Source organism: Saccopteryx bilineata, chromosome 4 (assembly GCF_036850765.1).
Source record: "Saccopteryx bilineata isolate mSacBil1 chromosome 4, mSacBil1_pri_phased_curated, whole genome shotgun sequence".
Classification (NCBI taxonomy): Eukaryota; Metazoa; Chordata; class Mammalia; order Chiroptera; family Emballonuridae; genus Saccopteryx; species Saccopteryx bilineata.
In genome coordinates, this window is record NC_089493.1 from 108,951,217 (window position 1) to 109,023,305 (window position 72,089).

The window sequence follows — 72,089 nt, forward strand, 5'->3', positions numbered from 1 at the left end:
CAGGGTACATATGTTGAGAGAAAACATCTCCAGATTATTTTGACATTTGATTGTGCTGTATACACCTCCCCCAAAGTCAAATTGACTTCTGTCACCTTCTATCTGTTTTTTTTGTGCCCCTACCCTCCCCCAACCCCTCTCTCCTTCCTCGCACCATCCCCCCTACCCCTTCCCCCCACCCTCGTTGCCATCACATTCTTGTTCATGTCTCCGAGTTTCATTTTTTATGTCCCATCTATGTATGGATTCATATAGTTCTTAGTTTTTTTCTGATTTACTTATTTCACTCCGTATAATGTTATCAAGGTCCATCCATGTTATTGTAAATGATCCGATGTCATCATTTCTTATGGCTGAGTAGTATTCCATAGTATATATGTACCAAGCTTTTTTATCCACTCGTCCTCTGACAGACACTTGGGCTGTTTCCAGATATTTGCTATTGTGAACAATGCTGCCATAAACATGAGGGTGCATTTCGTCTTTTCATACAGTGCTATGGTGTTCTTGGGGTATATTCCTAAAGGTGGGATAGCTGGGTCAAAAGGCAGTTCTATTTTTAATTTTTTGAGGAATCTCCATATTGTTTTCCACAGTGGCTGCACCAGTCTGCATTCCCACCAGCAGTGCAGGAGGGTTCCTTCCCTTTGCTCCACATCCTCGCCAGCACTTATTCTGTGTTGTTTTGTTGATGAGAGCCATTCTGACTGGTGTGAGGTGATATTTCATTGTGGTTTTAATTTGCATTTCTCTAATAATTAGTGATGTTGAGCATTTTTTCATATGCCTATTGGCCATCTGTATGTCCTCTTTGGAGAAGTGTCTATTCATTTCTTTTGCCCATTTTTGGATTAGATTGTCTGTCTTCCTGGTATTAAGTTTTATAAATGCTTTATAAATTTTGGTTATTAACCCCTTATCAGACGTATTGTCAAATATGTTCTCCCATTGTGTAGTTTGTCTTTTTATTCTGTTCTTGTTGTCTTTACCTGTGCAAAAGCTTTTTAGTTTGATATAGTACCATTTGTTTATCCTGTCTTTTATTTCACTTTCCCATGGAGATAAATCAGCAAATATATTGCTCCAAGAGATGTCAGAGAGCTTACTGCCTATGTTTTCTTCTAAGATGCCTATAGTTTTAAGGCTTACATATAAGTCTTTCATCCATTTTGAGTTTATTTTTGTGAGTGGTGTAAGCTGGTGATCTAGTTTCATTTTTTTGCAGGTAGCTGTCCAATTTTCCCAACACCATTTGTTAAAGAGGCTGTCTTTACTCCATTGTATTTCCTTACCTCCTTTGTCAAATATCAGTTGTCCATAGAACTGTGGGTTTATTTCTGGGTTCTCTGTTCTATTCCATTGATCTATATGCCTATTCTTATGCCAGTACCAGGCTGTTTTGAGTACAATGGCCTTGTAGTATAACTTGATATCTGGAAGTGTGATACCTCCCACTTTATTCTTCTTTTTTAAGATTGCTGAGGCTATTCGTGTTCTCTTTTGGTTCCATATAAATTTTTGGAATATGTGATCTATATCTTTGAAGTATGTCATTGGTATTTTAATTGTTATTGCATTGAATTTATAGAGTGCTTTGGGTAATATAGACATTTTAATGATGTTTTTTCTTCCTAACCATGAGCACGGTATATGCTTCCACTTGTTTATATCTTCCTTGATTTCTTTTATCAGTGCTTTATAATTTTCCAAGTACAAGTCTTTAATCTCCTTGGTTAAGTTTACTCCTAGGTACTTTATTTTTTTGGTTGTAATTGTAAAGGGGATTGTTTCATTAATTTCTCTTTCTGACTGTTCATTGTTGGTGTATAAAAATGCCTCTGATTTCTGAGTATTGATTTTATATCCTGCCACTTTGCTGAATTCATTTATCAGGTCCAGTAGTTTTTTGACTGAGACTTTAGGGTTTTCTATATACAATATCATATCATCTGCAAATAATGATAGTTTTACTTCTTCTTTTCCAACTTGAATGCCTTTTGTTTCTTCTTCTTGTCTGATTGCTGTGGCTAGGACTTCCAGGACTATGTTAAACAAGAGTGGTGAAAGGGGGCACCCCTGCCTTGTTCCTGGTCTTAAGAGTATTGTTTTTAATTTTTGCCCATTGAGTATGATGTTGGCTGTGGGTTTCTCATAGATGGCTTTTATCATGTTGAGGTATGTTCCCTGTATTCCTGCTTTGCTGAGAGTTTTGATCATGAAAAGGTGCTGGATTTTATCAAATGCTTTTTCTGCATCTATTGAAATTATCATGTGGTTTTTCTCCTTCTTTTTGTTTATGTGATGAATCACATTGATTGATTTATGAATATTGTACCAGCCTTGCCTCCCCAGAATAAATTCCTCTTGATCATGGTGTATGATTTTTTTCCATATATTGTTGGATCCGGTTTGCTAATATTTTGTTGAGGATTTTTGCATCTATGTTCATCAGGAATATTGGCCTATAATTTTCTTTCTTTGTGTTGTCTTTGTCTGGTTTTGAAATCAGAATTATGCTTACCTCATAAAAGGAGCTTGGAGGTCTTCCATCCTCTTCAATTTTTTGAAATAGTTTGAGAAGGATAGGAGTTAGTTCTTCTTTGAATATTTGGTAGAATTCACTTGTGAAGCCATCAAGCCCTGGACTTTTCTTTGTTGGGAGTTTTTTGATAACTGTTTCAATCTCATTTGATGTAATCGGTCTGTTTAGGTTTTCTGATTCTTCCAGATTGATTTTTGGAAGATTGTATGTTTCAAGGAATTTGTCCATTTCATCTTGGTTGTCTAGTTTTTTGGCATACAATTCTTCATAGTATTTTCTTACAATATTTTATATTTCTGTTGTGTCAGTTGTTATTTCTCCACTTTTATTTCTAATTTTATTTATTTGAGTCCTCTCTCTTTTTTTCTTGGTGAGTCTAGTAAAGGTTCATCAATCTTGTTTACCTTTTCAAAGAACCAGCTCCTAGTTTCATTGAACCTCTGTATTGTTTCTATAGCCTCTATGTCATTTATTTCTGCTCTGATCTTTATTATTTCCTTCCTTCTACTATATTTGGGCTTTACTTGCTGTTCTTTTTCTAGTTCTTTTAGATGCAGGGTTAAGTTGTTTCTTTGAGCTTTTTCTAGCTTCTTAAAGTTTGCCTGTAGTGCTATGAACTTCCCTCTCAGTACTGCTTTTGCTGTGTCATATAAATTTTGAGTTATTGTATGCTCATTGTCATTCATTTCTAGGAATATTTTTATTTCTTCTTTGATCTCATTTTTAATTCATTCGTTATTTAACAACCTGCTATTTAGTTTCTATATGTTTGAGAATTTTTGAGCTTTTCTGTTGTGGTTCATTTTTAGTTTCATGCCATTGTGATCGGGGAAAGAGCTTGATATGATTTCAATCTTCTTAATTTTGTGGAGAGCACTTTTGTGCCTTAACATGTGGTCTATCCTGGAGAATGTACCATGAGCACTTGAAAAGAATGTATATTCTGCTGCTTTAGGGTGAAAGGTTCTGAAGATATCTATTAAATTGAGTTGATCTAGTGTGTCCAATAAGTCTGCTGTTTCTTTGTTAATTTTCTTTCTTGAGGATTTATCTAGTGACGTTAGTGGAGTATTGGAATCCCTTATTATAGTATTGCTGTTGATCTTGCCGTTTAAATTGACCAATGTCTGCTTTATATATTTAGGTGCTCCTATATTAGGTGAATAGATATTTATAATAGTTATATCTTCCTTTTGGATTACTCCCTTTATTATTATGTAGTGGCCTTTTTTATCTCTTACTATATCCTTTGTTTTAAAGTCCAATTTGTCTGATATAAGTATTGCTACCCCAGCTTTTTTTTCATTTCCATTTGCATGAAATGTTTTTTTCCATCCTTTTACCTTCAATCTATGTGTATCTTTGTTCTAAGGTGTGTCTCTTGTAGACAGCATATGTACGGGTCCTGTTTTCTTATCCACGCAGCTACCCTATGTCTTTTGATTGGATCATTTAATCCATTTACGTTTATGATTATTATTGATATGTAGTTGTTTATTGCCATTTTATTCTTTAAAGCTGTATTCCTTTTTTGCTATATTCTTTTCCCACTTTGATCTGTTTACAACAGGCCCCTTAACATTTCCTGCAGCATTGGTTTGGTTGTAATGAATTCCTTGAGTTGTTTTTTGTCTGGGAAGCTTTTTATTTCTCCTTCAATTTTAAATGATAGCCTTGCTGGATAAAGTGGTCTTGGTTGTAGGTTCTTGTTCTGCATTACTTTGAATATTTCTTGCCATTCCCTTCTGGCCTCAAGTGTTTCTGTTGAGAAGTCGGATGTCATCCTTATGGGGGTTCCTTTGTAGGTGATAGCTTTTTTTTTCTCTAACAGCTTTTAATATTTTCTCTTTATTGCTTAGCTTTGGTATTTTAATTATGATGTGTCTCGGTGTAGGTTTCTTTGGGTTTCTCTTTAATGGAGTCCTCTGTGCTTCTTGAACTTGTGAGAGTTTCTCCTGCATTAATTTAGGGAAGTTTTCAGCTATAATATGATTGAACAAAGTCTGTATCCCTTGTTCTTTTTCTTCTTCTTCAGTAACCCCTATAATGTGGATGTTATTTCTCTTCATGTTGTCACAGAGCTCTCTAAGAGTTTCCTCAGACTTTAAAGCTGTATTCCTTTTTTGCTATATTCTTTTCCCACTTTGATCTGTTTACAACAGACCCCCCTTTTTTTTTCTTCTTCTTTTTTTGTCTCTTTTTTTTTTCTTCTCTGCCTTCATTCTAGTTGTCCTCAAATTGCTGATTCGATCCTCAGCTCTATCTATCCTGTTTTTAATTCCTTCCATTGCAGTCTTTATTTCTGATATTGTATTTGTCATCTCTGTTTGATTCTTTTTCATACTTGCTATTTCTTTATTTAGGTGTTCATAATGACCATCCATTGTTGTTCTAAGATCCCTAAGCATCCTTACAATCATTATTTTGAACTTCGCATCTGGAAGTTTGATTATTTCCATATCACTCAGTTCATATCCTGAAGGTATCTTTTGTGGTTTCATTTGGATTGCACTTTTTTGTCTTCTCATTGTGTTTGGGTGTTTTATTTGTAGAGTTGGTTGAGTCTAGGCTTGGTGTTGTCTGCCTCCAGTTTTCAGTTGTGTTATTTCTAGGTCTTCTTGGCTTGGTATCAGCTATTATTTGTAATCCACTTTGGGATTTGGGCAGCTTTGAAGTCTTGATTTGTTTGTTTCTTACAGGTGATAGTCTTGTTTTACTGATCTCAGCAGGGGTCTTCCTTGAAAGTGTATCCAGGAATGCGATGGGTGTAACCTGAGACTCCGAAGGCCTCTTCAGCCAACTAATCTCTCTGGGGGCAGGGTGTTTTCTCAGCTTCAGTAGGGGGAGGTGTATCTCAGATCTCCATGGAGACCTGAGTTACTGCTCTCCTCCCCACTTCTTGTTTTCAGCTGTGTCTTGTTGCGCTAATTGGAGCTGGAGAGATGTCCGGAGATCTCTGATCTGGAAGCAATTCAGTACTGTTTTGTGGAAGGTTCAGTCCGTCCCCCAGCTATGGCCACCTCTAGCACGGATGAGTCAGCTTTTTTAGTTTGTTTCCTGCATTCCTTATCCCCTCACAGCCTGTCCCTCTCCCTGTCCTCTCCACCTGGGAGATAAGCTGTTCTTTTCAACACACCTCGCTCCCTGGTCGCCAGGCCAGTGGCTGTGAGCAGTATTTTCTGCTCTTTTCCCTTGGGTGAGATACCCTCGGGGCTCTCAGCCTCCCCCTCCCTTCTGTTCCTGTAAGCAGAGGAGATTCAGGCGTTCCCTACCAGGTTTGTTGTGGTTTCTTCTTTGCTCCTTGGTTTTTGAGAGCTGTTCTTGTAGTCCAGAATTGGTTTTTCATGCTGATTTTTCTTAAATTGATTTGTATTCCAGTTTGGTGGTGAGAGCTGGGCATCTGTGCGTCTGCCTACTCCGCTGCCATCTTCTGTGATTCTTTACTTTCTTATACTATTATTTTAATGTTACCTTTAACATTACAAGATGTATCCTTGATTAAGTACACCTACTTAAATTAGTACTTTTATGTCTTCCCAATAAATACAAGTTCTATAGAATACTTTATCGCATTGAACCCTCTTGCCTTTTGTTTTATTTTTGTCCTTTATTTTACTTCTACATATATTTTAAGCTTACATTATTATTATTGTTTTAAAGTAAACAATCCTTTGAATTTGAGCACATATTAACCTTTTCTTGCTCTTTATTCAGTCCTGTGTTTCTATGCTTACTTCTGAAACCATTGTACTTTTGGCTGAAGAACTACTTGAATATTTATTTTAGTGTGGACCTTTAAGCAATACATTCCCAGTTTTAATTGGCCTGAACATATTTTTCTTTTTATTTCATATATGAAGGATATTTTTGCTGGTTGTATAATACAAAATTGATAGTTATTTTCTGTTTGTATTTTAATGATATTATTCCATTTTTTTTTTTGGTTCCTTTTCTTCTGTTACTAACTGTAGTAGTAAACTAATTGTCTTATTGTTTCTTCTTTAAAGGTAATGTGTCTTTCTTCTCTGGCTGCTTTTAAGATGTTCTCTTTGACTTTAGCTTTAAGTAGTTTCGCATGATGCACTTAAGTGAGGTTTTCATGATTTTTATCCTGCTTCTGTTTAGAGAGTTATTTAATCTATGGCCTAAGATCTTTTGTCAGTTTTTTAAAATTCTCATCTAGCTTCTACATTTTTTAAATTTTTTCTCTGAAACTACAGTTGTACAAATATTAGCCATTTCACCATGTTCTACATATCTCTTGAGCTTTTTTTTGAATTTTTAATTTTTTTCTCCATATTCTAGTCTTGATATTTTCTGTTGACTTATTATTCAGTTTCCTACTTTCTTCTTTTTTTGCATCTAATATGCCTTTAATTTATTGAATTTTTATTTTCAGATATTGTATTTTACAGATTTTATTTGCTGTATGAAGATCTCCATCTTGTCATATGGCTTATTGAAAATATTAATCAAAATTATTTTAAAGTGTACATCTGATGGCTCCAATATCTGGATCACTTCTGTTCTATTATTTATTTTCTGTTTTTTATTTTCTTTCTTTTTTTTTTTTTTAATAAATTTTTATTAATGGTAATGGGATGACATTAATAAATCAGGGTACATATATTCAAAAAAAACATGTCTAGGTTATTTTGTCATCAAATTATGTTGCAAACCCCTCGCCCAAAGTCAGATTGTCCTCTGTCACCCTCTATCTAGTTCTCTGTGCCCCTCCCCCTCCCCCTAACTCTCTCCCTCCCTCCCTCCCATGTCCATGTCCTCCCTCCCCCCCCACCCTTGGTAACCACCACACTCTTGTCCATGTCTCTTAGTCTCATTTTTATGTTCCACCAATGTATGGAATCATGTAGTTCTTGTTTTTTTCTGATTTGCTTATTTCACTCCTTATAATGTTATCAAGATCCCACCATTTTGCTGTAAATGATCTGATGTCATCATTTCTTATGGCTGAGTAGTATTCCATAGTGTATATGTGCCACATCTTCTTTATCCAGTCTTCTATTGAAGGGCTTTTTGGTTGTTTCCATGTCTTGGCCACTGTGAACAGTGCTGCAATGAACATGGGGCTACATGTGTCTTCACGTATCAATGTTTCTGAGGTTTTGGGGTATATACCCAGTAGAGGGATTGCTGGGTCATAAGGTAGTTCTATTTGCAGTTTTTTGAGGAACCACCATACTTTCCTCCATAATGGTTGTACTACTTTACAGTCCCACCAACAGTGAATGAGGGTTCCTTTTTCTCCACAGCCTCTCCAACATTTGCTATTACCCGTCTTGTTGATAATAGCTAATCTAACAGGAGTGAGGTGGTATCTCATTGTAGTTTTGATTTGCATTTCTCTAATAACTAATGAAGCTGAGCATCTTTTCATATATCTGTTGGCCATTTGTATCTCTTCCTGGGAGAAGTGTCTGTTCATGTCCTCTTCCCATTTTTTTATTGGATTGTTTGTTTGTTTGTTGTTGAGTTTTATGAGTTCTTTGTAAATTTTGGATATTAGGCCCTTATCTGAGCTGTCGTTTGAAAATATCAGTTCCCATATAGTTGGCTGTCTGTTTATTTTGATATCAGTTTCTCTTGCTGAGCAAAAACTTTTAATTCTGATGTAGTCCCATTCATTTATCTTTGCCTTCACTTCTCTTGCCATTGGAGTCAAGTTCATAAAATGTTCTTTAAAACCCAGGTCCATGATTTTAGTACCTATGTCTTCTTCTATGTATTTTATTGTTTCAGGTCTTATATTTAGGTCTTTGATCCATTTTGAATTAATTTTAGTACACGGGGACAGGCTGTAGTCGAGTTTCATTCTTTTGCATGTGGCTTTCCAGTTTTCCCAACACCATTTGTTGAAGAGGCTTTCTTTTCTCCATTGTGTGTTGTTGGCCCCTTTATCAAAGATTATTTGACCATATATATGTGGTTTTATTTCTGGGCTTTCTATTCTGTTCCATTGGTCTGAGTGTCTATTTTTTTGCCAATACCATGCTGTTTTGATTATCGTGGCCCTATAATATAGTTTAAAGTCAGGTATTGTAATGCCCCCAGCTTCATTCTTTTTCCTTAGGATTGTTTTGGCTATTCGGGGTTTTTTATACTTCCATATAAATCTGATGATTTTTTGTTCCATTTCTTTAAAAAATCTCATAGGGATTTTGATGGGAATTGCATTAAATTTGTATATTGCTTTGGGTAATATGGCCATTTTGATTATATTTATTCTTCCTATCCAAGAACAAGGAATATTTTTCCATCTCATTGTATCTTTTTCGATTTCCCTTAACAATGCTTTGTAATTTTCATTATATAGGTCCTTTACGTTCTTTGTTATGTTTATTCCTAGGTATTTTATTTTTTTTGTTGCAATCGTGAAGGGGATTATTTTTTTGAGTTCGTTTTCTAATATTTCATTGTTGGCATATAGAAAGGCTATGGACTTTTGTATGTTAATTTTGTATCCTGCAAACTTACTGTATTGGTTTATTGTTTCTAATAATCTTTTTGTGGAGTCCTTCGGGTTTTCGATGTATAGGATCATATCATCAGCAAAAAGTGATAGCTTTACTTCTTCTTTTCCAATATGGATGCCTTTTATTTCTTTGTCTTGTCTGATTGCTCTGGCCAGAACTTCTAGCACCACGTTGAATAAGAGTGGAGAGAGTGGACAACCCTGTCTTGTTCCTGATTTAAGGTAGAAAGTCCTCAGTTTTATGCCGTTTAATAGGATGTTGGCTGATGGTTTATCATATATGGCCTTTATCATGTTGAGATATTTTCCTTCTATACCCATTTTGTTGAGAGTCTTAAACATAAAATTGTGTTGTATTTTATCAAAAGCCTTTTCTGCATCTATTGATAAGATCATGTGGTTTTTGTTTTTTGTTTTGTTGATATGGTGTATTACGTTAACCGTTTTGCGTATGTTGAACCATCCTTGAGATTCTGGAATGAATCCCACTTGATCATGATGTATTATTTTTTTAATATGTTGTTGTATTCGGTTTGCCAGTATTTTGTTTAGTATTTTAGCATCTGTATTCATTAGAGATATTGGTCTGTAGTTTTCTTTCTTTGTGCCATCCTTGCCAGGTTTTGGTATGAGGGTTATGTTGGCCTCATAAAATGTGTTTGGAAGTATTGCTTCTTCTTCAATTTTTTAGAAGACTTTGAGTAGAATAGGAACCAAGTCTTCTTTGAATGTTTGATAGAATTCACTAGTATAACCGTCTGGGCCTGGACTTTTATTTTTGGGGAGATTTTTAATAGTTTTTTCTATTTCCTCCCTGCTGATTGGTCTGTTTAGGCTTTCTGCTTCTTCATGACTCAGTCTAGGAAGGTTGTATTGTTCTAGGAATTTATCCATTTCTTCTAGATTGTTGTATTTGGTGGCATATAATTTTTCATAGTATTCTACAATTATTCTTTGTATATCTATGATGTCTGTGGTGATCTCTCCTCTTTCATTTTGGATTTTATTTATTTGAGTCCTGTGTCTTTTTTCCTTGGTGAGTCTTGCCAAGGGTTTGTCAATTTTGTTGATCTTTTCAAAGAACCAGCTCCTTGTTTTATTGATTTTTTCTATAGTTTTTCTGTTCTCTATTTCATTTATTTCTGCTCTGATTTTTATTATCTCCTTTCTTCGGCTGGTTTTGGGTTGTCTTTGTTCTTCTTTTTCTAGTTCCTTAAGGTGTGAAGTTAAGTGGTTTACTTCGGCTCTCTCTTGTTTGTTCATATAGGCCTGAAGTGATATGAACTTTCCTCTTATTACTGCTTTTGCTGCATCCCAGAAATTCTGATATGTCGTATTTTCATTTTCATTTGTCTGTATATATCTTTTGATTTCTGTGCTTATTTCCTCTTTGACCCATTCATTTTTTAGAAGTATGTTGTTTAGTTCCCACATTTTTGTGGGTTTTTCCCCCTCTTTTTTGCAGTTGAATTCTAGTTTCAAGGCTTTATGATCAGAAAATATGCTTGGTACAATTTCAATTTTTCTAAATTTGCTGATATTGTCTTTGTGGCCCAACATATGGTCAATTCTTGAGAATGATCCATGTACACTAGAGAAAAATGTATACTCTGTCGCTTTGGGATGAAGTGTCCTGTAGATGTCTATCATATCCAGGTGTTCTAGTATTTTGTTTAAGGCCACTATGTCTTTGTTGATTCTCTGTTTGGATGACCGATCTAGAGCCGTCAGCGGTGTATTGAGGTCTCCAAGTATGATTGTATTTTTGTTAGTTTTTGTTTTAAGGTCAATAAGTAGCTGTCTTATATATTTTGGTGCTCCTTGGTTTGGTGCATATATATTAAGGATTGTTATGTCTTCTTGATTCAACTTCCCCTTAATCATTATGAAATGATCATTTTTGTCTCTGAGTACTTTTTCTGTCTTGTAGTCAGCATTATTAGATATGAGTATTGCTACACCTGCTTTTTTTTGGGTGTTGTTTGCTTGGAGTATTGTTTTCCAGCCTTTCACTTTGAATTTGTTTTTATCCTTGTTGCTTAGATGTGTTTCTTGTAGGCAGCATATAGTTGGATTTTCTTTTTTAATCCATTCTGCTACTCTGTGTCTTTTTATTGGTAAGTTTAATCCATTTACATTTAGTGTAATTATTGACACTTGTGGGTTCCCTACTGCCATTTTATAAATTGCTTTCTGTTAGTTTTGTATCTAGTTTGATTCTTCTCTTTTGTTTTTCTATCATTTGTTTTTGTTTGTTTGTGTTCCATACTTCTTTCCTCTGTTGCTACCTTTTTTAAGTCAAGTGTTTTTGTGGTGGTTTTTTTAAGGGTGGTTACCATTAAGTAACGAAAAGGGTACCTACCATATTCATTGTAGTACCCTATATTATAAGTATTTCTGCACTTCATCATCCTTTGCTACTGTTAATCTCCATCCTCTTCCCCCTTTTTTTCCTTTGTTGTCACAGTTTAAGTTTGGTTTTATTGTGTTCTTGGTGGAGCTGTTACTTGTGGTGTTGTTTTCTTTTGTTCTTTGAATCTGGTTGGAAAACCCCCTTTAGTATTTCCTGGAGTGGGGGCTTTCTGTTGATAAATTCTCTCATCTTTTCTGTATTTGTGAATGTTTTTATATCTCCTTCATACTTGAAGGATAGCTTTGATGGGTATAGTATTCTTGGCTGAAAGTTCCTCTCTTTCAGGGCTTTAAATATTGGGGTCCACTCTCTTCTAGCTTGTAGAGTTTCTGCTGAGAAATCTGATGATAATCTAATAGGCCTTCCTTTATATGTTGTACTCTTCTTTTCCCTGGCTGCCTTGAGAATTTTTCTTTGTCATTGGTTTGTGTCATCTTTATTATGATGTGCCTTGGAGTGGGTTTGTTGGGGTTAAGAAAACTTGGTGTTCTGTTTGCTTCTTGAATTTGAGGCTTTAGTTCCTTCCACAGGCTTGGGAAGTTCTCGTCTATTATTTGTTTGAGTATATTCTCCATTCCATTTTCTTTCTCTTCTCCCTCTGATATACCTATTATTCTTATGTTATTCTTTCTGATGGAGTCAGACAATTCCTGTAGGGCTTTCTCGTTTTTTATTATTTTTGAGTCTCTTTCTTCTTCTCTCTGTTGTGCCTCAAGTTGTTTGTCTTCTATTTCACTAATTCTATCTTTAATCTGGGCTGTTCTGTTAGCTAAGCTTGTTACCTCGTTTTTCAGCTCATGAATTGAGTTTTTCATTTCTGTTTGATTTGTTTTTATAGTTTCAATTTCCTTGGTAATATATTCTTTGTGTTCATTGAGTTGTTTTCTGATCTCCCTATATTGCCTTTCTGTGTTTTCTTGTATATCTCTGAGTATTTTTAAGATTTTTATTTTAAATTCTCTGTCATTTAGCTCCAAGGCTTCCAATATGTTAAGTCTTTTCTCCATAGATTTTTCCACATCTATTTGTGTTACCTCTCTTTCTTTTGTATCCATAATATTCGATTTCCTCTTTCTTATCGGCATCTGAGGGTGGTCTTATTGATAGTACTAATTAGAATTAATAAAGAGTAAAAAGTAAAAAAAAAAAAAAAAGGTAAAACACCCCACAAAAAAAAACAGTAATAATTTATTATTTCCCCCTTTTTTTCTCTCTTCTCTTTCCCTCCTCTCCCCTCCTCAGGGAAATATCATGCCTATAATGGAGGGCCTGATTTGGGGTGAAGAGTTCAAGGGGCAAAAAAAAAAGAGAGTAGGGATCTACTAAATGCAAAAAAAAAAAAAAAAAAAAAAAGGAAGAAAATCTTAGACAAGCATAAGATGATTTGCTTGTAAGTGATGGTCAACTAAGAGATATAATGAGAGGTATAAGAGGGAACCAGAAAAAAGGACCAAAAAAGAATAATAAAGAAGAAAAAATAAAAATAATAAGTAAAAATCTGTTGTATTAAGTGGAGCGAAGACTAAATACAATGGAGACCTTGGGTTGGGAGGACCCAAAATGCCACAAAAATAAACAAACAAAAAAAAGAAATAAAAACAAAAGGAAAAAAGAGAAATAAAGCCAAAAAAAAAGCCTTGAGTCCCAAATTAACTAATTTGTTCGTGATTGAGGGTTATATGGGAGGAAAGTAAAATGAGAAAAGAAAAAACGAATAGAAAGGAAAAAATAAGAAAAAGAGAAAAACGAAGGAAGAAATAAAATAGGAAGAGAAAAAAACAAAATAAAGCAAGACAAAAAAAAAAAAAAAGAGGAGAGAGTGAGAGTTAAGTGTTTTGGAGTATAACCTTAAAGGAGGGTGAGGATGAAGAAGAAAAATAAAATGCAACACTCATGGGTAGTGTAGTTCAAGAAAGGGGAAGCATAAGATGGGCAGAGAATAGAAGGACCGAGGTGGAGGAAATAAAGGCAAAAAGATAGAAGAAACAAACAACATCAACAACAACAAAAAATTAGTGGATCAAGTTGTAAAGTCTGTGGGTTTTTCTTGATTTTGAGAGGTTAACTTCTTCCTTTTTCTTTTCTCTCCCTCTTCCTGGTCGGTGACTCTGTACCCCAGGCTCTGCCCCTGTGTCACTCTTAGGTAGGGATTTGCAGTTGATGGGATTCTATGGGAATGTCATATAATTGGCTTTAGTCTTGCTAGAAGTAAAGGCTTGTTGGCGTTTGCAGGGTCCAACGATGAGAGAGTTTGCTTTCCTGGATTCTCTCTCCTAGTCCCCCCTTTCTGAATTAGCAGCCTGGTGATCCAGCTATAAGGCTTCAACTGCTTTTGCCTGGGAAGTAAGAGGCTCAAAGAGCTGGGAAATCCCCACTCTATCCCCACTCAGTGCAAGGCTTTGGGAAAGGCTCTGACAGTCAGGGCCTCCAGTGTAATCAGGCGGGGGTGGGAGTCAATTGTTGTCAAGGTGACTGTTCAGCGCCTATCATTTAGTTGGACCTCTCAACCCAGGCTTTCCACACTTTGTAGCCTGTTTTTGCAGGGAAGAAAAGGCACTAGTCTCTGCTTACGACTAGTGTAGTATAGACCTTATTATCTGCCAAGTCCTTCTTGTTAGCGTTTATCCCTGAATATGGAGGCTCTATCAATCAGAAGTTGCCCCCGCCCCTTTAGCGAGAGGCACTAAAAAATATCACGCCTCTTGTCTTGGATCGCTGAACTGAGAGAGATCTTATCAATTAGAACCGAGGGTGCGCAGATTTCATGGGTTAAGCTAATTTCAGTGATTGGGTCGCAGCCGTGCTTCCGGAGGTATTTTAGGCTGCCTGCGCGCGCCACTCCCCCAACGCTTGATTGTTAGCTTGAATGGCTGGGTGAGGTGCCCCGCCCACAGAGAGAATCTCCCAAGCCTCTCCCGCTCGCCCTGCCGCTGGTGGCTTGACCGCACCAGGCGCAGGATAATGGAGCCCCCTGGGTGTGCGGGCCAGCAGGGCGCCCTGGGCGCGTGGAATGCCCAAGGCACGCGTGCAAATGGGGCGCTCCGGGCACCGGTGGCCGGCGACCCCCACTCGCAGTGTGCGGGCCGCTGGGAACGTCAGCGGTGCTCAACCGGACCTGGCGCGCGCGCGGCTGCTTGCTCGCTCGCGGTGGCGGTTCGCAGCGGCCGCTCGTGGCGGCGGCGGCTCGCGGGGGCTCGCGGTTCCCAAGTATATGGGCTGACTCACCACAGGCGCACTTCCTTGCGGTTTGAAAGAACGTCCCTGTGGTAGATTCCTCCACACCCTCGTCTCTCAGATTCAAATGATAACAGTCCTTTCGCTATCAGTTTGTGTGGAACTCCGGAATGCTCCGAGGATAAATTTTTCTGTTTCTAGTTGATAAATTTGTTGTGATTTAGGGGAGAGCTGTCGAACGCGCTGCTCACGGCGCCATTTCCGTCACGTCACTAACCTGTTTTTTATTTTCTTCTTGAGTTTTGGTTATTTATTTCTATTTTTTAAAATTTAATTTATTGTGTTTACATTGATTCTAGTGTTGCCCTGATTACATCCCTCCTCCCCTGTACATTTCTATTTCTTGACATGCTTAGTAATTTAAAATATTAAATGTGCACTTGAAACTGAAAATATTAGAATTTGTGCTACCTGTCACCAATTCAGCCAAATAAGTAAAGACAGGGATTGAATCTTTTGGGTGCATTATTCAGATGACCAGCAACCTCGGGAGACAGTGGTTACATTCCCAAATCATCTCAACCCCTTATCCTTTTTATATATTCTCAGCCTACCCTTATATAAGGAAAAAAAGGTGTAGGTAAGAGTTTTGGAATTTCAGGAGAGAGTTAATCAGATCATAATCAAAGTTAATTGATGGTAGCCAGTGGATGTTCTATCCTTAGAGCACAAAAGCTTGCTTGTATTGCCCTGGGGCACAAAGGTGGATCACTTGCAGATCCCATTAAGTCATTATAGGTCTGTTCAAGTATCTCAGTTACTGGAACAAAGCTTTTACTTGTATTAACCATTATGCAAATTGACCATAATCACCATTACTCAAGCTAAAATTTTAACTCTTAAATTCTCCCTATCATAACTTGTTTAAGAAGAATTGTAAAGGTTTTGAATGTGTTATCTTATTTCAGAGAAAAGTTAGTTCTTTTTTATGGGAGACAGAAACAGAAAGACAGAGAGAGGGACAGCTAGGGACAGACAGACAGGAATGAAGAAAGATGAGAAGCATGAATTTTTTGTTCTGGCACCTTAGTTGTTCATTGATTGCTTTTTCATATGTGCCTTGATAGGGGGGCTCCAGCTTAGCCAGTGACTCCTTACTCAAGCCAGCGACCTTAGGCTCAAGCCAGTGACCATGGGGTGATGTCTACAATCTCATGCTCAAACCAGTGAGCCCATGCTTAAGCTGGTGAGCCCACTGTTGGGCAGATAAAATATATTATGCTCACTTTGTTAAAGATAGCGCTGCCCACTTGAAAGCCTGTCGCCCAGGTGATATTAATGTGTGTTGAGGGCCGGCTGTGGGCAAGGAGGATCATTGTAGCCTGCAGCTTGGATTTAAAACTAAACCTTTCCCACCCTTTTTGATGTGGGGTGGTGCAATCCCATCATGCCTCAGATAAGTGTCTTTGTATTAGAGACTTCCTTATTTTGTATATTGGATTAAAGGTTTTGATTTCTGCACTATAAAGTGGGGGCAGACTGGGTGCATACTCTCTCAGTTCCTGAGATTAGCATTAGAGCAGAGAGCAAATTGGAGAGCAGAGTAAGGCCACGTGGAGGAGAGGAGAGGCAGACAAGATGGCAGAGTGCTGAAAGAGAAGCCAGTTAGTGCAGAGTTTGTGTAGAGAGAAGGAGATGGGAAACAAAGGAAGATGAGGCTAGTGAGCTAGAAACCTTTGATTCTAGGAAACTCAGATAAGTCAGTAGCTTTGTGAGCACTGAATGAGTGGGTTTTGGAGCCCAGTGTGTGTTATTACTTGCCCACTAGGTGCAAGCTAGGATTAAAGATAATGGCCCACCAGTTTGTGGCTCCGTTGTTTCATTACCGTCTGTCTGAATCCACTGTGAACCTGCATGGGTGGGGCTGCTGTGATGGTGGCCCTGGATACTGGCTTTACACCCACACTCAAGCCTGATGAACCCATGCTCACGCTGGTGACCTCGGGGTTTTGAACCTGGGTCCTCCGTGTTCCAGGCTGATGCTCTATTCACTGTGCCATGGCATGGTCAGGCAGTTAGTTTGTTTTTTGCTTTTTTAAAAAAATAAAGTCATCTTAATCCAGTCTGGAAGGAAGATAAGTTAAGGCTATATTTAAGTCTTTGTGAGAGCTAATCTATTTCTTTTTTGCTTTATTGCACTTTGGGTATGGGGGAAGGTCAGAACTAAAATCCTGGGGTATATGTTAGAACATTTCTTCCTTGGTGGCCTTGAACTTCAATTTTTATTTATCCAACACCAGAAGACAGCCAATGCCTTGACTTAGATTTATCCTTTTAGCTATAGTTTTCTGCTTGATTTTCTGGCTTCTCACCTTTAAAGCCAGTGTTCACTGCCACCATCACAGCAGCCTGGCCCATGCGGGTTTGCATTGGATTTGGACAGTCGGTAAAGAAAAAATGGAGCCAAAAACCGATGGGCCATTACCTTTAATCCTAGCTTGCACCTGGCGGGTAAGTAAAAACACACACTGGGCTCCAAAACCCACTCACATTCAGTGCTCACAAAGCTACTGACTTATCCGAGTTTCCTAGAATCAAAGGTTTCTAGCTCACCAGACTTATTCACCTCTGTTCCCCACCTCCTTCCTTCTCCCTGCACAAACTCTGCACAAACTGACTTCTCACTCAACACTCCGCCATCTTGGCTGCTTCTCCTGGCCTTCTCCACGTGGCCTTTCTCTGCTCTCTCTGCTCTAATGATAATCTCAGGAACCAAGAGAGCAAGCTCCTGTCTGCCCACATTTTATAGTGTAGAAATCCAAACCTTTAATCCAATATACAAAATAGGGAAGTCTCTAATACAGTCACTTTCTGAGGCATGATAGAATTGTACCACCCCACATCAAAAAGGGTGGGACAGGCTTAATCCCAAAACCAAGCCCCAGGCTACAAAGATCCTGCCTGCCCATGGAGACACACATTAATATCACCTGGACAACGGCCTCCACCTGAGCAGCACCATCTTTAACAAAGTGAGCGTAATACATTTTATCCGCCCAACAATCCACCCCTATGCTCACTTTACTACCCACAATCTACACCACCAGCATTCCTGTATAAGGAAATTAGCACATTACACAAATTACAACAGCAGAAATTATAGTTTCAACAATTACAAAGGTACACTTCACCAGTCTCTGAGCACTTTGCCCAAAGCACAAAATGTCCTCAGCCTTCTTTCTAGCCATGGGAAAAGCTTCCCGGGGCAGGGGAGTGCTTCCAGCCAAGCCACCCCACCCCCCATCAGGGTATTTCACATTGTCCAAAATCCGTAATCCGTAAATCCATCCAACAAAGGAGCCAATGCCCACTCCGGTCGTAGTCCAGGAAATCAGTCCACGCACATGGGGCGCCAGCCACCCCCTTCATCCCTGCCGTCCTGGCAGGTCTTACATTGTCCCAAAGAGGAGCACATGGCAATGGCAGTCAGTATTTCCATCTCTGCTCCGGAGAGCATGTCCAGCCCTATGTCCCAAAATCACAGACCTACCGGGGCCGTAGTAGGTGCTCCTTCCAGCTGGGCTATCATCTTATGGAGACTGCGGATTGCAACTCCAGCGATTCTCCTCATCCTCCAAAGAGGAACTGAAAACACCAGTTCCCACTGCCGGTCTCGAGCCCCGGGCTCAGCCGCCTTCTGCTCTGCAGACCTTGAAGCTCGAGCTCCAGCCTCAGCCTCAGCCTCAGCCTCAGCCTCAGCCTCAGCCCTGGCCTCCTGCCGCTGCCGGCTCTCCACAATGTCCAGGGCAATCTGCAACTCACGAACCTGTGAATCCTTCTCCAGTAGCTGCACCAGCTCCAGGGTCAGCATCTGTTTCTCCTGTGTTTGCTCCAGCTCCGTCCACTGCTCGGTTTGCAGGTCCCAGGCAGCCTCTTCCACGGAGTTCTCAGTTTCCTCACACATGGCTGTAAAAGTCAGCCAGCCTACAATCCCCAAAAGGACAGCCATGGGGAACCATAACAGCAGGCAGTCCTCTACTCCACCACTCAAAGGTGGTGATGACTCCATACCGATTTGTATCGAATCCTGCCACAGACTACGCCAAATGTAAAGCCAGTAGTCAGGGCCACCATCATAGCAGCCTGGCCCATGCAGGTTTACATTGGATTCAGACAGTCGGTAAAGAAACAATGGAGCCAAAAACCAATGGGCCATTACCTTTAATCCTAGCTTGCACTTGGCGGGCAAGTAAAAACACACACTGGGCTCCAAAACCCACTCACATTCAGTGCTCACAAAGCTACTGACTTATCCGAGTTTCCTAGAATCAAAGGTTTCTAGCTCACCAGACTTATTCACCTCTGCTCCCCACCTCCTTCCTTCTCCCTGCACAAACTTTGCACAAACTGACTTCTCACTCAACACTCCGCCATCTTGGCTCCTTCTCCTGGTCTCTTCCATGTGGCCTTTCTCTGCTCTCTACTCTCAAATGCTAATCTCAGGAACCAAGAGAGCAAGCTCCTGTTCTGCCCCTATTTTATAGTGTAGAAATTCAAACCTTTAATCCAATATGCAAAATAGGGAAGTCTCTAATACAAAGTCACTTATCAGAGACTTGATGGGATTGTACCACCCCACATCAAAAAGGGTGGGAAAGGCTTAATCCCAAAACCAAGCCCCAGGCTACAAGGATTCTGCCTGCCCACAGCCCACAGAGACACACATTAATATCACCTGGGCAACGGCCTCCCAGTGAGCAGCGCCATCTTTAACGAAGTGAGCAAAATACATTTTATCCGCCCAACATCACCTTTTGTGATTTAGGAATTAGCAAATCACCAAAGGGGAACAATGGCCAAGAACTTACAATTCACTTCTCTGTAATTCCTTTTTCCTCCTGGATCCTGGATCTTCTAATTTCTGGCTATTATAAGTTCCAGTTTTCACCTTTCTATCCCTATCCTGGCTATCCTAAATTCCAATATTTATCTTTTTATCTCTTAGCCACTGTTTTATGCTTGACTTCTTATTCCTGCGTGTTTTAGGAATGCCAAATACCTTGAAGGAAAAGGGAGATAGATGGTGTCATGATCACCTGTTGGGCAGATAAAATATATCATGCTCACTTTGTTAAAGATGGCGCTGCCCACGTGGAAGCTGTTGCCCAGGTGATATTAACGTGTGTTGAGGGCGGGCTGTGGGCAGGCAGGATCCTTGTAGCCTGGGGCTTGGTTTTAGGCCTAAGCCTTTCCCATCTTTTTTGATGTGGGGTGGTGCAATCCCATCATGCCTCAGATAAGTGACTTTGTATTAGAGACTTCCCTATTTTGTATATTAGATTAAAGGTTTTTGGTTTCTACACTATAAAGTGGGGCAGACCAGGAGCTTGCTCTCTTGGTTCCTGAGATTAGCATTAGAGGAGAGAGCAGAGAGGAGAGCAGAGAAAGGCCACAAGGAGGAGAGGAGAAACAGCCAAGATGGTGGAGTGCTGAGGGAGAAGCCAGTTTGTGCAGAGAGAAGGAGATGGGAAACAGAGGTGAGTAAGTCTGGTGAGCTAGAAACCTTTGATTCTAGGAAACTCGGATAAGTCATTAGCTTTGTGAGCACTGAATGAGTGGGTTTTGGAGCCCAGTGTGTTATTTCTTGCCCGCCAGGTACAAGCTAGGATTAAAGATGATGGCCCACCAGTTCTTGGCTTCGTTGTTTCTTTACCGACTGTCCGAATCCAATGCGAACCTGCATGGGACAGGCTGCTGTGATGGTGGCAGTGAACACTGGCTTTACATCACCCCAATGTATTTTCCTTCTCTTAAGGATTAGTCCTCAAGTTCTAACAGCTGTGGTTGCTAGTCAGTGCCTTAGAAAATGATCTTTCTCTGTGTGTGTGTGTTGTTAGCTTGTTGAGATTTTCTAGTTATTCCTGGCTTGAGTCTTGATCTCCTTTTTTTTCTTTTCTGTTGCTGATGACATATCTGTTTTAAGATGACACTTTAGTTCATTACAATAGCTAACTTCTAATTGAGCCACTAATGTTAATATATACATTAGCAGAATAAAACATATTAAAATGAGTAATACTGTTGGAATTTAGCATGGACAGAGAACTATACTGATTCCTGCGGTCAGAATTTCATTGCTCTACCAGTTAATAGGAGTTTCTCTTTGGCCCGGACTTACTGAATCAAGAAAACCTTATCCTGGAGTCAGATCAAACTTTGCCTGTACTAAATACTCTCAATCCATTAACTCTATAATTTCACCAGTGTGAATTTTATAAAAATTAAGAGATAATGTGAGTTACTGGGAAAGAACATGAACTAGGAGTTCAGATACCTACTTTTTATCTTACTCTGCCATTGATTATGTGATCTGGATCATACAGACTTCTTTGGACCTCTGTTCTTTATCTATAAAACAACAACGTGGTCAATGGTTGCGGCAGAATTTATTTTTCAAAGACAGGGCTGCATCAATCAATATATCTTACCTCACATGTTCTTACAATGTAACTGATGCTCTACTTGCTTAGAGGTGAGGTTTATGTAGTCCTCCTCCTACCCTGCTTTAATCTGGTAAGAACTTGTAACTACTCCAATTAATAGGTGTAAAGCCAGTGGCCACGGCCACCATCACAGCCGCCTGCCCCATGCAGGTTCACATTGAATTCGGACAGACAGTAATGAAACAATGGAGTCAGGAACTGGTGGGCCTTTACCTTTAACCCTAGCTTGCACCTGGCAGACAAGTACAATAAAAACACACACTGGGCTCCAAAAGCCATTCATTCAGTGCTCTCAAAGCCACTAACTTATCCGAGTTTCCTAGAATCAAAGGTTTCTAGCTCACTAGCCTCATTTTCCTTTGTTCCCCCATCTCCTTCTCTATACACAATCTCTGCACAAACTGGCTTCACCCTCAGCACTCCACCATCTTGGATGCTTCTCCCCACTCCTACACGTGGCCTTTCTCTGCTCTTTGCTCTAATGGTAATCTCAGGAACCAAAAGAGAGCAAGCTCCCGGTCTGCCCACATTTTATAGTATAGAAATCAAAACCTTTACTCCAATATACAAATAAGGAAGTCTCTGATACAGAGTCACTTATGTGAGGCATAATGGGATTCCTCATGAGAGTGCACCAGCCTACATTAAAAAGGGTGGGAAAAGCTTAGTCCTAAAACCAAGCCCCAGGCTACAAGGATCCTGCATACCCACAGCCCGCCCCAACACACATTAATATAATCACACCCATTCCAAGCAAGAAGGGCAACTAATATCACCTGGGCGATGGGCTTCCATGTGGGCAGCGCCATCTTTAACAAAGTGAGCATAATATATTTTATCTGCCCAACAATAGGATATGGTAGAAGTGATGCTATGTTACTTTTGAGTTTAGATCATAAAAATATACAGCTTCCATTTGGCTCTTTCTCTTTGGGAATTTTTTCTCTCAGAACTCAACAATCTTGCTACAAGGAAGCTCAAATTAGTTCATGCAGAGAGACCAGATGGACAGAGACCCATATGGAAAGATCTACTTTTCCTGTTCAGCTTCACCCTGTATTCTGCCTTCAGAGGTAACTGGCATCTCCTGGGTCCTGTAGAAGTGTGTGGCCTGTGAAAAAGGGCCTCCCTCCCTGTGTTTCTCAGGGTCTTGTCCTCAGAGGCCACAGCACATTTCTTTCCAAGACAATCCTCCTGGAGACAGTAGATGACATGCAAGCATATGTATATAGGTTCCTTCATTTTTAAACACCAGAAGCCCTTTTCCCAACTTTGCTCTTTCAGTGAGTATATGGTAAAAATCATTTCCTGTCAGCATATAGAGAATTGTCTCTTTTCCCAGTGTCTAGTGTTCTAGAGCCTGCATATACCTATAAGTAATTTATTAGTCTTTCGCTGGTGGGGAAAAAAAAAATCTTACGTCTTGTTGGCTTTGCTTACCGTATGTAGATACTTAGTTATTAACTTTCTCTGGGATGCTAGGTTTATAACTATCCATGCTTCTGTTTTCCATATTTCAAAATTTTGTCTTTATCTCTCATTTGCCGTTGTTTACCCTCCTATATTTTTTATCCTTGGGGATTTATGTCTCTATTCATCTTATTTTGTTTAATAAGTTTGAGAATGAAACAGAAATAATGCTTGTATTTTTACAAGCTCTATGTTTAACTCCAAGTGCCCTGTTTTCTTTTCTAGATTTTATATCACAACTCCATTTTATTTTTGGTTTTGCATAATGTAAAGCCAGTAGCCACGGCCACCAACACAGCTGCCTGGTTCGCATTGGATTTGGACAGATGGTAATGAAACAATGGAGCCAAGAACTGGTGGGCCATCATCTTTATCCTAGCTTGTACCTGGCAGGCAAGAAATACACACAGTGGGAAAACACTTCCCTTTCCATTCAGGGCTCCCAAAGCCACGGACTTATCCGAGTTTCCTAGAATCAAAGTTTTCTACCTCACCAGCCTTATTCACCTCTGTTCCCCATCCCCTTCTCTCTACACAAACTGGCTTCTCTTTCAGCACTCAGCCATTTTGGCTGCTTCTCCTCTCTTCCACGTGGCCTTTCTCTGCTCTCCTCTGGCATGGGTTCCTCTACCCCATTTTATAGTGTGGAAATCAAAACCTTTAATCCAATATACAAACAAGGAAGTCTCTGATACAAAGTCACTTATGTGAGGCATAATGAGGTTCCTCATGAGAGTGCACCACCCACATCATGCAACAATCAAGGGTTTGGGGAAAAGCTTAGTCTTAAAACTAAGCCTTAGGCTATAATGACCCTGCCTGCTTACTGCCTGTCCCCCACGCAATGCAAACTATAGCCTGACCTGTGGTGGCTCAGTGGATAAAGCGTTGACCTGGAAATGCTGAGGTCACCGGTTCGAAACACAGGGCTTGCCTGGTCAAGGCACATATGGGAGTTGATGCTTCCAGCTCCTCCCCCTTTCTCTCTCTGTGTCTCTCTCTCTCTCCTATCTCTCTGTCTCTGTCTCTCTGTCTCTCTCTCCTCTCTAAAAATAAATAAAATAAAAGAACCTATAAGCGAGCAAACATATATATCATATTTAGAAACTTATTTTACCAACACATAATCTTTGAGAATTCTGACTATAACAACTACTAAAACTTCCTGCATGGCCAGGTATCTGTTATGATATTTCTAGTGAAAGATACTGTTGAGTGCTTTGTTTTAGTAGCCTGTAGAGAAAAGAATAGAAATTAAAAGATAACTTTCCACACATATATAATCAGTTGAATTATCTTTATTTTAAAAACAATTAATAGACTTTGATGTTTTTTGAGCCGTTTTAATTTCAGAGAAAAAAAATTGACTGGAATTATCAGTTATAAAGGTACAAAGGTAATTCAGTTGAGAAAAGATACACTTTTCAACAAATGGTGCTGGAACAACTAGATACTTGCATATATAAAAATAAACTTCCATCTATACTTTGTACCCTATATAAATATATACTCAATATAGATTATAACCCTAAATATAAAATCTAACCTTTAAATGTATAGGAGAAAGCAGATGAAAGCTTTGTGACCTTGGAAGTTAGGCCTCATAAAGAATAAGAACTCTTTTTTGAAAGACACTGTGAAGAGAATAAAAGAACTGAAAAAAATATTTGCAAACCACATACTATCTTGATAAAGGACTTATACTCAGAATATAAAAAGAACTCTGAAAACACAACAATAAAAAAACAAAGAACTCAGTTTCAAAAATTGGGTAAAATTTTATTTTCATTTTTATTTATTTATTCGAGAAAGAGAATGAGAGAGACAGGAAGGGAAAGAGAGGGTGATAAGTATCAACTCAAAGTTGCTTTCACTCCTTGTTGTGCATTGAGCTTCTTGTATTTGCCTTGACCAGGGCCATGCCAGTGTCCCTTTGCACAAACCAGTGACCCTCTGCTGACGAGCCCATGCTCAGAGTCAGTGAGCTTTGGGATTCCGGCTGGTGACCTCAGTGTTCAGGTTGAGGCTTTATCCACTGTGCCACCACTGGTCAGGCCAAAAATTGGGTAAATTTTTGAACAGACACTTCAGCAAAGAAGATATATGATGACAAATAAGCACACAAAAAATTCTCAACATTATTAGTTGTTAGGGAAATGTAAATAAAAACCACAACAGAATACTCCTACATACTAATTAGAATGTCCAACATTAAAAGTTGACTATACCAAGTGTTGATGAGGATATGGAGCAAATGGAATGTTCACACATTGCTGGTGGGAATGTAAAATGACATGAGCACTTTGGAAAACAGTTAAACATACACCTACCCTAAAATGTCATCATTCCACTCCTAGTTATTTACTCAAGAAAAGATAAAAGCACATATCCATACAAAGACTTGCACACTAATGCTCATAACAGCTTTATTTGTAATAACCACAGGAATTGGCAAGCAACTCAAATATACATCAACAGGTGAATAAACAGTTGTATATTACAATAATGGAATACTATTTAGTAATAAACAGAAACTTAACTATTGTTACATGAACAACATGGATAAACCAAAAAATGATTATTAGTTTTTTTTTTAAGCCAGACTCAAAAAGAGTCCATTCATATCAAGTTCTAGAATACACAGACTGATCTGTAGTGACAGCGAGCCGCTTCATGGTTGTGTGAGACGGAGGTGTGGCAGGAGTAAGAAGGGGGGTTATAACAGGGCAGGGGAAATGTTTGCAATCGTGGCTATGATCGTGCGTAATGGTTTTACCTGTGTATACAGATGTTAAAACTTACCAAATTGTATACTTTAAATATGTGCAGTTCATTTAATGTCAATTACACCTCAGTAAAACAGTTAAAAGAGGAAAACCTCGATATTTATGTATTGAATGTCTTTCAGTGGTTTTAAGGAAAAAAAAACTCATCCAAAGTTAAATCGGAAATCTTGTCTCTGAAGAGTTAAAAGTCATCATTTGAAAATTCTCCACTAACATGAAGTGTTTCTTCCCTGTTCTCATTTAGAAATATAAAATGATGACTAAAACCTACTCAACATGCATGCCAAATTGAAGTTTATTAACCTCTGACCTTTACACATCATTTAATAAAGCAGTATATACACTGGCATGAAGAAATTCTGTCAAAGTGCTGAGTTTGAGATGATTCACTTTCTGGAGCTCTTTGTTTTGCTCCCAGCCCTCCTAATTTGACTTTTGTCATGCTCACACGGGGTTGGGGCTTTATGTAAATCCCAATCAGTCACAGTTGTTGGCAGAAGCAGCCTGGTGGAGAAGGATAGTGTGATTTTTCACGTGAAAGAGATGTATGTGATCAACAGAAAATAAAATTTCCTCTTGTCTCTGGTGAGTCCATTTTAGCAATTATTATGGTATTTGGAGAAAATGTCAGCGTAGTGATTTTGTTTAGATTATTGTGTGTCTTGATGAGCTAAGAAAAGAGAGCAAATGCCGAGGTAGGTGGTGTGTGATAGAAAGCCGACTGAATTTTCTGTGTTGTACACAAAGACTGAAAACAAATTGCCCACAGATTGAAATAATTTCCATGGGGTCACAAGTGTCAACAACATCTTTCAGAATTGGTTTTCTTTCATGATGTTGTCCAGCTATGGAAACAAACCTTGTATAAAATGTGCTTTGAGTCTTTAGAGGACAACTTGAGCTCTTGGTGATGAGCCATTCTGTTATATTATTTCTTTCTATCACTATTATCATTATGAACCTCCCTGTTATTATTAAACATTTATTGATTGACATGTGCAGAGATAAAAAAAACCCAAACTATAAATTTAAGATAATGTGAAATTTAAATACTCCCTTTATATACTTTCATTTAATCATGTGACAGGTCTGTATATGATGAAATATCCATGATCCTCAAATAAGCAATAGAAACTAAAAAAAAATTAGCTTTTAAAAACAATATAGTACCACAGTTAGTGAGTGATGAGTATTAGTGTGAGATTAAAGCAAATCCTTCTACAATCTTCCTATCTTTTTCTAAAAAAATTTAATTTATTCACTTTATTTTTTTATTTTTTTGTATTTTTCTGAAGCTGGAAACAGGGAGGCAGTCAGACAGACTCCCACATGCGCCTGACCGGGATCCACCCGGCATGCCCACCAGGGGGCGATGCTCTGCCCATCCAGGGCATCGCTCTGTTGCTACCAGAGCCACTCTAGTGCCTGGGGCAGAGGCCAAGGAGCCATCTTTTGCTCCAATGGAGCCTTGGCTGCAGGAGGGGAAGAGAGAGACAGAGAGGAAGGAGGGGGGAGGGGTGGAGAAGCAGATGGGCACCTCTCCTGTGTGCCCTGGCCGGGAATCAAACCCGGGACTTCCACACACCAGGCCGACACTCTACCACTGAGCCAACCGGCCAGGGCCTATTCATTTCAAAAAGGAGAGAGAGAGAGAGAAAGAGAAACACACACAGAGAGAGAGAGAGAGAGAGGAGAGGGGAAGAGCAGGAAGCATCAACTCCCATGTAGGCTGTCCCAGTAGAGCCAGAGCTTTTTGTTGATCAGGCATTTCCGATTTGACTTCCTGGTGCAGTGGGACACTCCTGCTTATCAGCAGGGCTGGCAGTCTCTTTGAGACTACTCTTGAGGCGGCTGTGAGGATTTTACTTACTGGTACTGAGACTGTTGGTCAAATAAGTTTGTAAATATGATATATATATGTTTGCTCGCTTATAGTTTGCATTGGGTGTGGGGACAGACTGTAAGCAGACAGGGTGGTTATAGCCTAAGGCTTAGTTTTAAGACTAAGCTTTTCCCCACACCCTTGACTGATTGCATGATGTGGGGTGGTGCACTCTCATGAAGAATCCCATTATGCCTCAGATGAGTGACTTTGTATCAGAGACTTCCTTGTTTGTATATTGGATTAGAGGTTTTGATTTCTACACTATGAAGAGGGACAGACCAGGAGCTTGCTCTCTCTCGGTTCCTGAGATTAGCATTAGAGAGGAGAGCAGAGAGAGGCCATGTGAAGGAGGCCAGGAGAAGCAGCCAAGATGGCGGAGTGTTGAGGGAGAAGCCAGTTTGTGCAGAGTTTGTGCAGAGAGACGGAGATGGGGAACAGAGGTGAATAAGGCTAGTGAGCTAGAAATCTTTGATTCTAGGAAACTCGGATAAGTCAGTAGCTTTGTGAGCACTGAATGAGTGGGTTTTGGAGCCCAGTGTGTGATTTTACTTGCCTGCTGGGTGCAAGCTAGGATTAAAGGTAATGGCCCTCCAGTTCTTGGCTCCATTGTTTCTTTACCGACTGTCCGAATCCAATGCGAACCTGCATGGGCCAGGCGGCTGTGATGGTGGCCGTGGCTACTGGCTTTACTGAGACTAATCACCACCAGAGGAAAGACAAGACAGACACACAAATTAGTTGCAAGAATCACACAGGCAGTTTATTACTCACAAATCCTGTGGCGTGCCTGGGTACCGTTTAATGGGGCCCAGTCAGAGTGCTCCTCTTGGCAGTCCTTGGTCAGAGCAGTGTGGAGATGGTCCATGCTCAGCATTAGAGTCTGGATGACTGACTGCAGCTGGGGTGCCCTCGGCTTAATCACCTTTCTGGCATATGCCTTCTAAGAGGTGCTAATCCATGGGAATATCACATCAAGCCACTTTTAGGGAGTTCCTGCAGGGAGCTCCTTTTATCTGCATATCTTTTCACACACATTGCTGGGGCCCTGCACAGAGGGCATGTCCTTGCCTGTCACATCTCTATCCACTATGTTAGCTCTTGCCCAGAGGGCGTAGGCATATTCACTTGCCTTAATGGCTTTTAATATTATATTCTACCTTATTTTCTATATTTCTATATATTTAATTACTATAACATTATATGACATAACAATGCCTTGACTCAGCAAGCCCAGGGTTTTGAATTGGTGGCCTCAGTGTTCCAGGTAGACACTTTATCCACTGCACCATCACAGGTCAGGCTAGAATCTTCTTATCTTTATTATATACAGTTGCTTAAGGGGCTATTAAGACTCATTTGAAGGAGACAATAATTTGGGCCTTAGTTTTATAGAAAGTACTTGCTATCTGGGAGAGGCCATAATATAAGATGATTTTCTTACTCATTTATGTGATTGAGAATAAAAAATAAAACAGAGGGAAAGGACCACTCTGTCATCTACCTCACATACAGTGTGTCCGTAAAGTCATGGTGCACTTTTGACCGGTCACAGGAAAGCAACAAAAGACGATAGAAATGTGAAATCTGCACCAAATAAAAACAAAACCCTCCCAGTTTCTGTAGGATGATGTGGCAGCATGTGTGCATGTGCAGATGATGACATAACACTGTGTATACAGCGGAGCAGTCCATGGCCATGCCAGTCGAGATGTGGATGGTACAGAGGAAAGTTCAGTGTGTTCTGTGGCTTGCTAAATTCGAATCTGTGACTAAAGTGAAATGTGAATATTGGCGCGTTTTAACAAAGCACCACCACATAGGAATAACATTACTCAGTGGGATAAGCAGTTGCAGGAAACCGGCAGTTTGGTGGAGAAACCCCGTCTGGTAGGCCATCAGTCAGTGATGAGTCTGTAGAGGCTATACAGGATAGCTACATAAGGAGCCCTAAAAATTATGTGCTTGAGCCCACATCGAACTGCACTGAATAGGTATGAAACTGGGAGAATTTTCCTTTTATTTGGTGCAGATTTCACATTTCTATCATCTTTTGTTGCTTTCCTGTGACTGGTCAAAAGTGCACCATTACTTTATGGACACACTGTATTTTAGCAAGCATGCATCCATTTTTGGCATGCATTCACTCAGTAATACTTACTGAGTATCTGCTATCTAGGAGTACATACAGATACATGTAGGTAACAAACGATTACTTTGGTGAGAATATGACTGCACAGAGCTATGCTCTAGATCAGTGGTAGTCAACCTGGTCCCTACCGCCCACTAGTGGGCATTCCAGCTTTCATGGTGGGCAGTAGTGGAGCAACCAAAGTATAATTAAAGATAGATTTAACTATAGTAAGTTGTTTTATAAAGATTTATTCTGCCAAACTTAGCAAAAATTCAACATAAAGTACTTGGTAAGTAATTATTATTATATGCTTTAACTTTCTGTAACTCTGCTTTATAAATTTATAAAGTAAAGTTACTTCCCTACTTCATAAATCATCATTACTGTAGAACCGGTGTGTGGTTAGAAAATTTTACTACTAACAGAGATACAAAAGTGGGCAGTAGGTATAAAAAGGTTGACTACCCTTGCTCTAGATATTATGAGAGCTACAGGGGGGCTCTTAAGTTCATGCTGTGGGTGGTGGTGGTGCTCAAAAAAGGCTTTCTAGAAGAAGTGATGCCTTGGTGAAGAGCTGAAAGGTGAATGAGACTTAAAAAGGCAAAGAGAGTAAGGACGTAGAGGAAGGTCAAGAGCAGAGGACAGAACACGTAAAAGTTCAGAGAAGAGAGACAGTGACCATGGTACTCTTAAAGAACTAAAGGTACTTCAGTCTGGGTGAAGTACAGAATAAATGGAGAAGTGTTGAGGCATGCAACTGGGGAGGTAAGCGACGGCCAGAGTAAGGCCTAACATACCAGGACAATAGCCTAGCATGCAAAGTAGTTTAAGTATGGGATTTACTTGTTTAGAATTTTATTTCAGAAAGGACTTAATATTGTCTGGTAAGAAGAAAAATAATTAGATTTGAAAAGAGATTATTACAAAATATTATAGAGTAAATTTGTTTAATATGTTAATGTTAGTAAATACATTGTGATTTATTTAGTCCTTTTGAGATACGTAATTTGGGTAGTTTTGTTGTATTTTATTGTCATATGCTTTTAAGACTCATATTCATGTATAAATATATAATTTAGAATTTAAAACCACAGGTAGTAGTCTACTTTATCTAGAGGTGAGGAATAGAAGCCTCTCCCATTTCCTAAACTAAGAAAAAAAATCTTTATGCACTAAACACATTCAAAGTGTTCTTAAATACACAGGTTCCATGAAAACCATCTAAAACAGAAATAAAGGGGGAAGAAAGCTGTAATACTGATTCATCATGTGAGTTGGGTTTGTATTCTTATGACTTAATTAGGAAAACTCTGCCGCAAACCAGCGCAACTAATAATTCCAGGTCCTGAGGAAGAATAACGCAGAATGAAGAAAATAAACTTAAATAGAAATAGAATGGGATCGGGAGGCCTCTGCAAGCTGATGGCAAGACAGATAGAGCTCTCCACCCCCCCTCCCCACCCTGCTTTATTTATAGGGCTGAGCAAGTCATTAGCAAATCAATGATATCTCTGATCACATTTCCAAGGCAACTCAAGAATTCTTCCAAGTGCAGAAAACCCCCACCATGCATAGCATCTTAACTTCACAAACCAAAGAATAAAAAGGAAACTGCCTCCAGTCTCTCTGAGGGACATGGAGGATAGGAGGAGTACAAACAATCCAGCATCACAGTTAACATGGATGTGTGGAGAAAAGCTTTAGCAACTGAACCAAGCAAGTGAGGTGGGGGTTTGGGCAGACTGTCAGCTTACTGCCAGTTCCCCACACCTCTGCCCCCCAAAAATCTAAACCACAAAGACCCTGTTGACTTGCAGTCCCCAATAAAACTTAATGCATTTGAGAAATGGAGATTAGGGCTAGATGTCTTTGTATTTTGAGGTCAAGTTTTTCTGAGTAGCTATGTGTGAACCATTGTATGAAATAGTTAATTAATGGATCCAGCAAACATTTATGAGTACAAACCATATGCCAAGCATGAAGCCAGAAGTTTGAATGAACAAGGCAAATATATTCCTTGAGGAAGAGAGGCATTGACCAACTAGTAAGTGGGAAGCAGGAATATTAGAATGTTCTCACAGTCAGTGCAAAACTTCCTGGCACCCAAGGCAGTAATGTGTTTGAGTGTGAGATAGAGGATGGTGGTTTGGATAACTCTCTCCGGTCTCTGTAGAATCCTTGGAAATTCTCCAATCTATTTTTATGTTCAAAGAACTTCCAGCCATATTCAATTATGAATACTTTAACCAATACTGATCTAGCTTCTTGCATCAATTCTGCAAATTAGGAGTTTTGCTGCAGAATCTCTCCCCTGGGGTGATAAGGAGCCTCACTCAAAAGAAACTTGACTACTGTAAGATCAAGGAAGAGGCTGGAAGGTAGAATTTAAATGGACTTTTATTATTATTTTTTTTTAGAGAAGCCACTGGCCTGGTCAAGCCCCAGGTTATGTTAACTAGCATTGTTTTGTTACCTAATTAAGAGTACTTTTCAATTGTTATTACCATTTTTTCTTTACAAAACTCTTATAGGTTGATGTCCTTATCTTTGTTTAACTAAGGGCAAGCTAGGTCCGTGGAGATGGAACCAAATGACAGATTCTGTTCTGTTTTTCACATCTTGGTTGCTCATGCTCATTCACATGATTCTTTTGATTGTAGAGTAGACCCATTAATTAAATGAATATGTGTGAGGTTTTGAAGCTGATGACGCAGTAGACAGAGGTTCCAACTACCTCCTCCCAAGACCAAATTGGATTACACTTAATTTAAGAACAATCATCTTGAAAAACCAACTTTGGACTAAATCAGGGGTAGTCAACCTTTTTATACCTACTGCCCACTTTTGTATCTCTGTTAGTAGTAAAATTTTCTAACCACCCACCAGTTCCACAGTAATGGTGATTTATAAAGTAGGGAAGTAACTTTACTTAATAAAATTTATAAAGCAGAGTTACAGCAAGTTAAAGCATATAATAATAATTACTTACCAAGTACTATATGTTGGATTTTTGCTAAGTTTGGCAGAATAAATCTTTATAAAACAACTTATTATAGTTAAATCTATCTTTTTATTAATACTTTGGTTGCTGTGCTATGGCCCACCATGAAAGCTGGAACACCCACTAGTGGGTGGTAGGGACCAGGTTGACTACCATTGGACTAAATGAAGAGGAGTCTATAACCAAGGATCACAGAAGAAGCCAAACTGAGACTGGTAGGAAGGACAGAGACGTGAAAAGGGCTGCCCTGCTCCCAGGAGCAAGCAGTAGCTGAAGGTCCGGAGGGACTCTCACGGCACGGAGGGTCACCCTGAGAGGTTTGGGTGTTCAGCCTCAGGCCTGGAACCCCATCCTAGAGCACCAGAGCCTAGAAGAGGCACCCACACAGCATTTAGAGGTGAAAAGAACTAGGTTTCTGTCTGTGAGAAAGAGACGGAGATTTCAGAGACACAGACTCTGTCTTCAAGTGTCCGCGCAGAAAATCTTGTTCACAGCCACTTACCAGAGGCTCTGGCAAAGGGAGAGTTGAGAGGAATAGAGTTTTGTGAGGAGAGTGTAAAGTTGGAGACCCAGGGAGAGACACTGTGGGGGATGGCCACCAGAACCCCTGTGCTGAGTCATTCTACAATAATGCAGTCGCCATATTTCTTGAGTGGACCAATTCCCCCTGAGTGGCATCAGCCTGGGGAAAAGCAACTGCTTTGTACTCAGAAGTCTCTCCTGCCCCAGTTATAGAGACTGGGTCATTCTGAGAAGCCAGAAAGCAAGGGGCACATCAGTGACTCAGTTTTCTGGTGTTGAGGCCAGACTTTCCCCCACATACTGGGGAGTCTAAGGTTTGTAATTCTGCCTCATGGGAAACTCAGTAGAAACTATCCAGAGGATGGGCAGACCACACCTCTGGGTCTCAGAGACAACACCCACAGGACTCCTGGGTCTGCACCCTATTGAGGTGTGTGAAAAGGTCTGGAAAGACTGACATCTGGGGTCAAGGGGTGGAGCCACACCCACCACTCTTCCTAATCCTTGAATTGTGCCAGGCTCTAGACTGGGCATGGCCAACATATGGCCTGCGGGCCAGTTCTGGCCTTTGTAATGAGTTTATGTGGCCTGCGATTAAATTTTTAATATTCTCTGCTACTTTAAAATCTCAGCTACACCGAAGCAGAAGAGTCTTTGACTATTGGAAATCAAGATATTTAAGAAGATATTGATACACGGAAGAGAATTCCACATGTGACTAATCTAGAGTTAACTTCCAATAATTGGTTGAATAGATTTGCGATACTTCTTTATTTTTTAAAAAAAATCTGTTATAGGCCCTGGCCAGTTGGCTCAGAGGTAGATCGTCGGTCGGCCTGGCGTACAGAAGTCCCGAGTTCAATTCCTAGCCAGGGCACACAGGAGAAGCACCCATCTGCTTCTCTACCCCTCCCCCTCTCCTTCCTCTCTATCTCTCTCTTCCCCTCCTGCAGCCAAAGCTCCATTGGAGCAAAGTTGGCCCGGGTGCTGAGGATGGCTCCATGGACTCTGCCTCAGGTGCTAGAATGGCCCTGGTTGCAACAGAGCAATGCCCCAGATGGGCAGAGCATTGCCTTCTGGTGGGCATGCTGGGTGGATCCCCATCAGGCACATGTGGGAGTCTGTCTTACTGCCTCCCCATTTCCAGCTTCAAAAAAAAAAAAAAATTCCGTTATAAAGATTTACAACTTTTGTACTCGTCTGTACTTGATATGAACTGTTTGATGTTTAGTGGTGATGTGAAACCCACATTCTTTTAGGGGGAGTTTGCCAGTGAGCACCTAAGGTCAAACAGTTATTTTTGTGGTCAAGTGTGCTGAATCAAGTGGCATTGTAGCATAGACAATAGCTACAGTTGATAACTAAAAATGTGTCCAGGCTGTTTGTAAAATGAAATAATTGTTTTATTTATAAAACAATAATAATTGTTTTATTCAAACTCATTCTTTAATTAAATATTGTTTCAATTGCTTGCGATACAGTTTGGATATTTATACAGTATGTAATTATATTTTTATTAAAATATATTTTTATTAAAATAATATTATATATTAAAATTTTTTCATTCACCTACATTTATTCATAAACAAATTACATAATAACATTTTGTTTACTTAAATGAATAATTTTTGTATTTAACATTTTTTAATTTTAATATTTCATTCAGTCCATGAAAAAAGTTTTCTTTCTAATCTGAGCCAGGGGCAAAAACTGTTGGCCATGCCTGGTCTAGACTCTCTCAGAGGTTTTTTCAGTGGCTGAGCCCAACCAGCAGCTAGCAGACAGAGCCTACAGGAAGTGGGAATCAGGGAACACTGGCCTTTCAAGCGGACCTTCCCCCAGGTCCAGTGTGGGTAAAAGCCAGCCTAGGTGTGCAGCTTGGGATTTCCATAAGCACCTGGGCCCAACAGAGGCAGACACAAACTCTGGATTGCTTGTAGCTCCAAGAAGGTTGCTGAGGACCAGTCACAGGCAGTGTCTCCCACTGGTCTGTGCTGGGTTCCTTCCAGAGAGGCCCAGAGATGGCACATCCAGGAGCCAGTTGCAGAGAGCATTGGTTCAGGACCTAACAACCCTTGTAGTGGGGTATCCTAAGGAAGGACTCTTCATACTGGGCTCAGCTAAGGTGAGTTCTGCTTTCTGTGATCAGCACCAACACAGCAGCTCATGTGCATTGGATAGGGTGGAGCTTCACAGCTAGCTTAGGTGCTGGATATCCTGCCCTGCTGGGTGAGATTCCTAGGGAGAAGGGAGAGAAGCTTGGAGAACGGACAACCACTTCCTTGGGGGGACACAGTCAGCCCCAGGAGAGAACTCTCTCAGTCTTCCTCCCTGATAACAGGGTCTTACCAACTGTAAGAACTTCTGCAGAGGGGACTGTTGGCCCTACTTGATCTGAAGCTGCTGCTCACCTTGCTGGGGAGAAATAAAATTTGAGTATCTAGCAGTGGCTAAGGTAGGGGCCACATGCCCTGTACTAAGCTCCTGACCAAGAGACCCCTGAGGTAGGGGGTCCCACTAATGTTGTATTTCCAACCCAACAAGTTGGAACTAACTTCCCTAACCCAACAAGTTTGCACCCTCTAGAGGGGTTGGTTGGGTGAAGCCTGTCAGAGCTCACTCACACAACAGTTTTTTTTTTTTTACAGAGGTCTTAGTGGGAATACCAGGCAGCTTCAAGAGGAGGTGGAGCAGCTGAAAAATAGAGGCAAATGTTAGGGAGTCTGGGGCTTTTATGGAGCTGCAATCATCTCTAATTGGACTCTGATTCTTATACACAGGTTGGTCTCTCTCACATAACCCAGGCACAGAAAACACAGACACAAATATTGAAAAGAGCAGTAGCTTCAGACAGGTAGCCCACAGCAGGTTACAAACATCAGGTGATGCCAACCCAAGAAGATCTAGAACCAACACAACTGGTAGTGGGTGGCAGACAGCACCAAACCTCAACTCAGCTAGCTACACAAGCACCATGCCCAAAGGAGGAGTCTAACAGCCACCAGACACTGTGGAGAATAAATACGCCCAACAGGACAGACATTGTACAGTGTGTAATACACATGATCAAGGTTGACCCTTAGAGCCAGCCAGCCTTAAGGGATAACCATACCCATGAAAGGACCAACTGCATCCAATACTCACATACAGCTAGAGGGAAAATAGTACTTTCAAGAATCATTCCTAGAACAGGGAAAACAGGTGGTCTGGAGGTCAATACCACTGATCTTTCTCATAAAGACACCACAAAAATTTCAAAGTCAGACAGCACTACCTAATATACAGACAAAATCGAAAGACAAAGAAATCTAATACAAATGAATCAACAAGAGAAATCCCCAGAATAAGAACTAAATGAAATGGAAGTAACCAAACTACCAGATGCAGAGTTGAAAACAATGATTTTTAAGTTGCTCAAGGATCTTAGAGCAACAATGAATGGACATAATAAACACCTAAATAAAGAGATAGCAAGCATCAAAAAGGACATTGAAATAATAAAAAAGAACAAGTCAGAAATGACAAATACAATATCAGAAATGAAGACTGCACTAGAAGAAACAAACAGTAGGCTGGATGAAGCAGAGGATCAAATCAGCAATTTAGAAGACAAGATAAACATAAGCACAAAAGTAGAGCAGCAAAATGAAAAGAGCACAAAAAGACTGAGGAAACTCTAAGAGACCTCAGTGACAACATGAAGAGAAAAAATATTCACACCATAGGAGTTCCTGAAGGAGAAGAGAACAAACAAGGAACAGAGAACCTATTTGAAGAAATCATAGCTGAGAATTTCCCTAAATTGATGAAGAAAAAAATCACACAAGTTCAAGAAGCACAGAGAGTTCCATTAAAGAGGAACTCAAGGAGACCTACACCAAGACATTTCACAATTAAAATGCCAAAGTTAAGAGACAAAGAAACAATACTAAAATCTGCAAGAGAATAGCAGTTAATTACCTACAGAGGAGTTCCAATAAGAATGACATCTGACTTCTCAACAGAAACACTTGAGGCCAGAAGGGAATGGCAAGAAATATTCAAAGTGATGCAAACAAGAACCTACAACCAAGACTTCTTTATCCAGCAAGGCTATTGTTTAAAATTGAAGGAGAGGGACCTGAAGATGGCAGTGGAGTAGGCACAGACACCCAGCTTACACCACCAAACTGGATTACAAATTAATTTAGGAATAATCAGCATGAAAAACCAACTCTGGACTACAACAACAGCTCTCAAAAATCAAGGAGCAAAGAAGAAGCCACACCGAGCCTGGTAGGGAGCACTGGGGAGTGGTGGGTCTCCCTGCTTACAGGAACACAAGGGGGGGGTGAGACTGAGAGCCAGAAGGGCTCTCATTCCAAGGAAAAGAGCAGAAACTATCACTCACAGCCACTTGCCTGGGGACCTGGGAATGAGGTGTGTTGAAAGGACTGGCTTGTCTTCCAAAAGCAAAGGGGGGGGGGAGAGAGAGACAGACAGTGACCAACAGAGGAATGCATGGGATGACCTGAGAAGCTGACTCATCCAGTTGTGGAGGCAGCCATAGCTGGGGGAGAGGTTGACCCTTCTACACAACACAAGACTAAAGTGGTTCTGGGTGACCCATCTCCAGATATCTCTCCAGCTCCAATCAGTGCAACAGGACACAGCTGAAAACAAGAAGTGAGGAGAAAGGGAAGTAACTCAGGTCTCCATGGAGATCTGAGATACACCTCCCTCTACTGAAGTGGAGAAAGACCCCGCCACCGGAGGGAGTAACTGGCAGATTAGGCCTTCAGAGTCTCAGGTTGTACCCACTGCATTCCTGGATACAATTTCAAATAAGACCCCTGCTGAGATCAGTAAACAAGACTACCACCGAGGTAAGAAAATTGAGAAGAAAACAAAGAAATCAAGACTTCAAAGCAGCTCTACTAGAGAAGCCAAATCCAACAGTGGATTACAAACAACAGCTGATGCCAACCCAAGAAGACCTAGAAACAACACAACTGAAAACTGGAAGCAGACAACAACAAACCTAGATTCAACCATCTCTACAAACAACACATCCAAAGACACAGATATAATGGGAAGACAGAGAAGTGCAATCCAAATAAAACCACAAGAGAAACCTCCAGGAAATGAACTGAGTGATATAGAAATAACCAAACTTCTGGATGCAGAGTTTAAAATAATGATTGCTAGGATGCTTAAGGATCTTAGAACAACAATGATGGTCATTACGAACACCTAAATAAAGAGATATCAAGTATATAAAAGGATATTGAAATATTAAAACAGAATTAGTTGGAGATGACAAATACAATATCAGAAATGAAGACCACAATGGAAGGAATTAAAAGCAGGATGGCTGAAGCTGAGGATCAAATCAGCAAGTTGGAGGACAAGAAGAATGAAGGCATGGAAGCAGAGCAGAAAAAAGAAAAGAGACTCCAAACATCTGAGGAAACTCTAAGAGAGCTCTGTGACAACATGAAGAGAAATAACATCCACATTATAGGGGTTACTGAAGAAGAAGAAAAAGAACAAGGGACAGAAATTTTATTCAATTAAATCATAACTGAAAACTTCCCTAAATTGATGCAGGGAATGGGTCTCACAAATTCAAGAAGCACAGAGAATTTCATTAAAGAGAAACCCAAAGAAACCTACACCAAAACACATCATAATTAAAATACCAAAGCTAAGAAATAAAGAGAAAATATTAAAAGCTGTTAGAGAAAAAAAGGCTATCACCTACAAAGGAGCCCTCATAAGGATGGCATCCAACTTCTCAACAGAAACACTTGAGGCCAGAAGGGAATGGCAATAAATATTCAAAGTAATGCAGAACAAGAGCCTACGACAAAGACTACTTTATCTAGCAAGGCTATCATTTAAAATTGAAGGGGAAATAAAAACTTCCCAGACCCCCCCCCCCAAAAAAAAAAACTCAAGGAATTCATTACAACTAAACCAATGCTGCAGGATGTATTAAGGGGCCTGTTGTAAACAGATCAAAGTGGGAAAAGAATATAGCAAAAGAAGAATACAGCTTTAAAGAATAAAATGGAAATAAACAACTATATATCAATAATAACCTTAAATGTAAATAAATTAAAATATCCAATCAAAAGACATAGGGTAGCTGCATGGATAAAAAAACAGGACCCGTACATATGCTGTCTACAAAAGACACACCTTAAAACAAAAGATGCATATAGACTGGAGGTAAAAGGATGGAAAAAAACATTCCATGCAAATGGAAATAAAAAGAAAAGCTGGTATAGCAATACTTATATCAGACAAAATGAACTTTAAAACCAAGGCTATATATAGTAAGAGATAAAGAAAGTAACTACATAATGATAAAGGGAGAAATCCAACAGAAAAATATAACCATTATAAATATCTATGCACCTAATATAGGAGCACTTAAGTATATAAAACAGACTTTAATGGATATAAAAGGTGAGATCAACAGCAACACTATAATAGTAGGGGATTTCAATACTCCACTAACATCACTAGATAGATCCTCAAGAAAGAAAATTAACAAAGAAACAGCAGACTTAATGTACACACTAGATCAACTGGATTTAATAAATATCTTCAGAACCTTTCACCCTAAAGCAGCAGAATATACATTGTTTTCAAGTGCTCATGGTACATTCTCTAGGATAGACCACATGTTAGGGCACAAAAGCAGTCTCAACAAGTTTAAGAAGACTGAAATCATATCAAGCATTTTCTCTGATCACAATGGCATGAAACTAGAAATCAACCCCAACAGAAAAACTCAAAAATTCTCAGACACATGGAAACTAAATAGCAGGTTGTTAAATAACAAATGGATTAACAATGAGATCAAAGAAAAAATAAAAACATTTCTAGAAACAAATGATAATGAGCATACAACAACTCAAAATTTATAGGACACAGCAAAGGCAGTCCTGAGATAGAAGTTCATAGAACTACAAGCATACTTTAAGAAGCTAGAAAAAGCTTAAATAAACAACTTAACCCTGCATCTAAAAGAACTAGAAAAAGAACAGCAAGTAAAGCCCAGAGGTAGTAGAAGGAAGGAAATAATAAAGATCGTAGTGGAAATAAATGACATAGAGGCCAAAGAAACAATACAGAGGATCAGTGAAACTAAGACCTGGTTCTTCTTTTTTTTTTTTTAAAAGTACACAATGAAATAGGTTTTAATACATTCAAAGAATTGTACAACCATCACTGTCATCCATTTTAGGACAATTTTATAACCCAAAAAAGGAATCCCTCCCCATCTAATTTCTGTCTCTATTCCAGATATAGAAATCTTGATATCTACTTTAGCCATCTCCTGCCCCTAATCTTTCCCAACTCCAACAATAAATTGATTACCCCATTATGTTGATTCCTCCCAGCAGTAAGTCTCTCAATCTCTTTCCGTACTCATTACGCTTTTAATTCAAGCACTCAATATCTCTTACCCAGTTCACCTACTTATTTACTTAGTGACCACTGACTTCTCTCTCCCATCCATCCTGTACAGCGCTACTAGAAACTCCTAAAACATCTAATGGTTCCCCACTATACAGAGAATAAAGTTTACACTCCTTAGTGTAGCACTCAATGTCCACCACTTTCCACTCCAACTGCCTTTTCCAGCCTCCTCTCTCCCTTGCTCCATTCATACCCTGCCTCAGCCACACTGAATAATATGAAGAGTCACATTTCATAGTTTTCAGTTTCTTGGAAAAATTTTCAAGCTTGGCTTTCATATTGGATTTTTGTTCTTATATAAATCATACTGGCTTTGAGAAATGGAGTTTATATGCTTAAAGCTTTTCTAAAATTGATGCATAACAATTCATTTTCAAAGACAATTGTATGGATTCTGTCATCAAAAGGATATGGAGACTGAAGAAGTCCTATTCAGGTGGTTGGAAGAGATCATCGGGTAGGGACACACAGCAGCAGCTGGGGTCAGTATCAGCTCTTCCAACAAGTCCTTGCCAGTCACATCATTGGGGATGAAAAGCATTACTGGATGTCCTAGCACAGGATGGATTCTGCTGCAGAGTGATTGAGTTGTACCAAGTCTGGTCTCATATAATGCTGACAGTTTATGACAAGAGCAATTCCATTCGACAGGTTCAAAGTAGGTTCATTCTCTGCCCCAAAGATTTCCGTGGAGAGGATTCCATTTACCTTCACACTGAAATTAAATCTAATCTTAGGGTGTACCATGACAATTTTGCGTAAAAAATTCTTTATAACCAGAATACCTGTCATCAAAGTTCTTGGATTTTTATCAACATTTTAGAAACTTCTTGCAGACCAAACCACCATAAACGCTTCCTGCAGAATCAACTTACAGACGACCACCGCCAACCCTTCCATTCTGCAAGAAGAGCGGCAGCAATGCCCAGCCTCGCGGTACCGCCTGCGGCTTCGACCTCCGCCTGCCGCCACGCCTGGCCGCATGACGTGGTCTCAGACCTGGTTCTTTGAAAGGGTAAACAAGATCAATGAACCTTTAACCAGACTCACCAAGAAAAAAAGAGAGAGGATTCAAATAAATAAAATTAGAACTGAGAGTGGAGAAATAACAACCGACACAACAGAAATACAAAATATTGTAAGAAAATACTATGAAGAACTGTATGCCAAAAAAATTAGACCATCTAGGTGAAATGACAAATTCCTTGAAACATATAGTCTTTCAAATATTAATCTGGAAGAATCAGAAAACCTAAACTGACTGATTGCAACAAATGAGATCAAAACAGTTATCAAAAAGTGCCGCAAATCAACAGCTCTGGGACAAATGGCTTCACAGGGGAATTCTACCAATATACAAAGAACTAACTCCTATACTTTTCAAGTTATTTCAGAAAGTTCAAGAGGACGAAAGACTTCCAGGCTCATTTTATGAGGTGAGCATAATTCTGATTCCAAAACTAAGCAAAGACAACACACACAAAAAAATTATAGGCCAATATCCCTGATGAACTTAGGTGCTAAAATCCTCAGCAAAATATTAGCAAACCAGATTCAGAAATACATGAAAAAAAATCATGCATCATGATCAAGTGGAATTCATTCTGGGGAGGCAAGGATGGTACAATATTTGTAAATCAATATTCGTAAATCAATCAATGTGATTCATCACATAAACAAAAGGAAGGAGAAAATCCACATGATAATTTCAGTAGATGCAGAAAAAGCATTTGATAAAATCCAGCACCCATTTATGATTAAAACTCTCAGCAAAGTGGGAATACAGGGAACATACCTCAACATGATAAAGGCCATCTATGACAAACCCACTGCCAACATCTTAATCAATGGGCAAAAATTAAAAGCAATACCCTTAAGATTAGGAAAAAGACAGAGCTGCCCCCTTTTATCACTCTTATTCAACATATTACTGGAAGTCCTAGCCACAGCAATCAGATAAGAAGAAGAAACAAAAGGCATCCAAATTAGAAAAGAAGAAGTAAAACTATCATTAGTTGCAGATGATATGATATTGTATATAGAAAACCCTAAAGTCTCAGTCAAAAAACTACTAGACCTGATAAATGAATTTAGCAAGGTGACAGGATATAAAATCAATACTCAGAAATCAGAGGCATTTTTATACACTAACAATGAACTGTCATAAAGAGAAATTAAGGAATCAATCCCCTTTACCATTGCAACCAAAAAATAAAGTACCTAGGAATAAATTTAACTGGGAGATTAAAGACTTGTACACAGAAAATTATAAAACATTGATAAAAGAAGTCAGGGAAGATACAAACAAGTGGAGGCATATACCATGCTCATGGTTAGGAAGAATAAACATCATTAAAATATCTATATTACCCAAAGCAATTTATAAATTCAATGCAATACCAATTAAAATACCAATGACTTACTTCAAAGATATAGAACACATATTCCAAAAATTTATATGGAACCAAAAGAGAACACAAATAGCCTCAGCAATCTTGAAAAGGAAGAATAAAGTGGGAGATATCACACTTCTGGATATCAAGTTATATTATAAGGCCATCGTACTCAAAACAGCCTGGTATTGGCATAAGAACAGGCATATAGATAAATGGAACAGAACCGAGAACCCAGAAATAAACCCACACTTTTATGGACAACTGATATTTGACAAAGGAGGTAAGAGCATACATTGGAGTAAAGACAGCCTCTTCAACAAATGGTGTTGGGAAAATTGGACAGCTACCTGCAAAAAAATGAAAGTAGACCACCAACTTACACCATTCACAAAAATAAACTCAAAATGGATAAAAGACTTGAATGTAAGCCATAAAATCATAAGCATCTTAGAAGAAAACATAGGCAGTAAGCTCTCTGACATCTCTCGCAGCAATATATTTGCCGATTTGTCTCTACAGGCAAGTGAAATAAAAGACAGGATAAACAAATGGGACTTTATCAAACTAAAAAGCTTCTGCAGAGCTAAAGACAATAAGAACAGAATAAAAAGACAAACCACACAATGGGAGAACATATTCAACAATACATCTGATAAGAAATTAATAAACAAAATTTTTAAAGAATCTGTAAAACTCAACATCAGGAAGACAAACAACCAGTCAAAAAATGGGCAAAAATAATGAATAAATACTTCTCCAAAGAAGACATACAGATGGCCAATAGGCATATGAAAAAATGCTCAACATCACTAGTCATTAGAGAAATGCAAATTAGAACCACAATGAGATATTACCTCACAACAGTCAGAATGGTGCTCATCAACAAAACAACACAGAATAAGTGCTGGCGAGGATGTGGAGAAAAGAGAACCCTCCTGCGCTGCTGGTGGGAATGCAGACTGGTGGAGCCACTGTGGAAAACAGTATGGAGATTCCTCAAAAAATTAAAAATGGATCTGCCTTTTGACACAGCCATTCCTCTTTTAGGAATATATCCCAAGAACACCATATCACCGACTGAAAAAAAGAAATACAGCCCCATGTTTATGGCAGCATTGTTCACAATATGGAAGATCTGGGAACAACCCAAGTGTTTGTCAGTGGACGAGTGGATTAAAAAGCAGTGGTGTGTGTGTGTGTGTGTGTGTGTGTGTGTGTGTGTGTGTATATATATATATATATATAATGAAATACTATGGATCCATGAAAAGGAAGGAAATATTACTTTTTGCAACAACATGGATGGACCTGGAAACTATTATGTTAAGTGAGTTAAGCCAGGCAGAGAAAGAAAAATATCATATGACCTCACTTATTTGAGGAATCCAAGGAACAATGAGAACTGAGGAATAGAATGGAGACAGAGGAGGGATCAAAGGGACCAGAGGAAAAGAGGACAGAGGGAAAGGGGATGATAGGATGGGATAAACCTGAAGTGAAGGGGGGAAGGGTACTCTAGGGAAGGGGGCAGGGAGATGTTGAGGGGAATAGGGGTAGGGGGATGCATTCGGGGTGACCCTAGAATCTATGTAAACACAATTAAATAAATAAAATATATAAAATTGAAGGAGACATAAAAAGCTTTCTAGACAAAAAAGACTGAAGGAGTTCATTACAACCAAACCAGTGCTGCAAGAGATGTTAAGGGGCCTGCTGTAAAAAGAGCAAAGGAAATGAAAGAATTTGGGAAAAATAAAAATGTATATTTAAAGACTAAAATGACAATAAATAAGTACATGTCAATAATAATCCTAAATGTAAATGGATTAAATGCTCCAATCAAAAGACATAAGATAGCTATATGGATAAGAAAACAGTACCTATACATATGCTGTCTACAAGAGACCCACCCCAGAACAAAAGATACACATAGATTGAAAGTGAAGGGATGGAAAAAAATATTTTATGCAAATGTAAATGAAAAAAAGCTTGGGTAGCAATACTTATATCTGACAAAATAGCCTTAAAACCAAGGCTATATTAAGGGATAAAGTAGGTAACTACATAATGATAAAGGGAGCAATCCAACAACAGGATATAACTATTGTAAATATTTATGCACCCAATATAGTAGCACATAAATATATAAAGCACATTTAAAAAAAATTTTTTTTTTCATTTTTCTGAAGCTGGAAACAGGGAGAGACAGTCAAACAGACTCCCGAATGCACCCGACCGGGATCCACCCTGCACGCCCACCAGGGGCGACGCTCTGCCCACCAGGGGGCGATGCTCTGCCCATCCTGGGCATCGCCATGTTGCAACCAGAGCCACTCTAGCGCCTGAGGCAGAGGCCACAGAGCCATCCTCAGCGCCTGGGCCATCTTTGCTCCAATGGAGTCTTGGCTGCGGGAGGGGAAGAGAGAGACAGAGAGGAAAGCGCGGCATAGGGGTGGAGAAGCAAATGGGCGCCTCTCCTGTGTGCCCTGGCCGGGAATCAAACCCGGGTCCTCCGCACGCTAGGCCGACGCTCTACCGCTGAGCCAACCGGCCAGGGCTATAAAGCACATTTTGATGGACATAAAAGACAAGATTAACAATGATACTATAATAGTAGGGGATTTTAATACCCCACTAACATCAATGAATAGATACTCCAGACAAAAAATTAACAAAGAGGCCCTGGCCGGTTGGCTCAGTGGTAGAGCGTCGGCCTGGCGTGCAGAAGTCCCAGGTTCGATTCCCGGCCAGGGCACACAGGAGAGGCGCCCATCTGCTTCTCCACCCCTCCCCCTCTCCTTCCTCTGTCTCTCTCTTCCCCTCCCGCAGCCGAGGCTCCATTGGAGCGAAGATGGCCCGGGCGCTGGGGATGGCTCCTTGGCCTCTGCCCCAGGCACTAGAGTGGCTCTGGTCGCGGCAGAGCGATGCCCCAGAGGGGCAGAGCATCGCCCCCTGGTGGGCAGAGCATCGCCCCCTGGTGGGTGTGCCGGGTGGATCCCGGTCGGGCAAATGCGGGAGTCTGTCTGACTGTCTCTCCCCGTTTCTAGCTTCAGAAAAATACAAAAAAAAAAATAATTAACAAAGAAACGACGGCCTTAAATGACAGACTAGATCAACTGGATTTAATTGATATCTTCAGAACCTTTCAGTTTAAAGCAGCAGAATATACATTCTTTTCAAGTGCTCATGGTACCCTCTCTAGGATAGACCACATGTTAGGACACAAAACAAGTCTCAATAGATTTAAGAAGATTGAAATCATGTCAAGCATCTTCTCTGATCACAATAGCATGAAACTAGAAATCAACTACAATAGAAAAACTAAAAAACATTGAAACACTTGGAGGCTAAATAGCATGTTATTAAGTAAATGGGTTAACAACAAGATCAAGGAAGAAATCAAAAATTTCTTTGAAACAAATGAAAATGAACATACAACTCAAAATTTATGAGACCCAGCAAAAGCATTCCTGACAGGGAAGTTCATAGCATTACAGGCATACCTTAAGTAGTAAGAAAAAGCTCAGATAAACAACTTAACCCTGCATCTAAAAGAACTAGAAAAAGAACAGCAAATAAAGTCCAGAGGAAGTAGAAGGAAGGAAATAATAAAGATCACAGTGGAGCCTGACCAGGCAGTTGCACAGTGGATAGAACATTGGACTGGGACATGAAGGACCCAGGTTCGAAACCCCAAGGTTGCCAGCTTGAATACAGGCTCATCTGGTTTGAGGAAGGCTCACAAGCTTGAGCCCAAGGTTACTAGCTTGAGCAAGGGGTCACTTGGTCTGCCGTAGCCCCCCGGTCAAGGCACATATGAGAAAGCAACCAATAAACAACTAAGGTGGCACAATAAAGAATTGATGCTTCTCATTTCTCTCCCTTCCTGTCTATCTGTCTCCATCTGTCCCTCTCTCTGTCTCTGTCACAAAGAGAGAGAGAGAGAGAGAGAGAGAGAGAGAGAAAAGATCAGAGTGGAAATCAATGATATACTGGCTAAAAAGACAAAACAAAAGATGAATAAAACCAAGGGCTGGTTTTTTGAAAAGGTAAACAGGATTGACAAACTTTTAACCTGACTCATCAAGAAAAAAAGATAGAGGACTCAAATAAATAAACATAGAAATGAAAGTAGAAAAATAACAACTGACACCACAGAAATACAAAGGATTTTAAAAAAATACTATGAAGATCTATATGCCAAAATATTGCACAACCTAGGTGAAACGGATAAATTCCTAGAAACATACAATCTTTCAAAACTCAATCTGAAAGAATCAGAAAACTTTAACAGACTGAGTACAACAAATGAAATTGAAATAGTTATCAAAAAACTCCCAGAAAACAAAAGTCCTGGACTGAATGGCTTCACAGGTGAATTTTAGCAAACATTCAAAGAAGAATTAACACCTATCCTTTTCAAGCTATTTCAAAAAATTCAAAAGGAGGGTAAACTTTCAAGCTTCTTTTATGAGGCAAGGAGTATCCTAATTCTAAAACCAGGTAAAGACAGTACAAAGAAAGAAAACTATAGGCCAATATTCCTAATAAACATAGACGCTAAAATTCTCAACAAAATATTAACAAATCGGATCCAGCAATATATGAAAAAAAATCATACCTCATGATTAAGTGGGATTTATTCTGGGGAGGCAAGGCTGGTACAATATTGACAAATCAATCAATGTGATTCATCACATAAACAAAAGGAAGGATAAAAATTTCATGATTATATTAATAGATGCAGAAAAAGCATTTGATTAAATCCAGCACCCATTTATGATCAAAATTGTCAGCAAAGTGGGAGTACAGGGAACATACATTGACATAATAAAGGCCATCTATGATAGACTGACAGCCAACATCATACTCAATGGATAAAAATTAAAAGCAATCCCCTTAACATCAAGAACAAGCGAGGGTGCCCTCTTTCACCACACTTATTCAACATTGTTCTGGAAGTCCTATCCACAGCAATCAGACACGAAGAATTAAAAAGCATCCAAGTTGGAAAAGAAGAAGTAAAATTATTGTTATTTGCAGATATGATACTGTACATAGAAAACCCTAAAGTTCTTTCTTGTTTAAACATGGCACTCCCCGTCCCCAGCCTTCCACGTGGGAAGCTGGAGGGTCACTGAGGACGCCAAGATCCCCACTCCCAAGCCCCCAGCGGAGCACTTGTGGCTGACTTCAGTGAGGAAGGACAGGAGAGTGTGGCCTTTTCAGCATTTCCAGATCCTTCTGTCTGTGAGTGTGGTGGAAATGGATAGAGGGGCTGTGTGGACACCTGTGGTGGCACATTCTCAAAATGCAGACTTGACTCCTCAATATATTGTCGCCTGAGAAAACAAGCAGGAGCCAGACCAGGACAGAATGGTTGCTTCTCAGTGTGTCATTTGAGGTCAATATTTCTTTATTGAGACCTGAAGAGGGCAGCAGAGTAGGCAGACGCACAGACTCCCAGCTCACACCACCAAACTGGATTATAAACTAATTTATGAACAATCAGCATGAAAAACCGAATCTGGACTACAAGAACAGCTTTCAAAAACCAAGGAACAAAGAAGAAGCCACAACAAACCTGGTAGGGAGCACCTGAATCTCCCCTGCTTACAGAAACGGGGGGGGGGGAGGGTGAGGCTGGGCTCTCAATTCCAAGGAAAAGAGCAGTAAATACTGCTCACAGCCACTTACCTGGTGAACAGGGAACAAGGTGTGTTGAAAGGGCCCGCTTGTCTTCCAAAAAGAGGAGAAAGACAGAGACGGATGGTGAGGGGGAGAGGAATATAGGTAATGACATAAAAAGCTGACTCATTCAGTGCTGGAGGTGGCCATAACTGGGGGAGGGGCTGATCCTTCCACAAAGCAAAATACAAAAGTACTTCCAGGTGACAGAGATACAGACATCTCTCCAGCTCCAATCAGTGCAACAAGACACAGCTGAAAACAAGAAGTGGGGAGGAGGGGCAGTAACTCAGGTCTCCTTGGAGATCTGAGATACACCTCCCCCTAATGAAGTTGAGAAAGCAACCCGCCCCCAGAAAGATTAACTGGCAGAAGAGGACTTCAGAGCCTCAGGCCACACCCACCGCATTCCTGGATACAGTTTCAAATAAGCCCCCTGCTGAGATCAGCAAACAAGACAATCACCTGTTAAGAAAACAAACAAATCAAGACTTCAAAGCGGCCCAAATCCTAAAGTGGATTACAAATAATAGCTGATGCCAACCCAAGAAGACTTAGAAACAACACAAGTAAAAACTAGAGGCAGACAACACCAAGCCTAGACTCAACCACTCTACAAAGAAAACACCCTGGGTAGGCACAATGAGAAGACAAAGAAGTGCAATCCAAATGAAATGACAAGAGAGACCTTCAGGAGATGAACTGAGTGATATGGAAATAATCAAACTTCTGGATGTGGAGTTTAAAATAATGATTGTAAGGATGCTTAGGGATCTTAGAACAACAATGGATGGTCATCACGAACACCTAAATAAAGAAATAGCAAGTATAAAAAAGGATATTGAAATATTAAAAAAGAATCAGTTGGAGATGACAAATACAATATCAGAAATGAAGACCACAATGGAAGGAATTAAAAACAGGATGGATACAGCTGAGGATCAAATCAGCGAGTTGGAGGACAATTGGAATGAAGGCATGAAAGCAGAGGAAAAAAAAGAAAAGAAACTCGAAAAGTCTGAGGAAACTCTTAGAGAGCTCTGTGACAACATAAAGAGACATAACATCCGCATCATAGGGGTTCCTGAAGAAGAAGAGAAAGAACAAGGGATAGAGGCTTTGTTCAATCATATCATAGCTGAAAACTTCCCTAAATTAGTGCAGGAGAAACTCTCACAAATTCAAGAAGCACAGAGAACTCCACTAAAAAGAAACCCAAAGAAACCTACACCAAGACACATCATAATTAAAATACCAAAGCTAAGTGATAAAGAGAAAATATTAAAAGCTGTGAGAGAAAAAATGGCTATCACCTACAAAGGAGCCCCCATAAGGATGACATCAGACTTCTCAACAGAAACACTTGAAGCCAGAAGGGAATGGCAAGAAATATTCAAAGTAATGCAGAACAAGAACCTACAACCAAGACTATTATATCCAGCAAAGCTATCATTTAAAATCAAAGGAGAAATAAAAAGTTTCCCAGACAAAAAAAAAAACCCATAAGGAATTCATTACAACCAAACCAATGCTGCAGGAAATGTTAAGGGGCATGGTGTGAACAGATCAAAGTGGGAAAAGAATATAGCAAAAGAGGAATACAGCTTTAAAGAATAAAATGGCAATAAACAACTACATGTCAATAATAACTCTAAATGTAAATGGATTAAATGATCCAATCAAAAGACATAGGGTAGCTGCATGGATAAGAAAACAGGACCGGTACATATGCTGTCTACAAGAGACACACCTTAAAACAAAAGATGCGCATAGGTTGAAGGTAAAAGGATGGAAAAAAACATTTCATGCAAATGGAAATAAAAAAAAGCTGGGTAGCAATACTTATATCAGACAAAATGGACTTTAAAACCAAGGCTATAGTAAGAGATAAAGAAGGTCACTACATAATGATAAAGGGAGCAATCCAACAGGAAGATATAACTGTTATAAATATCTACGCACCTAATATAGGAGCACCTAAATATATAAAGCAGACTTTGATGGATATAAAGAGCGAGATCAACAGCAACACTATAATAGTAGGGAATATTAATATCCTACTAATATCACTAGATAGATCCTCAAGAAAGAAAATTAACAAAGAAACAGCAGACTTAAAGGACATACTAGATCAACTCAATTTAATAGATATCTTCAGAACCTTTCACCCTAAAGCAGCAGAATATACATTCTTTTTAAGTGCTCATGCTACATTCTCTAAGATAGACCACATGTTAGGGCACAAAAGTGATTTCAACAAATTTAAGAAGATTGAAATAAATCATATCAAACACTTTCTCTGATAACAATGGCATGAAACTAGAAATCAACCACAACAGAAAAGCTCAAAAATTCTCAAACACATGGAAACTAAATAGCAGGTTGTTAAATAACGAATGGATTAAGAATGACATCAAAGAAGAAATAAAAAAATTCCTAGAAACTAATGATAACGAGCATACAACAACTCAAAATTTATGGGACACAGCAAAAGCAGTACTGAGAGGGAAGTTCATAGCACTACAGGCACACTTTAGGAAGCTAGAAAAAGCTCGAAGAAACAACTTAACCCTGCATCTAAAAGAACTAGAAAAATAACAGCAAGTAAAGCCCAGAACTAGTAGAAGGAAGGAAATAATAAAGATCAGAGCAGAAATAAATGACATAGAGACTAAAGAAACAATACAGAGGATCAATGAAACTAGGAGCTAGTTTTTTGAAAAGGTAAACAAGATTGATGAACCTTTAACTAGACTCACCAAGAAAAAGAGAGGACTCAAATAAATAAAATTAGAAATGAGAGGGGAGAAATAACAACTGACAAAACAGAAATACAAAGGATTGTAAGAAAATACTATGAAGAACTGTATGCCAAAAAACTAGACAACCTAGATGAAATGGACAAATTCCTTGAAACATACAATCTTCCAAAAATCAGTCTGGAAGAATCAGAAAATCTAAACAGACCGATTACACCAAATGAGATCAAAACAGTTATCAAAAAACTCCCAACAAAGAAAAGTCCTGGGCCAGATGTCTTCACAACTGAATTCTACCAACTATTCAAAGAAGAACTAACTCCTATCCTTCTCAAGCTATTTCAAAAAATTGAAGAGGACGGAAGACCTCCAAGCTCCTTTTATGAGGCGAGCATAATTCTGATTCCAAAACCAGGCAAAGACAACACAAAGAAAGAAAATTATAGGCCAATATCTCTGATGAATATAGATGCTAGAATCCTCAACAAAATATTAGCAAACCGAATCCAACAATATACGGAAAAAATCATACACCATGATCAAGTGGGATTTATTCTGGGGAGGCAAGGCTGGTACAATATTCACAAATCTATCAATGTTATTCATCACATAAATGAAAGGAAGGAGAAAAACCACATGATAATTTCAATAGATGCAGAAAAAGCATTTGATAAAATCCAGCACCCATTCATGATCAAAACTCTCAGCAAAGTGGGAATACAGGGAACATACCTCAACATGATAAAAGCCATCTATGAGAAACCCACAGCCAACATCATACTCAATGGGAAAAATTAAAAGCAATACCCTTAAGATCAGGAACAAGGCAGGAGTGCCCCCTTTCACCACTCTTATTCAACATAGTCCTGGAACTCCTAGCCACAGCAATCAGACAAGAAGAAGAAATAAAAGGCATTCAAGTTGGAAAAGAAGAAGTAAAGCTATCATTATTTGCAGATGATATGATATTGTATATAGAAAACCCTAAAGTCTCAGTCAAAAAACTACTGGACCTTATAAATGAATTCAGCAAGGTGGCAGGATATAAAATTAATACTCAGAAATCAGAGGCATTTTTATACACCAACAATGAACAATCAGAATGAGAAGTTAAGGAAACAATCCCCTTCACTATTACAACCAAAAAATAAAAAATAAAGTATCTATACCTAGGAGTACATTTAACCAAGGAGACTAAAGACTTGTACTCGGAAAATTATAAAACATTGATAAAAGAAATCAAGGAAGATATGAACAAGTGGAAGCATATACCATGCTCATGGTTAGGAAGAATAAACATCATTAAAATGTCTATATTACCCAAAGTAATTTATAAATTCAATGCAATACCAATTAAAATACCAGTGACATACCTTAAAGATATAGATCACATATTCCAAAAATTTATATGGAACCAAAAGAGAACACGAATAGCCTCAGCAATCTTACAAAAGAAGAATAAAGTGGGAGGTATCACACTTCCTGATATCAAGCTATACTACAAGGCCATTCATTGTACTCAAAACAGCCTGGTACTGGCATAAGAACAGGCACACAGATCAATGGAACAGAACAGAGAACCCAGAAATAAACCCACAGCTCTATGGACAATTGATATTTGACAAAGGAGGTAAGGAAATACAATGGAGTAAAGACAGCCTCTTCAACAAATGGTGTTGGGAAAATTGGACAGCAACCTGCAAAAAAAAATGAAACTAGACCACCAACTTACACCATTCACAAAAATAAACTCAAAATGGATAAAAGACTTAAATGTAAGGCGTGAAACCATAAGCATCTTAGAAGAAAACATAGGCAGTAAGCTCTCCAATATCTCTCGCAGCGATATATTTGCTGATTTATCTCCATGGGCAAGTGAAATAAACGACAGGATAAACAAATGGGACTATATAAAAATAAAAAGCTTTTGCATGGCCAAAGACAATAAGAACAGAATAAAAAGACAAACTACACAATGGGAGAACATATTTGACAGTATGTCTGATAAGGGGTTAATAACCAAAATTTATAAAGAACTTGTAAATCTCAACACCAGAAAGACAAACAATCGAATCAAAAAACGGGCAAAAGAAATGAATAGATACTTCTCCAAAGAGGATATACAGATGGCCGATAGGCATATGAAAAAATGCTCTCGCCCCCTGGTGGGCAGAGCGTCGCCTCCTGGTGGGCGTGCCGGGTGGATCCCGGTCGGGCGCATGCGGGAGTCTGTCTGACTGTCTCTCCCTGTTTCCAGCTTCAGAAAAATGAAAAAAAAAAAAATTTATAAAAAAAAAAAAATGCTCAACATCATTAATCATTAGAGAAATGCAAATTAGAACCACAATGAAATATCACCTCACACGGGTTAGAATGGCGCTCATCAACAAAACAACACAGAATAAGTGTTGGTGAGGATGTGGAGAAAAGGGAACCCTCCTGCATTGCTGGTGGGAATGCAGACTGGTGCAGCCTCTGTGGAAAACAGTATGGAGATTCCTCAAAAAATTGAAAATCGAACTGCCTTTTGACCCAGCCATCCCACTTTTAGGAATATACCCCAAGGACACCATAGAACGGTTCCAGAAGGAGAAATGCACCCCCATGTTTATAGCAGCATTGTTCACAATAGCGAAGATCTGGAAACAGTTCAAGTGTCCATCAGAGGACGAGTGGATTAAAAAGGTTGGTACATATATACTATGGAATACTACTCAGCCGTAAGAAATGATTACATCTGATCATTTACAATAACATGGATGGACCTTGATAACATTATACGGAGTGAAATAAGTAAATCAGAACAAAACTAAGAACTATATGAACCAGTGCATAGATGGGACATAAAAATGAGACTCAGAGACATGGACAAGAATGTGATGGTAACAGGGAGTGGGGTGCAGGGGTGGGGAAGGGGAGGGGAAGGAGAGGGAGGGGGTTGGAGGAGGGGAGGGGCACAAAGAAAACCAGATAGAAGGTGACGGAGGACGATTTGACTTTGAGTGAGGGGTATGCAGCATAATCAAAGGTCAAAATAATCTGGAGATGTTTTCTCGGAACATATGTACCCTGATTTATCAATGTCACTGCATTAAAATTAATAAAAATAAGATTAAAAAAAAAAGAAAAGCCTAAAGTCTGTCAAAAAACTTCTAGACCTGATAAATTAATTTGGCACAGTGGCAGGATATAAAATTAATATTCAGAAATCAGTGGCATTTTTATACCCCAACAATAAACTGTCTGAAAGAGAACTTAAATTTGCTGATTTATCTCCACGGGCAAGTAAAATATAGGATAAGATAAACAAATGGGACTATATTATACTGAATAGCAAAAGACACCATGAACAAAATAAAAAGACAACCCACACAATGGGAGAACATATTCAGTAATACGTCTGATAAGGATTAATAGCCAAAATTTATAAAGAACTTCTAAAAGTCAACACCAGGAAGGTAAACAATCCAATGAAAAAAATGGGCAAAAGAACTGAACAGACACTTCTCCAAAGAGGACATATAGATGGCCAATAGGCATACGAAAAAATGTTCAATGTCACTAATCATCAGAGAAATGCATATTAAAACCACAATGAGATATCACCTCACATCTATCAGCATGGCGCTCATTAACAAATCAACACATAGTAAGAGCTGGCGAGGATGTGGAGAAAAGGGAACCCTCCTGCACTGCTGGTGGGAATGCAGACTTGTGCAGCCACTGTATGGCATTTCCTCAAAAAATTAAAAATGGAACTGCCTTTTGACCCAACTATCCCACTTTTAGGAATATATCCCAAGAATACCAAAGCATGGATTCAAAAGAAGATATGCATTCCCATGTTTATTGCAGCATTTTTTACAATAGCCAAGATCTGGAAACAGCCCAAGTGTTCGTCAGTGAATGAGTGGATTAAAAAGCTGTGGTACATATATATACACAATGGAATACTTTGCAGCCATGAAAAAGAAGGAAATCTTACCTTTTGTGACGGTATGGATAGACCTGGAGATTATTATGTTAAGTGAAATAAGTGAGGCAGAGAAAGACAAATATCATATGATCTCATTTATATGTAGAATCTAATGAACAGTGTGAACTGAGAAACAGAATAGAGGCAGAGGTGGGGTCACAGGGAGCAAAGGGACAGCTGTCAGAGGGAAGGGGGATAAGGGGATGGGATCAGAGAAGGTGAAGGAATTAGGGAAATTATATATAAATATATAATACATAGATAGAGATAACAGGACAGCAAATTCCAGAGAAAAGGGAGAAGGGAGTTAGGGGGAGGGGGACAAAGAGGGGGTAATGGGGGACATGGGGGTGGGGGTGAGGGTGTTATATTAAGTGGGGAACTTGAATCCTTATTAACACAATAAATTAAAATTAATAAAAATTAAAAAAATATACCTGTTTCTTAAGAAAAAATGAATGGGTGTGAAGCTGGGTATATATTCAATACAAGGTTTACTACACTAAGACATGGATGGGCCTGACTCTTAAAAGTCCTTTATGCATCTTTGATGAGAATAGAACAACCATAGGTGCTAAAATGTCATAAAGATAGGTTGTTTGAATTTCTTTTAGTTTATCTGGTAATAAGGGTGGATGTAGATTTGGGAAGGCAGAAATGCAGCACTACATAAGTGTTTTTCATGAATTTTCAATTATGTTTTCTTTTTTTTTAATTACTAGAACCAAACAATCTTCTGTCCTAACTTTCTCTAGTATATTGCCAGGAAGTTGGCTTCTCGGGGCTCTCTGGTTTAAAAAGTTGTATCCAGCCCTGGCCAGTTGGCTCAGCGGTAGAGCGTCGGCCTGGCGCGTGGGGGACCTGGGTTCGATTCCTGGCCAGGGCACATAGGAGAAGCGCCCATTTGCTTCTCCACCCCGCCCTCCTTCCTCTCTGTCTCTCTCTTCCCCTCCCGCAGCCAAGGCTCCATTGGAGCAAAGATGGCCGGGGCGCTGGGGATGGCTCCTTGGCCTCTGCCCCAGGCGCTAGAGTGGCTCTGGTAGCAACAGAGCGATGCCCTGGATGGGCAGAGCGTCGCCCCTGGTGGGCGTGCCGGGTGGATCCCGGTCGCGCGCATGCGGGAATCTGTCTGACTGGTCTCTCCCCATTTCCAGCTTCAGAAAAAAAAAAAAAAAAAAATTAAAAAAAATTAAAAAAAGTTGTATCCAGCCAAGTAGTATGTATGTCATTTGATACACTCCAAAGAAAAAAAATACATTTTATAAAAGTTGGTTTCTATAAGCTGCATGTCCAAACAATCTTTTTAATAGAGGGAAAGCTATATTTCATATGATTATGGATTATAACAGTTGAAACCCATTTGCTCACTGTTGTTGGTGCACGACTCATGGAAAAGGATTTCTGTTTTTTTAAGGCTGTGCTGTGGGTGTACACAGTGAAGCCAGTTTTAAATGCTTGTAATGCTTAGTGAAGCATTATGGATACACGGGAAATCCCCTTGCAGTAGGTTATGCTGCTATGTCTGATGGACTTCAAACACAAAGTACTTTATAGGGAAACCGGAGTATAAGGTAGCTCTGGGAATTAATGGAAACTTCTTACCACTTGAGTAACAATACAGGCACAGTATAACTAATGGATCCTGTTTGATTTAAAATATTGTCACTTTTGTTTTCTATTTTACAAAACCCCCAGAAACTGATTTAGTGGACAGAGCCTAGGTGGTCCATGACATAAGTCTAAGTCACCCTGATCTGACAGTATCATAGTTTCAGAGTGTTTAATTATCCTATGTGACTCATATATATCAAATTTGTTGTATAGTCTGAGAAATTATGATCTCAGAAATGGCAGCACGATCAGTTGTTTATTTTATTATGTAATTGGGCAATGGGGCTATGGTAAACAGTTTTGCAGCTCTGGCTTTGTTGTTGGGAAGAGCTAAGTTTCATGCTACTACTCATTAGCTATGAGATTGAGATCGTGGACAAGTTTTTTCTCTTTCTCCCTCCTTCCCCCCCTCCCTACTCCCCTATCCTTCCTTCCCTCTCTAAACATCCCTTTCCTCATCTGTAACATGTGGATAACAAGAATACTATCTGAGATGGTGGTTGTGAGAATTGAATGGGCCAGTGTAGGTAAAGAATAGGTTCTGGCACATGGGCAGTGCTCAGCAATGTGGTTTTGCTTCTGTCAGCCTGTTAGGTTCTATGGGGATCCAAGGAAAGAGGACCTTCTTTGTAAATTTGTTTGTGATGTTCTTTTCAATAACAATTTGCCTATTGACTTTAGATTCCTTAGATTCTCTATTGTGACTTTAGATTCTCTATGTGAATTTAGATTTTCTAGATTTTGTTTCTTACCTCTCCAGTGCCTGGTACATAAAAACTTAGAAATGTTTGTTGTCTAGATGAAGGAAATAATCTGTAAAATGAAGTGATTGGAGGAAGAGAGAAGAGAAGCATCAATTCTTCATTGCAGCATCTTAGTTGTTCATTGATTGCTTTCTCATATATGCCTTGACCAGGAGGCTCCAACTGAGCCAGTGACCCCTTGCTCAAGCCAGTGACCTTGATCTTTAAGTCAGTGACCTTTGGGCTCAAGCCAGCAACCCTAGGCTCAAACCCGTGAGCCCACGCTCAGGCCAAAGGAGCCCACACTGAAGCCGGCAACCTTGGGGTTTTGAATCAGGGTCCTCTGCCTCCCAGGCCAACACTTTATCCACTGTGTTGCCACCTGGCCAGGTTCAAGCCCTACTTAAGTGAATCATTCTTGATTCTCTCCCAGACTAGCAAAACAAGGCAGCTCAGGTACTAAGAATCATCCTGAAAACTTTACACATCTAGTATGATTCTGTGTGGGGGAAGTCTATTGCTAACTTGAAAATCTCTCCTGCTGTAGGTATTATGCTTTGTTGCTGTGTACAAGGTGGTCAAATCGGAGAGTCACTCAGGTCTGGTAGGAAGTCACTGTTCTAGTGAGGAATCTCCTAGGTTAGGTGCAATTTGGGAGTTTTTTCTCAGAGTAGAGTCTGGACAGTGGCTTCAATATCCAAGCTACCATGAAAAATGTGAAGCAATAAAATTTCTTTTGTCCCTCGGCAGGTCTTGAGACCATGTGCTCACCTGCTTGTTTTGAGAGACTGAGCCCATGTACAATAGAACAGCTGCTTCAGTCTTTCTCATTTAAGCCTCTGTTCAGAGTCATAGGTGGAAAATTTGTTTGGAAGGTGCCATATCTAAAGTTGGCTGCTAGACATTCTGTGTGTTATGTGCCAGACAGGTGGGAAAAATGGGGACTTGCCCTGGGGGACTCAAGTGGCTTGCCATCTACTCTGCAGTCTCTGGTCGGGGATGCTTGGGTCCCGGAGTTGTCGCCGTTCTATAATCATTTCCACAGGAGTTGGCTTTGCTGGCCAACCCATCAGGCCAGCTGGCATTTAGTTGTTTTAAGAAAAGGATTGCTTTTATAGAGACAATGGTCTTTTTCACCTATGTTTGAGTGGATTTGGGGTCTCTCTTGCAGTGGTGAATTGTTGATCCAGTTGAAAAAAAAGTGAAGAACACGTAATTCTCAATTTCTCTGTAACTTTTGATTCTAGTCCACAGGGTAAAAGCACACTGCTTTGTACTTGCTGCATGTAACCATTTAAAATAATTTGTGTATTTATTTGTATCTCAGCAGAGGATGATTTTAGAAGAATTAGATTTTAGAAGAATTAGGGCTTTCAGAAGTTTCCTATAAGAAAAGATTTATAGAAACATAAAACAGTGTAATACAATGCAGGAATTACTAGATGTCCTATCACAATGTCTTTTGACATGAACACATTAAATAATTTTTTATAAATTCTTGACATTTTTTGTTTAACTCCAAGAACTAAATAACCAGGTATTCTTGGAAGAATAACCTTGTTCTGAATGCTGTTTCTTTTTTTTAACAGAAAATATAAACTTCATTATCTAATTATTTACTAAACAGAAAGAAGCAAATTAAAACACTTAATAGAATAATTTATTGCCTTAGGTTTTCTGAGTATTTCTGGCTAAGTGGAGCTTTTGCTTTGTTCCTGAAAACTTAAAGATATTCTCTAGTTATGAGCAAACATATCTAAAAATAAGCATTCATGGGAAAAGGTGTTCACAGATGATATTAAATAAAAAAAATTATATGTGGTATGATCCTCAAATTTATGAAACAAAAAAGTAATTGATGCACATACAAATACACAAAGAGGCATTTGCATGTATGTAGATGTATAAAAAATAATTGGAAGACATGTTGGGATTTAATTTTAATTTTTTATTGACTCTTTCTTGCATTTACTGTTTTCCTGGATGGAGATACTTTCCATGTGTGGACAGATGGGAGTAGGTTCTTAGAAATAAAGAACGTGATTCTTCTCAGATGAGGTCTGCTGATGAAGTTGAAGTGCTGATACGTATCACGCACATTATTTTCCAGGGGACATACAATGATGCAGAATTGGACGCCTGAAATAACTGAACCCTGTTTCTTCCTTAAAAGTAATTAAAAACAGTAATAATAAAAAACATTCAATTTATTTCCAGTTGTTATACTCTCAGCACTATATGTTTGAGCTTTGGATAAAAATTTACTTAATCAGGAAAAATGATTAAAAGTAAAGGGAGTTTCCAAGCAAAGAACACAAATAACAGTTTGTTAACCTGTAGAGCACGTACTTGATTTAAGTCAAACACATGACATTTGTTGCATTGACAGGTATTATAATGAGATGGTGGTTGAGGAAATAAGAATGGAGAATGCCCAAGGAAGAAAAGAGCACACACACAACACATATTGGCACCGTGTGTTTCTGGCTCATCTTACACCCATTACAAGCAAGCATGTGTTTGGGTGTGTTAAACTGTTATAGAAGAGATGCCAAGTACTGATCCACATCATCTATTAAAGGCATTTTATTACAGCCTAGAAGCCAACATTGTCTGATTTCTGAAAACACACCCTAGGTGCAAAGTTGTCCCCAAGGGAAGCTTGTGGCAAACCATCTAGCCCAAGGCAATTTAATGGGCAGAACGAAACTCTGGCTAATTTACTCAGAGCCAATGTGTCCAGCACTCTTATTAACTACATTAGTTACCAATGGAAAATCCGTCTTTCAGTGCAGGGCACTTTGCTGAAGTGCCAGCATCCTGCGAAGTGCCTGGAAGATTGGTTTGGAGTATTCTGAAGTGGTTTGGGGGTCTCTACAGACTCACAGGCATGGGCTCCTATCAGGGGCTCCTTTGGCCTCAGTGGAAGGTTCTGAAGTGAGACTTTGTGCTAATGCCAGGCCTGGTTGCAAAGAGAGCTTCTGTGTTATTGTGTGGGAAGGGGAGGTTCAGTTCCACAGCTCACCTCTCATCATGGGGGGAGGGATGTGAAAGGGAGAGAAGAGGACCTGGAGGAGGGATATAAAGAAACAGAAGTACCAAGCCTGGAGATGAGTCTGGAAAAGACTCCAAGCACTGTCACTTCCAGGGAAGAGGAAACCATAGTGAAGGATAAGTCGCAAACCGGAAAGCATACCATTTATTGAGTTCAGGCATCTCAGCAGAGTGTAAGGAAGTGAGAGGAATGGGAGATGGGCAAAGACGCTTTGGTCTGCTAGAGCAGTGGTCCCCAACCTTTTTTGGGCCACGGACTGGTTTAATGTCAGAAAATATTTTCACGGACCAGCCTTTAGGGTGGGATGGATAAATATATCACGTGACCAAGACAAGCGTCAAGAGTGAGTCTTAGACGGATGTAACAGAGGGAATCTGGTAATTTTTAAAAAATAAAACATCGTTCAGACTTAAATATAAATAAAACGGAAATAATGTAAGTTATTTATTCTTTCTTTGCAGACCAGTACCAAATGGCCCACAGACTGGTACCAGTCTGTGGCCCGGGGGTTGGGACCACTGTGCTCTAGCACAGTGGGGAGGGTTTCTGGGGTGGGTGGCATCTGGGGTGGAGTGGCGTGGTGTACAATCAAAATACCTTTGGATTTACGAGTCAGTGGTTACCCATACAACACAGACTTCTAGGACTTGCTCAATGATGAGTTCTGCACTTTGACTTGACAAATTCCCATTATGTTATTGGCTTTTCTGTTCGCCAGTGTAATGAACAAAGAGGGATGCTTTTTATAAGTGACACACAATTAAAGAAATGATGATGTTCATCTTTAGTCTCTCAATTGTCTAATGGCTTAATGCAATAGAACAGGGTGAAAAGTAGAGGCACAGAAAGACTGGATTAGGCTGGGTCCGAGCATGCAGCTATCAAACAGATGTGGCTGTTGCACCTGGGGTAAAGAGCAGAAATACTTTGGATTTATTCTGGAGCAGTTCACCTTTTCCTTAGAAGGAAGGGCAGACAGGTTTGTGTATCACATCAGGCACTGGGGTGATATTATCTTGTCATGTGGGGAACTTTGAGGTGAAAGTAAGGATGAATTGAGACTGGGGTGTCACTGGAGCCAACAAAAGAGGGTGTCATTAGAATCTTGAGAGAATAGCCATAAATGGGGAAAAAATAGAAGTCAAAGATTCTCCTTAGGATTGTAGCACAGCTCTAGGAAACTGCAAGTTATAGTAGACTTAGCAGATGTCTGGAAGAGCCAACTAGAATAATTTCCTTCACATGCTTAAGAAAAACAGCTGCAGAAAATCAATAAAGGGAATAGTGAGAAATCAGGATAGAAAAGGGAGGCATTTTTCAAAGGATTCTTCAGGCCTATGAGGCACCAGAAAAAGCTATTACATCTATTGTGACAGACTTGGTGATTTAGGATAAGTTCCATGTTTAGTGAATATAGCATGTAGTAAACTGAACAACAGGCTTGTAACATTTCAGTGACTGTGACTGTGTACTGTTTACTTACAATACTTGCCTTTGCTCTGTGGTTAAAGAGAAGGGGCTCATATCCTCACTTTTTACTTTAAGATGCTTTCATCTCCGTAATTCTTTATGTGTTAAAATGAAATCTGTTTTTTTAAGATACCAGCATTCTTGTATCCCCAAATGTAAGATACCCCCCCCCCCACCAAATGAACTTCCCTAGCAGATAGGAAAGAAAAGGCAACCTTATGGCTACAGTTTAGATTAATGTCTTTGAAAAGTATAAATAACAGTTTGGGCAAAATATTATGAGAACTCTTTCAGTAGTGTCTAATTCAAAGACTTAAAGAAAGTGATTTTTCTACGAGGAGTTCAGTTATACACTTCTGTATATAATTGATTATATTTTCCTATGCATATGTAAGTTACTCTGAAACCTACTGTACTGTAAGGTTGTTATTAATAGCTCTCACTTTCTAGTTTTTATAGCTATAGGGCAATACCAACATCTTATTTTTAGGGTGGACTTTTTAAAAAACATTTTTCAGTGAGAGGAAGGGAGGAGACAGACTCCCACATGTTCCCTGGCAAGCCCACTAGGGGGTGATGTGCTGCCCATCTGGGGCCCTTGCTCCATTGCAGCTGGAGCCATTTTTTAGCCCCTGAGGTGGAGACTACGGAACCTTCCTTGGTGCCCAGGGCTAATTTGCTCTAATCAAGCCATGACTGCAGGAGGGGAGGACAGAGAGAGAGAGAGAGAGAGAGAGAGAGAGAGAGAGGTAGAGAAGTAGATGGGTGCTTCTCCTGTGTGCCCTGACTAGGAATCAAACCAGGACTTCCACATGCCCAGCTGATGCTCTACCACTGAGCCAACAGCCAAGGCCTACGGTGTACTTTTAAAGGTAATATTTGAAAATTATAGTACTCTTTTTATTATTAGATTGACTTTCCAATACAAAAGAAAAACGTACCAGTATACTGTTTTTGTTTCTGCTTTTTGACTTTCTGTATCTGAATTCCTTTCCAATGTTATGGGAATTTTCCAAAAGTTAAAAATGGCTGGGACCAGCTTTCCTTACAGTTATGATACGGACATGTGGAGGGGGCTTGGCCAATCAGATGCAGGTGCCCTGGATTTTGAATTGGGAAAGAATGACAGAGAAGCAGAAAGAGTAGAATTCCTGTTTGTCAACATGAATAGTGACACCAACAACTACTTCACAGAAGCACAAGAAACAGCAGGGCCATGGGCTCTATAAGCCGGGGCATTGACTGCGTGGTAGTATGTCACCAGTGAGTTCTGGGTACGAGTTTGCATAGCAGTGGTCTGGCATCTGGTCTTTTTTGCTCCTGCTCATTTTCTGATCTTACTCTTCTAGTCTTCTTTCCTCTTTGTGAGTTACCCAAAGTCCTTCCAATAAATCTCATTTTTGCCTAAATCAGTCAATCAGTATTTGTTATTTACTTTTGCATTTACTGTTTAGGTTTACAACAATGAATAAAGAGGAAACCAGGCTTTTTTTCTTTCAGGGATGTGACTAATTAACAGGGTATCCAACAGTCCTGGTTTGATGAGTACTCAGAGGTTCCAAGGCAACATGGGCAAGATCCTGTGTTCAGCTGGTCAACCCTAGTAGCCATGTGGCTTTGGACATGTTTCAGATCTGCTATCTGTTTCTTTTTTTTTCAAATAAACTTTTATTAATTTTAATGGGGTGACATCAATAAATCAGGGTACATATATTCAAAGAAAACATGTCCAGGTTATCTTGTCATTCAGTTATGTTGCATACCCATCATCCAAAGTCAGATTGTCCTCCGTCACCTTCTATCTAATTTTCTTTGTGATCCACCCCCTCCCCCTTCCCCTCTCCCTCCTTCCCTCCCCCTCTGTCCTACCCCTGTAACCACTCTTGTCCATGTCTTTTAGTCTTGTTTTTATGTCCCACCAATGTATGGAATCATGAAGTTCTTGGTTTTTTCTGATTTACTTATTTCACTCCGTATAATATTATCACGATCCCACCATTTTGTTGTAAATGATCCGATGTCATAATTTCTTATGGCTGAGTAGTATTCCATAGTGTATATGTGCCACATCTTCTTTATCCAGTCTTAAGGGCTTTTTGGTTGTTTCCATGTCTTGGCCACTGTGAACAATGCTGCAATGAACTTGGGGCTACATGTGTTTTTATGTATCAATGTTTCTGAGCTTTGGGGGTACATACCCAGTAGAGGGATTGCTGGGTCATAAGGTAGTTCTATTTTCAGTTTTTTGAGGAACCACCATACTTTCTTCCATAATGGTTGTACTACTTTACATTCCCACCAACAGTGAATGAGGGTTCCTTTTTCTCCACAGCTTCTCCAACATTTGCTATTACCTATCTTGTTGATAATAGCTAATCTAACAGGTGTGAGGTGGTATCTCAATGTAGTTTTGATTTGCATTTCTCTAATAACTAATGAAGCTGAGAATCTTTTCATATATCTGTTGGCCATTTGTATTTCTTCCTGGGAGAAGTGTCTGTTCATGTCCTCTTCTCATTTTTTTTATTGGATTGTTTGTTTGTTTGTTTATTGTTGAGTTTTATGAGTTCTTTGTATATTTTGGATATTAGGCCCTTATCTGAACTGTTGTTTGAAAGTATCATTTTCCATTTAGTTGGCTGTCTGTTTATTTTGTTGTCAGTTTCTCTTGCTGAGCAAAAGCTTCTTAGTCTGATGTAGTCCCATTCATTTATGTTTGCCTTCACTTCCCTTGTCTTTGGAGTCAAATTCATAAAATGCTCTTTAACACCAAGGTCCATGAGTTTAGTACCTATGTCTTCTTCTATGTACTTTAATTGCTTCAGATCTTATATTTAGGTCTTTGATCATTTTGAATTAATTTTAGTACCAAGGGACAAGCTGTAGTCGAGTTTCATTCTTTTGCATATGGCTTTCCAGTTTTTCCAGCACCATTTGTTGAAGAGGCTTTCTTTTCTCCATTGTGTGTTGTTGGCCCCTTTATCGAAAATTATTTGACCATATATATGTGGTTTTATTTCTGGGCTTTCTATTCTGTTCCATTGGTCTGAGTGTCTATTTTTCTGCAAATACTATGCTGTTTTGATTGTCGTGGCCCTAAAATATAGTTTGAAGTCAGGTATTGTAATGCCCCCAGCTTCGTTCTTTTTCTTTAAGATTGCTGTGGCTATTCGGGGTTTTTTATAGTTCCATATAAATCTGATGATTTTTTTGTTCCATTTCTTTAAAAAATGTCATTGGAATTTTGATGGGAATTGCATTAAATTTATAAATTGCTTTGGGTAATATGGCCATTTTGATTTTATTTATTCTTCCTATTCAAGAACAAGGAATATTTTTCCATTTCATTGTATCTTTTTTTGACTTCCCTTAACATTGCTTTGTAGTTTTCATTATATAGATCCTTTACATTCTTTATTATGTTTATTCCTAGGTATTTTATTTTTTGTTGCAATCGTGAAGGGGATTATTTTTTGTGTTCATTTTCTAATATTTTATTGTTGGCATATAGAAAGGCTATAGACTTTTGTATATTAATTTTGTATCCTGCGACCTTACTGTATTGGTTTATTGTTTCTAGTAATCTTTTTGTGGAGTCTTTGGGGTTTTCGATATATAGGATTATATCATCTGCAAAAAGTGATACCTTTACTTTTTCTTTTCCAATATGGATGCCTTTTATTTCTTTCTCTTGTCTGATTGCTCTGGCCAGAACTTCTAGCACCATGTTAAATAAGAGTGGAGAGAGTGGACAACCCTGTCTTGTTCCTGATTTAAAGGGGAAAGTCCTCAGTTTTATGCCATTTAATATGATGTTGGCTGATGGTTTTTCATATATGGCCTTTATCATGTTGAGATATTTTCCTTCTATACCCATTTTGTTGAGTATCTTAAACATAAAGTTGTGTTGTATTTTATCAAATGCCTTTTCTGCATCTATTGATAAGATCATGTGGTTTTTGTTCTTTGTTTTGTTGATATGGTGTATTACGTTGACCGTTTTACGTATGTTGAACCATCCTTGAGATTCTGGGATGAATCCCACTTGATCATGATGTATTATTTTTTAATATGTTGTTGTATTTGATTTGCTAGTATTTTGTTTAGTATTTTAGCATCTGTATTTATTAGAGATATTGGTCTGTAGTTTTCTCTTTTTGTGCCATTCTTGCCAGGTTTTTGGTATGAGGGTTATGTTGGCCTCATAAAATGTGTTTGGGAGTATTGCTTCTTCAATTTTTTGGAAGACTTTGAGTAGAATAGGAACCAAGTCTTCTTTGAATGTTTGATAGAATTCGCTAGTATAACAGTCTGGGCCTGGACTTTTATTTTTGGGGAGGTTTTTTGTTTTTTTTGTATTTTTCTGAAGCTGGAAATGGGGAGAGACAGTCAGACAGACTCCCGCATGCACCTGACCGGGATCCACCCGGCAAGCCCACCAGGGGCGATGCTCTGCCCACCAGGGGGCGATGCTCTGCCCCTCCGGGGTATCACTCTGTCGTGACCAGAGCCACTCCAGCGCCTGGGGCAGAGGCCAAGGAGCCATCCCCAGTGCCCGGGCCATCTTTGCTCCATTGGAGCCTCGCTGCAGGAGGGGAAGAGAGAGACAGAGAGGAAGGAGAGGGGGAGGGGTGGAGAAGCAGATGGGCGCTTCTCCTGTGTGCCCTGGCTGGGAATCAAACCCAGGACTTCTGCACGCCAAGCCGATGCTCTACTACTAAGCCAACAGGCCAGGGCCTTGGGGAGGTTTTTAATAGTTTTTTTCTATTTCCTCCCTGCTAATTGGTCTGTTTAAGCTTTCTGCTTCTTCATGAGTCAGTCTAGGAAGGTTGTATTGTTCTAGGAATTTATCCATTTCTTCTAGATTGTTGATTTGGTGGCATATAGTTTTTCGTAATGTTCTACAATAATTTTTTGTATATCTATGCTATGATGTCTGTGGTGATTTCTCCTCTTACATTTTGGATTTTGTTTATATGAGTCCTTTCTCTTTTTTCCTTGGTGAGTCTTGACAAGGGTTTGTCAATTTTGTTGATCTTTTCAAAGAACCAGCTCCTTGTTTTATTAATTTTTTTCTATAGTTTTTCTGTTCTCTATTTCATTTATTTCTGCTCTGATTTTTATTATTTCCTTTCTTCGGCTGGTTTTGGGTTATCTTTATTCTTCTTTTTCTAGTTCCTTAAGGTGTGAAGTTAAGTGGTTTAATTGGGCTCTCTCTTGTTTGTTCATATAGGCCTGAAGTGATATGAACTTCCCTCTTATTACTGCTTTTGCTGCATCCCATAGATTCTGATATGTCGTATTGTCATTTTCATTTGTCTGTATATATCTTTTGATCTCTGCGCTTATTTCTTCTTTGACCCATTCATTTTTTAAAAGTATGTTGTTTAATTTCCACATTTTTGTGGGGTTTTTTTCCTTCTTTTTTGCAGTTGAATTCTAGTTTCAAGGCTTTATGATCAGAAAATATGCTTGGTACAATTTCAATTTTTGTGAATTTGCTGATGTTATTTTTGTGGCCCAACATATGATCAATTCTTGACAATGTTCCGTGTACACTAGAGAAAAATGTATACTCTGTCGCTTTGGGATGAAGTGTCCTGTAGATGTCTATCATATCCAGGTGCTCTAGTGTTTCATTTAAGGCCAATATATCTTTATTGATTTTCTGTTTGGATGAATGATCTAGAGCCATCAGCAGTGTATTGAGGTCTCCAAGTATGATTGTATTTTTGTCAGTTTTTGTTTTTAGGTCAGTAAGTAGCTGTCTTATATATTTTGGTGCTCCTTGGTTTGGTGCATATGTATTAAGAATTGTTATGTCTTCTTGATTCAGTGTCCCCTTAATCATTATGAAATGACCATTTTTGTCTGTGTGTACTTTTGCTGTCTTGTAGTCAGCATTATTAGATATGAGTATTGCTACACCTGCTTTTTTTTGGATGTTATTTGCTTGGAGTATTGTTTTTCAGCCTTTTACTTTGAATTTGTTTTTATCATTGTTGCTTAGATGTGTTTCTTGTAGGCAGCATACAGTTGGATTTTCTTTCTTAATTCATTCTGCTACTCTGTGTCTTTTTATTGGTGAGTTTAATCCATTTACATTTAGTGTAATTATTGATAATTGTGGGCTCCCTATTGCCATTGTATAAATTGCTTTCTGTTAGTTTTGTATCTTGTTTGATTCTTCTTTTTTGTTTTTTTATCATTTGTTTTTGTTCATTTGTATTCCATACTTCTGTCTAATGTAGCTACCTTTTTCAAGTCATGTGCTTCTGTGGTGGTTTTTTCAAGGGTGGTTACCATTAAGTAATGAAAAGGGTACCTACCATATTTATTCTAGTACCTTATCTTATGGATGTTTCTGCATTCCATCGTCCTTTGCTGCTGTTAATCTCCATCCTCTCCCTTTTTTTTAATTTTTGTTGTCACAGTTTAAATTTTATTTTATTGTGTTCTTCGTGGAGCTTTTACTTGTGGTTTTGTTTTGTTTTGTTCTTGGTATTTTGTTTGAAAACCCTCTTTAGTAGTTCCTGGAGTGGGGGTTTTCTGATGATAAATTCTCTCATCTTTTCTGTATTTGTGAATGTTTTTATTTCTCTTTCATATTTGAAGGATAGCTTTGATGGGTATAGTATTCTTGGCTGAAAGTTCCTCTCTTTCAGGACTGTAAATATTGGGGTCCACTCTCTTCTATCTTGTAGAGTTTCTGCTAAGAAATCTGATGATAATCTAATAGGCCTTCTTTATTGTTGTATTCTTCTTTTCCCTGGCTGCCTTGAGAATTTTTTCTTTGTCGTTTGTGACAATTTCATTATGATGTGCCTTGGAGTAGGTTTGTTCTGGTTAAGAAAACTAGGGCCCTGGCTGGTTGGCTCAGTGGTAGAGTGTCAGCCTGGCATGCAGGAGTCCTGGGTTCGATTCCCAGCCAGGGCACACAGGAGAAGCACCCATCTGCTTCTCCACTCCTCCCCCTCTCCTTCTTCTCTGTCTCTCTCTTCCCCTCCCGTAGCCAAGGCTCCATTGGAGCAAAGTTTCCCTGAGTGCTGAGGATGGCTCTGTGGCCTCTGCCTCAGGTGCTAGAGTGGCTCTGGTCGCAACAAAGCGATGCCCTGGATGGGCAGAGCATCACCCCCTGGTTGGCGTGCTGGGTGGATCCTGGTCGGGTGCATGCAGGAGTCTGTCTGACTGCCTCCCCATTTCTGGCTTCGGAAAAATAAAAAAAAAAAAAAAAAGAAGAAGAAGAAAAAAAAAACTAGGTGTTCTGTGCTTCTTGAATTTGAGGCTTTAGTTCTTTCCACAGGCTTGGGAAGTTCTCGTCTATTATTTGTTTGAATATATTCTCCATTCCATTTTCTCTCTCTTCTCCCTCTGATATACCTATTATTCTTATGTTATTCTTTCTGATGGAGTCAGATAATTCCTGTAGGGCTTTCTCAGTTTTTTTTAAAAAAATTTTTTGAGTCTCTCTCTTCTTCTCTCTGTTGTGCCTCAAGTTGTTTGTCTTCTATGTCACTAATCCTACCTTCTATCTGGCCTGTTCTATTAGCTAAGCTTGTTACCTCGTTTTTCAGTTCATGAATTGAATTTTTCATCTCTGTTTGATTTGTTTTTATAGTTTCAATTTTCTTGGTAATATATTCTTTGTGTTCATTGAGTTGTTTTCTGAGCTCCCTAAATTGCCTTTTTTGTTTTCTTTTATATCTCTGAGTATTTTTAGGATTTCTATTTTAAATTCTCTGTCATTTAGCTCCAAGGTTTCCAATATATTAAACATTATCTGCATAGATATTTCTGCATGTATCTGTGCTACTTCTCTATCTTTTGTATCCATGATATTTGATTTCCTTTTTTTAATGCCATCTGAGGGTGGTCTTGTTGATAGCACTAATGAGAATTAATAAAGAATAAAAAGGAAAAAAAAGGAAAAAATTTGGGCCCTGGCCAGTTGGCTCAGCGGTAGAGCATCGGCCTAGCGTGTGGAGGACCCGGGTTCGATTCCCAACCAGGGCACACAGGAGAAGCGCCCATTTGCTTCTTCACCCCTCTGCCGCACTTTCCTCTCTGTCTCTCTCTTCCCCTCCCGCAGCCGAGGCTCCATTGGAGCAAGGATGGCCCGGGCGCCAGGGATGGCTCTGTGGCCTCTGCCTCAGGCGCTAGGGTGGCTCTGGTCACAACATGGCGATGCCCAGGATGGACAGAGCATTGCCCCCTGGTGGGCGGAGCGTCGCCCCATGGTGGGCGTGCCGGGTGGATCCCGGTCGGGCGCATGCGGGAGTCTGTCTGGCTGTCTCTCCCTGTTTCCAGCTTCAGAAAACTGCAAAAAAAAAAAAAGAAAAAATTTGGAAAAAAAATAAAAATAATAATTTATTATTTCACCTTTTTTTTTCCCTTTTCTTTCCCTCCTCTCTCCTTTTCCTTAGGAAAATATCATGATGAACTGTGAATTATATTATGCTAAATGGAACAAAAACTGCCTATAATGGAGGGCCTGAGTTGGGGTGAAGTGTTCAAGGGGCAAAAAAGGTGGTAGGGACCCACAAAATGCAAAAAAGAAAAAAATTTGGGTCAAGTATAAAATGATTTGCTTTTAAGTGATGGTTGACTAAGAGATATAATGAGAGGGATAAGAGGGATACAGGAAAAAGGAAAAAAAAATAAAAATTACTAATGTATTAAGTGGAGCAAAAACTAGATAGAATGGAGAGCCAGGGTTGGGAGGAATGCTAATGAGTTAAAAGGCAAAGTAAAATGCACCCAAAGTGCCACACAAAATAATTTGAGTCCCAAATAAAATAATTTGTTCATGATTGAGGATTGAATGAGAGGAAAAGTAAAAGGAGAAAAGAAGAAACTAATAGAGAGGGAGAAAAAAGAAAAAGGGGAAAAGGAAAAGAAGAAAAAAGAAAAAAACAAATGAGAGAGAGTTAAGGGAGTGTAACCCTCATGGAGAGAAAGAAAGAAGAAAAGAAAAAAAAAGGGAAATGTAACACTTATGGGTATTGTAGTTCAAGAAGAGGAAAGAATAAGATGGGCAGAGAATAAAAGGACCAAGGTGAAGGAAAAAAAAAATAAAGGCAAGAAGATGAAAGAAACAAAAAAATATAGTGGAACAAGTTATAAAGTCTATGGATTTTTCTTGATTTTGAGAGGTTAACTTCTTCCTTTTTCTTTCCCTCTTCCTGGTCGGTGACTCTGTACCCCAGGCTCTGCCCCTGTGGCATGCTTAGGTAGGGATTTGCAGTTGATGAGACTCTATGGCGATGTCATATATTAGGCTTCAGTCTCGTTGGTAGTCAAGGCTTGTTAGCGTTTGCAGGCTCCAACAATGAGAGAGTCCATGTTCCCGGTGCCTCTCTCCTAGTCTCTCCTTCCTAAATTAGCAGCCTGATGATCCAGCTATGAGGCTGCCGCTGCCTCTGCCTAGGGAGTAAGAGGCTCAAAGAGCTGGCAAATCCCCACTCTATCTCCACTCAACGCAGGGTTCTGGGTAAGGCTCTGTCAGTCAGAGCCGCCAGCATAATCAGGTTTGGCTGACTCTATCTCAGTTCCAAGTGAAAGCAGCCTTCGCTCAGGTTAGTGAGCAAGGCAGAGTGTTCCTTTCTCCATCTTATTTCCTTCAGGGTTGATTATATTTTTATTCAATTTTTTGCTCGATCACACCTTCGTTTTCAGTGTGTGGGACTCCCAGATGCTCCAAGAATAGATTTTTCTGTCTCTGGTTGATGAACTTGTTAAAATTTTGGGGAGATTTGTCGGTCGTGCTCCTCACAGCGCCATTTCTTTGACGTCACTCTGTTATCTGTTTCTTCATCTGTAAAACAGAGGCATGCCTATTATGAAAATCAAATCCAATAGTTGGCATGAAAACACTTTATAATATGTCAGGGGCCATATACAAAAGCAAGGTGGCATTGGGTCATTCTAGACAAGCGTCCTCAGTGCAACTCCTTAGCCAGTATCAGAATGTGATTCCAGAATCATCTGCATAAGAATAA